The sequence below is a fragment of the Protomyctophum parallelum genome, assembly GCF_964188405.1.
Source record: "Protomyctophum parallelum genome assembly, chromosome: 21".
Classification (NCBI taxonomy): domain Eukaryota; kingdom Metazoa; phylum Chordata; class Actinopteri; order Myctophiformes; family Myctophidae; genus Protomyctophum; species Protomyctophum parallelum.
The window spans coordinates 33,927,925-33,986,576 of NC_139713.1; the positions used below are offsets into that span (position 1 = coordinate 33,927,925).

The 58,652-nt window shown below is 43.5% G+C and overlaps 1 protein-coding gene across 1 annotated transcript; it reads left to right on the plus strand.

Moving 5' to 3' along the window:
* Positions 1 to 24,722: 24,722 nt before the first annotated feature.
* LOC310878954 (uncharacterized protein) lies at positions 24,723 to 57,319 on the plus strand (the record flags this gene model as incomplete). The annotated part of the gene is made up of 30 exons (XM_083793370.1): positions 24,723 to 24,975; positions 27,014 to 27,280; positions 28,209 to 28,382; positions 29,275 to 29,541; positions 30,442 to 30,696; positions 31,503 to 31,769; positions 32,432 to 32,650; positions 34,158 to 34,174; positions 34,481 to 34,559; positions 35,565 to 35,687; positions 36,355 to 36,522; positions 37,644 to 37,859; positions 38,537 to 38,766; positions 39,795 to 39,924; positions 40,536 to 40,729; positions 42,059 to 42,242; positions 43,814 to 44,023; positions 44,542 to 44,725; positions 44,876 to 45,077; positions 45,251 to 45,415; positions 46,190 to 46,438; positions 46,877 to 47,098; positions 47,774 to 47,908; positions 49,467 to 49,668; positions 50,010 to 50,132; positions 51,968 to 52,075; positions 53,669 to 53,908; positions 54,781 to 55,093; positions 55,226 to 55,307; positions 56,797 to 57,319. 30 exons carry the CDS (start codon positions 24,723 to 24,725, stop codon positions 56,905 to 56,907), a joined length of 5,589 nt encoding a protein of 1,862 aa, XP_083649496.1. The 3' UTR covers positions 56,908 to 57,319.
* Positions 57,320 to 58,652: the final 1,333 nt, after the last annotated feature.

A 58,652-nucleotide genomic window follows, 5' to 3' on the forward strand; every position in this document is an offset into this window, starting at 1 on the left:
CATGCTGCCTCACTAAGTATTCCAAGCCTTGGCCGTTTATACTACGCTCCCCATGCTTCGCATGAGGAGCACTCATAGACGACCATGCTGCTTCACTACGTATGCTGCTCCACTACGTATTCCAAGCCTGGCCGTTCATGTTCGTGCGTATTTCTGTGCCTCGCACCATACGCACCCATGGACGACCTTGCTGCCATGCATGGCCGTATATACTGCGCTCCCATGCTTCGCATGCCAGAGCGCACTCATAGACGACCATGCTGGCCCACCATGTTGTATGCAATGGATGTTTATGTTGTACAACCATACCCCGCTTTCTTACTCCATGCAATGGCATTCGTGACAGCAATGACCATTCTCCACCCTTGTTCAATAAACCATCTTAAAGGGTTCCCATGTCTGATGTTTGGTCTTTCCTAGTGAAACCTCATTTCAAAATGTCAGTCAGGAAGATCATTTTAAGGAACAAAACATGTTAACCAATCTGTATGATAATAATACAATATAACCAGTGGTGGAAAATAACTAAGCACTGTACTTAAGTTAAAATAAAAATGGTATTTGTACTTTACTTGAGTCTTTCCAATTTCCAGTAGGCCTACTTTTACGACTCCATCACATTTCAGAGGCAAATATTGTGCTTTTACTCCATTACATTTATTTGAAAACCTGAGTTACTAGTTACTATTACAAAGCATATACATCAACCACTTCAGCCTATACATTTTGGCCATTTGAAAACTTGAAATGGGACATTCTGCATAATGAGTACTTTTACTTTTCAAATAGTATATATCCGCTAAAACCGATATATTATTATACCGATACTGATTACCGATATATTGGTTTAAGGCCAATATCGGCCCAATACTGTCTCTGTGTATAGAGAACCACTGAGAATGTGCAGGGTCAGTTAACCACATGGACCCTATAGAGCGTCACAGTCCCTCCCCTTTTCAGAACGACGAGTGGCCCAGGAAATGAATCCCAATGCATTTTGCCCATAGGCTTTTCTTAAAGTATTTATTTAAAGGCGGTTACGCCGCGGACAAAGCCAACTGGGATCGTGACAAATCATGACAATGAACACAATATTTTGGGCCGATCCAAATCATTAGAAAGAAGAAAATAAAGGCAGGAGACAACACTATTTGTTTTGTTTTTCTTCTTATAAATGATTTGATCGGCCCAAAACATAGTGTTCATTGTCATGATTTGTCACGATCCGAGTTGGCTTTGTCCGCGGCGTAACCGTCTTTAAATAACCCATTCTGACCGGGCACCCATTTTGGTGTTGGCATCATGTTATGCTTTAGCTATTGAAAAATAGCAGATCTACAAGCTCATATCGCGCCACCGAGTGGCACGATACGAGCTTGTAGGTCTGCTATTTTTGAAAAATCAAAGACACTTTTAGAATCTGATCTCAGGTCAGAATTATTCGGATGAGTAGAAAAAGGATGGGACGTCTAACCCGGTCAACAAATATAGGGTTCAAGTGGTTTATATGCCACCGTCGGGATGATATCATTATGGGCTGAAAAAGTACCTACAATTTGAAATAGACTTTTTTTTACTATTTCTTGTAATTATTCTTTTTATTATTTATTTTTATTATTTCTATTCTCCTGTAAAGTAGCACAATGACACACAAGTATGGAGTGATCCACCAGATAAATAAATAATATAACATCTCTGCCAAAAGGGTTTAGTTTATAGGCTATACATCTCTTTAAATATTAAGTTTTGGGGAAACTTTGCAAAGTAGACCTATACTGTATCAGTTTCTACTATTGATTTTCAAAGCCACAATCCATGAGTTTCTTGTCCTGTACCCGGAATTCGAACCCTTGTCTCCCATGCATATTTCTACCACTCTTCCAAGAGGAACCCTTTTCTCCTATATGTACAGATCTTTTGAAAATAGCATATCTATATAAGCTCACAATGCGTCGCTAATTTAACTTGTAGATTGGCTATTTTCAAATGGCCGAAATGGGCTTAAGTGGTTATTGTATGTTTTGTGATAATAATCTAAATCTACAAAGTCACACTCGTGTGAAGTGATCGAGGGGCGTTAATACATTAAAGTCTGATGTAAAACAAATGGTACCCACACAAACATTAAATGCCATTACCAATAAAGAGACAATATGACGTAATGGGGCACAATATGACGGAACTTTTCCCTTCATTGTCAATGGTGTTTTTAAAACAAACATTAAACTAAAAACAAACATTAAACATTAAACCTTTATATAGGGGCTCAAAAACTAAAGTTTTCAAATACATGTACGCCTATTTGAGTAAAAGTACTATATTTGCCTCTGAGAAGTGGTGTAGAAGTAAAAGTATTGGAAATTGGTAAAGTAAAACTACCTTAAATTATACTTGTGAGCTTTGGCAATGGGCTTACATGGGCTACATTTAAAATAAGTAAAAGCACTGTAGGCTACACACTACACATAACAGTAATCCTCAGTAAATTATGAGTGTGCAGATGTAACCAAATGCACCCTATACGTTTGGTTACAAAACTCTCATTAGTACACTGAGGAGTAGGCTTATTGTTGTACAACCGTTATCCTTATCTCTCAAAACGGCACTAAAGTTTCTGTTTCCTAGAAACATGCTGCATGTCATTCAAAGGCTATAGCAAAATCCTCAGTGTTCATTTGTAACTCCGATAGCTAACAAAAGGTGTGTAGTTATATGTGTAAACACACTGTGACAGTTAAATATACACGGAGGATATTAAAGTGTAGACTACATGTAATTAACCAAACTGTAGCACTATACCAACAAAAACTAAACATGTAATGTAAATCGACTGTCCACAGTACTCCACAGTCAAGCAGCACGTGGAAACTTGACAGATCGAGCTTGAAAAAAAAAACGTCAGTCAAATGAAAACCTAAACATTTAGGCTACACTATATCCATGTAACTCGAGCGCTATACACAGTACTGATGATTTTATACAGATAGGCCTACATACCTGTCATGATGAGAGGGAGAAGCGACCCCATTACGGCCCTGTATGTGGTCATGTCTGGTCTGCTGCCTGTACAGTGTACACGGACGGACTGCACTCAGTGCGCACTGTGCACTGATAGTGCGTGTGAAGCGCGTGCGTCTTTACGCCGTCAGTCAACCTGATTATCAGCCCCCGAGGGGGCGTTCTCTCTCTCTCTCTCTCTCTCCCCTTATTTAATTAATATTATGTCCTACTACTAGATGAGTGGTAAATAAATATACCTTAACTATTTAGTGTTTATACTGATTTGTAACTATTTTTAATCCCTACTAGATATGTCACTGAGCATCATGAAGGTAGCCTACTGAAAGACCCACCAACCTCAGACATCAGCAACATTATGGAAATTTCAAAAATACAATTGTGTTTAGTGTTCTATAGGGTTAAAAACATTATTCATGTCAATGTCGTGATGACACAACAATCACGACATTGAACATGACGCACACACGACACACACTACACACAACTTGTGTGTAATGTGTGCGTCATGGTCTTATCCTATCTATCAGCCATAAATACAACTCAAATTAAAGGACCACTTCACCACTTTTCAACCTACCTTCATATAATAGGTCCTCACTAATAATCATGAAGAAATAGAGCACCGAAGTCTGACGTCACTTTCAGTAGAGGGCGTCAGTCCCCAGGTTCATGTATTTGTTTAGTTGCATTGAAATCACCATAGGAGGAGTTTTAGATTGATTCATATAAGAACTGTGTTTGAAAAATAAACATGTCATCCCGGCCGCTTCACTCACATGGATATGAAGAATCAACTGACTGAGAGAAAACGCTAATGTTACTGCTGCTGAATTAGTTAGATTTTCGCTAGAAGCAGACTGTATCATATATGAGTGACTGACTGTTGCAAACGATACAGAGACACCTCCCTGACAATAACGCCGAGACAGCTTGTTTATTTTTGGACCACAACGCTTATAGTAGACGATATTAAGATCACCCCATGTTATTCTCCATAGAGAAACTACTTCCGTGAACCAGGGGAATCGTCGGGATGAGCGAGTTACGTCAGGACTTCGGTGCTCTATGGCGCAATTTTTTTCTACTCGGTCTGTGTCTCATTAGGCCTACTCATAGGAGGGCTGTGGGCAGTTCAGAAACCGTCTTCCAGTGACATCATCGATGGGGAATAAAAGCTAATAAAAACTGCAGGCTTTCTAGTCCTGAAAAGTTGCAATGCGAAAATGGAAGCCATCGTTCTCACGATAATGAAAATCTAAACATTTTTGTAAAAAAATCTTGTTTAAAAAATAATCTGCCTAATGATGATGTCACTGGAAGACGGTTTCTAAACTGCCCACAGCCCTCCTATGAGACACAGACTGAGTAGAAAAAAATCGTGCCATTTTATCATGATTATTAGTGAGGACCTATTATATGAAGATAGGTTGAAAAGTGGTGAAGTGGTCCTTTAAGGCAGAACGCCAATTTGACTGATTGATAAAAAGCCTCAGGACACAGCTGTGGCATTTTGTGCACATTTCCTGCAGTGCGCGCGCCATCCGCCATGACGCTGCTGCACTTGGTTTGTGTGGCTATTCTCCTTCATCCGAAATGTTTGACAGGTAATTAAACGACATTTATTTGGTTTTAAATCCACAAATTCCCTACCTCGAGAGGCTTTTTAGGCGAATTACCTCTCACGAGTCACAATCTGTGCACCATTAAAATAAACGCCTCCAGTATACCAGCAGTTACATCATTAACCACATTAGCCCCACAAGTCAGAACCCAATGGTACTGAAGTTTCTGACATTTTTGAGACCCGGTTACCAGCCCGGTTCGGTTCGGATTGGGCTGACCCAGGGGGTTCCGAGAGGGGCTATAACCACATCCACATTGATTCATTCATCAAATGGGCTATGGATTATGGATATATAGATTTTGGATACCTTTTACTACTTTTTGGTGCTTTGTGTTGGGTTGAATTTTGAATGCAGGACTTTTATGTGCAACAGAATATACTGAGAAAATACTGAGTAAGTATTTCTCTCTCTTCCACCACAGCCATGTCAAGCGCATCACCATCATAGCATCCTTGTTTATGAGCTAATGTTTTACAGCAGCAAAACAACACTTCCAAGTTCAAACTAGGTTCAAACAGTGCTCTTGAACACTACCCCGATAAATTGGTTCTTCAGAGCCAATCAGCGCGCAGTATTCAGGTCAGGTGACGCCAGCAGCATGGCAGCCGCTGTCTTTGTGTGCTGTCTGCAACGGAGAAACTTTGTCACAAAAGTAATATTTAAATCTTGAATGATGGTTAAAGTTGAACGTCTTTGACGAAGACTCGATTTCCGCGATGTTCTCTCATTCGGGACATGAAAATAACAGGAACGTTTATACGTAAATCACCTGAAATGTCTGAAGGAATCTAGCTCGCAGTTTGTAAACACAACTCTGCGTACCAAAAATAGAAGATCTACAAGCCTACAACGCGTCTCATCGGACCGTGTTGTGAGCTTGTAGATCTGCTATTTTAATACATCGCTTTGGTCTTTTTCAGTCGGAGCAGAATACAGAAGTGGTGATAATCTATTCCTAGTTTTGCCTTCAGTCACACTATAATTTACATTTTCTAAGTATGATGATGGATTTATGTTTCCCCTTTAATAAATTGCTTTTCTTTTGAAGGTTGTAGAACAAAAACTGAGAAGTTCCAAATGTTAGCCCAATGGGAATCTGAAATAAATACATCATTTTAAACAATTATGTCAGTCATCAAATATCAATGTGGTATTACTAATTCAATGAATACTATGACATACTCAAAACCGATATCACATGCATAAGCTACACATTTTAAATGGAATACTGAATTTTGCCCACTAGTCGCTTATGTTTGACTTTTTTGTGGAATGTTCGCCTATTATGATATGCCCGCATTGCCCAGAACATGCAGGGTTCATCTGTGTGAAACCTCTCTCATAGTGGTTCTCAAACTGTGGCTTGTGACCCTGAGGTGTCCGATTTGCCGTGCAATGACGACCAAAGCTGCATTTACATGGCAAATGTCCATTGTATCTTTATTGATTTGTGCTCTCGTGTGTTACTCTTCCAGGCCAGGATGTGCACCGCTGTCCTAAAGGCCAGTGGCAGTGTGACGACGGGAACTGTATCCCTCATGCCTGGCACTGTGACAAACACGGCGACTGTCCGGATGGCTCCGATGAGCTGGACTGTGACGGTACCACACCCGGCTTTACTTTTTACACCAAAACATTTCCATCAAATCTTCCTTTACCCATTCTGACCTGAGATCAGATTCATACGAGGTTTCCGCCGGACACACACTGGTCTGATTAACCCATTCTGACCTGAGATCAGATTCTAGAAATGTCAGTCGTTCTTCGATTTAAAAAAAATAGCAGACCTACAAGCTCGTATCGCGCCACTCGGTGGCGCGATATGAGCTTGTAGATCTGCTATTTTTCAATAGCTAAAGCATAACATGATGCCAACACCAAAATGGGTGCCCGTTCAGAATGGGTTAAGACCTGAGGCTGATTCTACTTAATGTCTTCTAAATCATTTTGGTTTTCAAAAAAATCAATAAATGACTCGTTTCTATGTTAATGGTTCTCAAACCTTTTCATGTCAAGGAAAAGGTCCCACCCAAATTAAATGCATTTGGCCACCGACCAGCATCTGAAAATGTTTTGTTCCAGTGACCCCCCAGAAGCAAAGATTTGAGTTAGAAATGTACCATTCAGTCTTTCTTTTTCTCTGAATTATATTCTCGACTCGTATAGGCCTGTATTTCTGATCTACTGTAATTAATTTGCCACATTGCATTTGCTATAATCTCTTTTGATCTTAATTCGTGTAAATTGTTTCAATTTACACTTTAGCATTTAGCAGGTGCTCTTAGAGTGACTGTCACTTGACAATAAGCATTAAGCAAGGTAAACGCGTGCATCAAATGCAGAGGGGCAGTGTAGTGCATCAGTAAATTAGGGTTATAGGTAAACCAAGAGCCTAGCATCAGTCCAAAGTTCAAAACAATATATTTTCAAAATAAAGATCTGTACATTGAACCAAGTATACTAAGTAAAGTAAACGATGAACCTAGCATCTGCCTAAATAACATGGCCATCTAGATTTTGACGTGTTGATGGCGAGGACCTAATGTCAGAGTTGGTATACCTCATCTCGTGTGTTGGCAGGCACCCAGGCGAAGTGCGGCCGCGGACAGATGGCCTGCGTGGACTCTCCCGGTTGCGTGAACCGGTCTGAGCGGTGTGACGGACACCACCACTGCTTCAGTGGTTCTGACGAAGTCAACTGCACCCTCACCGTCGGCTGCCTGGACTCCGACTGGACCTGTCTCAGCGGACTGTGCATCTCCCAGGAGCTCCGCTGTGACGGAAAGAACGACTGTCTCGACAAAGGCGGCTCCGATGAACTCGACTGTGGTACGACGATGGATCTCCCCCCACACTCCTGAGTGTTCATTTCATTCTGAGAGTGTATAAATGTCACTAAAGGAACCCGTATGTGTCCTTATTAGTATAGAGGTTAACCTCAAACAAATTGCAAAACCTTTTTTGTTTCATAAATATTTTGGAAACCACACAAAAGTCCTAAGAAACCCCAGTGGTGGAACATTAACAAGCTACACGAGGCACAATTTCATTCTGCTTTAAGTAGCATGTGAAGTGTCTCAAACTAGGCGGTATTCATGATTCTTAATCCATTGCAAGCATTTGTTTTGCTCCTTGGGCTAAAAACGGCCATAGCCATCATCACAAATGGTGGTTGGTTATGGTTATGGTTTCTAGCCCATTGAAGCCCAAGCCCCTTATTATCCATATGGTGACATTTTGTACACATGGAGTTACAGATCTGCAAATGTGTCCATTTTATAGTTGATGTAATGTACAGTAGATAATGCAGTTTTTTTTTATTGCTGGCCTATTCTGTAGTGTTTTACATGCAATCTATTTTATGTTAGTATTCTGTGTGAATTATCTACGCTGCACTGCAACATGGCCAAAAGCTTGCCATGCAGGGCAAGTAGGAAAAACAAAACGGAATATCAGACCCTGCATTTAAAAGGTACATTTTGCTGTGAACTATCCTTGAACATTTAACGGCTACCAAGTTGCAACACAAGATTGATCCCCAATGTAGACACTTCTACTTTCTCCTGGGTCTAATATTTTATCTTATTAAATCCCCCAAAAGGCAGAGAATGTGCCGGTAGACTTCTTGTTTGATTGGTTGTTGTTTTTGATGTAATGATCAGGGCGTTGTGCAGAGGGCGGTCTTCGCTGTCCAGAAGGAACGTGCGTCTCTGCTCAGGAGAGATGTGATGGCAAAGCTCACTGTTCTGATGCCAGTGATGAACCAATCACCTGTGGTGAGGCTGTTTTTTTTTACTCTGCTTACGTACTGCATCTTGAAGTATTCTCTTGTGTAAATTAAGTGCATGGCAAATGCATCGCCATTCGTAACTCTTGACGTAAAACTGACGTTGTCTGTGTTGCAAGCTACATAAACGCTATCTTTAACCCATTCTGACCGGGCACCCATTTTGGTGTCAGCATCACGTCATGCTTTAGCTATTTAAAAATAGCAGATCTACAAGCTCATATCGCGCCACCGAGTGGCGCGATACGAGCTTGTAGGTCTGCTATTTTTGAAAAATCGAAGAGCGACTGACATTTTTTAGAATCTGATCTCAGGTCAGAATGGGTTCATCAGACCAGTGTGTGTCCAGTGGAAACCTCGTATGAATCTGATCTCGGGTCAGAATGGGTTAACCAATCCGTATACTAGAGTATGTTGACACAATAAAAATGTCGCATACATTGATTTCGAGGTTGTCTCTTTTACTCTTCCATTGAGGCATTTAGACCCTGGTAGTACTGCCTGAAGTGCAATGCCTGGTCAAGGGGGGGATTGCCTCGACTGAGCACTATAAATATCTGTCTGTCATGTGGAAGAGACCATGGTGTCTCGGTTAACAGTTGTGGATTGCAGATAATAGGATTTGTGTACAGTATAAAAGAACTGTTGAAGAAATGGTATTTTCCCCTTCCTTCCTGTAGGTGGCATGTGCTCCGTGAATAACGGTGGTTGTAGCCATGTGTGCGTGGACGAGCCGTGGGGCGCTCTGTGCGCCTGTCCACCTGGCTATAAGCTGGCCGTCAATGGAGCGGTCTGTACAGGTCAGTGTGGCGGGGACATGACCACCACATTTTTATGGACTTGGTGTACCATTGTTAAATTATCTTGTAGGTAAAAAAAACCAAACATAGTGTATAGTTTAAAAATTGACTGTTTTCCTTTAAATGAACCCTCAGATTTGACAGTGTAAGTAGTGATTAAAGGCGCACTACACCGAACTGTAGCCTCGGTCCCAGGCTTACTTGTCTGTGAAAAGAAAAGCCTGGTCACAACCTAAGGCAGAGAAGCTATCGGCGGTTGTATCTTCCGGAACAGCCGTCAAATTTCCCCCGGATACGATATTTTCCAGACCAATCACAACACTTGTTTCATTTGCGGAGAATGTAAACTGATTTGTAAAGCATCAACGATTTCACTTCCGCTAAAATCCCGCAACATCCGCTGATAGTCTTTTCAGCTTAGGTCTTGCCCAGGGTGACCGAACTGTGGATTGCATAGACTGTGCAGATCAGTAATCGAGTGTTTTGGTATGTTCCTTCTGTTCAGATGTGGATGAATGTGCCCAGCCGTTTCCTGTCTGCAGCCACTACTGTACCAACACTGTGGGCTCTTTCTACTGTGACTGCAAACCAGGCTTCAAACTGAATGGAACCATGTGTCTAGCTACAGGTACGTAAACCAGGCTTCAAACTGAATGGAACCACGTGTCTAGCTACAAGTACACAAACCAGGCTTCAAACTGAATGGAACCATGTGTCTAGCTACAAGTACACAAACCAGGCTTCAAACTGAATGGAACCACGTGTCTAGCTACAGGTACGTAAACCAGGCTTCAAACTGAATGGAACCACGTGTCTAGCTACAAGTACACAAACCAGGCTTCGCTCTTAATCGAATCACCTGTCTGGCCACAGGTGCTGGAATTGTAGCCGACTGCAACACCACATAGGAAAACCTTGTTAACAAAAAAATCAATGACCCTTCCTCTTTAAGTGTTTGAAGCTACATAAAATGCTACATGATATTTCTTCGCACAACATTTTTATATCCTGTTCTTAATAAAAACGTATTTGACAAAAGTCCAGTGTGTAAATATTTGTATACATCATATCTGTGTTGCCAGGTAATCCTGTGATGCTGCTGACGGAACGGAAGGGCTCCATCATTGGGTTAAACCCAAAGTCCCATGCCCTCCTTATGCCCCTCACCGTCATGGTTGTTGCCAACCCTGTATGTCTGACCTATGACCTGGTCCGAGGCTGGTACTACTGGGCAGACCACAAGGGAGCCATTCTCAAGTCCAATGGACGAGGGACGAGGGACGTTGTCTTTACGGGTGAGACAACATCAATTATTTGACCGCAAACTTTGACCAGGTTTAAAACCAATAGGGAAGAAACGTGTGGTTGAGATGACGGGAATGCAGTTTTCTGTCAGCGAATAGAGAATAGAGCTTGAAACTATATTTTTCTCAACCAACAGGAGAGCCTGGGATTAAAAGCCTAGCTTGTGACTGGCTGAATGGACACCTCTATTGGACCAATGAGAAAACGCACACCATCTATATGGGATCACCTAATGGGAGCCACTTCACTACCGTGCTGAGTAAAGACATCCGCCCACACGAGCTTGTTCTCCTCCCAGTAGAGAGGTAGGTTAAGGAGCTTGTTCTCCTCCCAGTAGAGAGGTAGGTTAAGGAGCTTGTTCTCCTCCCAGTAGAGAGGTAGGTTAAAGAGCTTGTTCTCGCCCAGTAGAGAGGTAGGTTAAGGAGCTTGTTCTCCCAGTAGAGAGGTAGGTTAAGGAGCTTGTTCTCCTCCCAGTAGAAAGGTAGGTTAAGGAGCTTGTTCTCGCCCAGTAGAGAGGTAGGTTAAGGAGCTTGTTCTCCTCCCAGTAGAGAGGTAGGTTAAGGAGCTTGTTCTCCTCCCAGTAGAGAGGTAGGTTAAGGAGCTTGTTCTCCTCCCAGTACAGAGGTAGGTTAAGGAGCTTGTTCTCCTCCCAGTAGAGAGGTAGGTTAAGGAGCTTGTTCTCCTCCCAGTAGAGAGGTAGGTTAAGGAGCTTGTTCTCCTCCCAGTAGAGAGGTAGGTTAAGGAGCTTGTTCTCCTCCCAGTAGAGAGGTAGGTTAAGGAGCTTGTTCTCCTCCCAGTAGAGAGGTAGGTTAAGGAGCTTGTTCTCCTCCCAGTAGAGAGGTAGGTTAAGGAGCTTGTTCTCCTCCCAGTAGAGAGGTAGGTTAAGGAGCTTGTTCTCCTCCCAGTAGAGAGGTAGGTTAAGGAGCTTGTTCTCCTCCCAGTAGAGAGGTAGGTTAAGGAGCTTGTTCTCCTCCCAGTAGAGAGGTAGGTTAAGGAGCTTGTTCTCCCAGTAGAGAGGTAGGTTAAGGAGCTTGTTCTCCTCCCAGTAGAGAGGTAGGTTAAGGAGCTTGTTCTCCTCCCAGTAGAGAGGTAGGTTAAGGAGCTTGTTCTCCTCCCAGTAGAGAGGTAGGTTAAGGAGCTTGTTCTCCTCCCAGTAGAGAGGTAGGTTAAGGAGCTTGTTCTCCTCCCAGTAGAGAGGTAGGTTAAGGAGCTTGTTCTCCTCCCAGTAGAGAGGTAGGTTAAGGAGCTTGTTCTCCTCCCAGTAGAGAGGTAGGTTAAGGAGCTTGTTCTCCTCCCAGTAGAGAGGTAGGTTAAGGAGCTTGTTCTCCTCCCAGTAGAGAGGTAGGTTAAGGAGCTTGTTCTCCTCCCAGTAGAGAGGTAGGTTAAGGAGCTTGTTCTCCTCCTAGTAGAGAGGTAGGTTAAGGAGCTTGTTCTCGCCCAGTAGAGAGGTAGGTTAAGGAGCTTGTTCTCCTCCCAGTAGAGAGGTAGGTTAAGGAGCTTGTTCTCCTCCCAGTAGAGAGGTAGGTTAAGGAGCTTGTTCTCCCAGTAGAGAGGTAGGTTAAGGAGCTTGTTCTCCTCCCAGTAGAGAGGTAGGTTAAGGAGCTTGTTCTCCTCCCAGTAGAGAGGTAGGTTAAGGAGCTTGTTCTCCTCCCAGTAGAGAGGTAGGTTAAGGAGCTTGTTCTCCCAGTAGAGAGGTAGGTTAAGGAGCTTGTTCTCCTCCCAGTAGAGAGGTAGGTTAAGGAGCTTGTTCTCCTCCCAGTAGAGAGGTAGGTTAAGGAGCTTGTTCTCCTCCCAGTAGAGAGGTAGGTTAAGGAGCTTGTTCTCCTCCCAGTAGAGAGGTAGGTTAAGGAGCTTGTTCTCCTCCCAGTAGAGAGGTAGGTTAAGGAGCTTGTTCTCCTCCCAGTAGAGAGGTAGGTTAAGGAGCTTGTTCTCCTCCCAGTAGAGAGGTAGGTTAAGTACAATATTCACATAAATGAGACAGCGGCCCCACTTCTGGTCCGTTAGAATGGTGTACTGCAGCTGTCAATGCAATCCCTATGAGAGGCATCATAAAATACCCTAATTTCTCTGGTCCATTACTGAGGCTGTATCAATTTTCCTTTTGTGTTCCAATAAAGTATCCCATATGTTTGATTTGTCCTTTTCAATGTCACATACCTGCCATCACAATATACAACCCACAATGTACTATAATATACTCAATCAGTGTGTCAAAAGTGCTAGCATTGTACTCAAGTGAAAGTGATCGCACGGTATATAAGTCACGGTCGCATCCCTTGACGTTTTCAATACCCAGATTTTTTATTTTATTTTATGCTTTGTATTTGTGTAAAATTATCCAAACAGCATCTTGCAAGACTATTAATTACTCATCTGGAGAATTCACTAGGTAGTTGAAAATGTAACTCCTCCATTTAGCTGGGTTATTTTCCCAACTAAAGTTAATTATACAAGTTAAACGATAAAACACACTGTCGGAGCTCTGCAGTAGGTAGAGTATATGTATATGTATGTCTCTCTCTCTGCCCATGACGTAAATGTTCAAAATATCAGGTTCTTAACATTATGGGTAACTCATTCAAGTGTTAAATTAAATGTGAAATACATCCTCTATTGAGAAAACGATATGTTGACAAAGACAATTCATACATTTGGAAACTTATTTATGTTTGAATCAATAGTCTTCAGTTAATTTCATATTATTTTAAAAGTAGGCTAACTACAGTTGAATTTCAATGGACTTATTTGGGCTGGCCTGCAGTACAACATACTAACGGACCATATGTGGGGCGGGGCCACTGTCTCATTTGGGGGCGTGGAATTTGTAGTCCCAGTGTGTCTCTGTAGGCAATAAGCTTCCGTGGCAAAGGATAAATTGGTTAAAAAAAAAAATCCCATTCCAATTTCCCTTGCACTGGCATCCACTGGTTGGAATCCCCAAACCAAGCCAAATGAAGCTGGATCAAACCCTTAGTCTCTGTAGTGGTGATGGTTGTAGGGGTGGCTATTCATTGAAAATATATTGAAATTGTGATATTGATTTGAAGTCATATCGCCCAGCCCTACTTTGACTTATCTTTAAAGGAGAATTCCATGCTAGAAGGCTTTCTTACCTTTTATTTGTAGTTGTTACGTCCCCGCCAAAGAGGTGCAAGTGTTATTTTGTGCAAAAGTGCTTTATTGGCTATTTCCCCAAATTTTTCGTGCTAATTCGCTTATTTCCATCAAAATAAGTAGTTAAGTGTTCCGCTTGTGATACTATTTACATTATGAAGAGAGGATATATTTTTAAAATGATTTTTGAGCGATGGAAATAAGTGAATTGGCACCCTAATGCCCCATTGAATTCATTGAGGGCTTATGGTATGGGAAATGGCCATTAATGCGCTTTTGCTCAAAGTAACACCTGGACCCCTTTGGTTGGGACGCAACAACTACAAATAAAGTTAAGAATGGGGTGTAAATCCATTGTCTCAACTCCTTTTCCCTAGCTCCATGTTCTGGATCAACGCAGGCCCTGGGAATGCCACGACACTGCAGAGGTCTTGGATGGATGGTTCAGAGGCCAGCACTCTGGCAGTCCTCACAGCTCAGGGTCCTCACAGCCTTACTATAGACGTAGCAGCCCGCAGGCTTTACTGGCTCAGTGTCCTCAAGATGGTGAGTCTGTTAGAGGAAATATTGTAGATTATTGCACACGGTGCAATCCTGACTGACTGTGTAACTCGGAGTGTGTAAAGGGTCATTCTTTTACACAGGCTCTGCCACTAAATGGAAGTACTTCTGGGTGTCCAGAAGGTGGCGAACTTGCTTTCCTTTTCTGTGGTCCGTTTCCCATAGCTGCATTTGATTGGCTTGGCAGCAGATTTGAACTGGAAACATTATGTAAACTGTACGTTTTGTCTTGTACTTATATATAAAATAAATATACTGTATATATGTCAATGAATTGAAATTGAAATTTATTTTATACGATCACTATTTGTCGTGTGTGTTTAAAACTGTTTCTTAATGGGAGGGGGGGACAGGGAGCAGCTCTGACTAGGTCCTTGGTATATCGAGTATTAACGGATGTGATCGAACAAATGACACATTTCCAAGCTGTACTTTGAGGAGTTTATGTCATTCCCTGCAGTCTTTGGAGACGGTGAAAGTGGACGGGACTGGTCGTTACTCCTTCACAGGAAAGCTAAGTAGCAAGCGTCCTGTCGCCCTGGCTGTCTTTGGGGACTGGATCTACTGGATCGATCTAATCGGGGTGTGGGCCGCACCCCAGAACCAGCCGGACCACAAGATCTATCTCCAGAACGTGCGGTCACCCGTGCTTACCGTTTACCACGAGCTACAGCAGCCTAAAGGTATTGTGGATGATTAGATCACATAGAGTTGACTCTTTCCCCTCTACACAAATCTTTTTGGCAAAAATCTCGGATGCCGCTGATCAGCTATTTTTGCTGAATGTCTGCCTATATTTGACATGCCCCAGAATATGTATGTTTGGGTTCTTGTGGCTAAACCTTTTTTTTTTTCCAAATGAGGCATCTATAATTATATTCTATTGACTACTTATGTCTATGGCTCTATCTGTGTAACTTTACCTTTTATTCTAATCTGTAATTTTTGTTTTATGAACTAGCTCCTTCTGCATGTGAGAAGTCTCCATGCCAGCTCTGTCTGCTGACCAAAGAGAACCATGCTGGCTTCAGTTGTGCATGTCCCAACGATCAACTACTGATGCCCGACAGGCCATGTGATTGTAAGTTTCAAATGACCGTTTCACCCCCACTATTGCCACTGTACTGTTATAATCAATAGTGGTGGGTATTGCCAACGACCTCACGATCGAGTCCTGGCCCGCTGATTTCTTGACAAATATATTGTCAGTTTCCAAATCAATTTTAAAACTTGGCCGATAACATTTAAACAAAAAGCAAGGTAAAAAATAAATGTTTTCATGGATAAATGCAAAAGAGATGAAAGAAGTTTGTACGTTTGTCTTTGCTAGTGCTTTTTGTTATTCCTGGGTTTTTCTGACCGGGCACCCATTTTGGTGTCTGCATCATGTTATGCTTTAGCTATTGAAAAATAGCAGATCTACAAGCTCATATCGCGCCACCGAGTGGCGCGATACGAGCTTGTAGGTCTGCTATTTTTTGAAAAATCGAATAACGACTGACATTTTTTAGAATCTGATCTCAGGTCAGAATGGGTTAATCAGACCAGTGTGTGTCCAGTGGAAACCTCGTATGAATCTGATCTCGGGTCAGAATGGGTTCACGGGTACCCGTCGCCCATAATCCATCTCACCCTCGTTCTTTTCTGCCGAACGCTCCGTGTGGTAGTTCTGGTATTCTTTGTTTTACTGAGAATAATCTTTGAAATAAGTTTATTGTTGGGCATAGTTTTCCCGGGTTTAAGTTTAGGAATAGTTTAGGTTGAACTGTTTAAGCATAATTTACTTGGGTTACTTTAGGAATACCAGGCTGAGCAGTTCGGCCGGCTGTACGCCCGGCGCAAGTTGGTAAAAGGGCGACTTTGTTGGTATTCATTCCTGGACTACAGGACAAGGGGTTACCAACCTGTCCTGTTAAGATACGGAATTATCTTATGTTCGGTTTGAACCAATATGGGTTTTATTTTTGATAAAACCCATATTGATATTTGAAGACGTAAAGTCAATTTGTCGTAGGACCTTCCGTGCCTTCATGTCTGTGCCCTGCTGGCTGCTGCAACTGCACTGTCCGCTCAGATGTATGAAGTTCTGTTGAAGAAGAAACATTTCTGAATTTGCTTCTTGTAATCTTCCGAAATAATGCGTTTAAAAAGGGATATTTACTTGTGAGTTGTGAACCATAAAGATCCTGAACCAGTGTTTGGGAAGCCCTACCATAAAAGTACCAAAGTGATGGAAATGTCCCCCCAACCATACAGATCCAAGGTTTCTATATGGGACCCTGAAGGCCATTCACCAGTTGGAGTTCAAAGGCAGCGAGGTGGTCCAAACCCTGGTGTTCTCCCCCAAAGATGTCCTCGTGTCCTTTGACGTGGACTTCTACAGAGACTGGATCTACTGGGTCAACGAGACTGGAGAGATCAAACGCACGCCATTGGCCGACACCCAGGATAAGGCTGAGGTCGTCCCAACCATTACCCCTGGTAATTAATCTGTCTGTTGTGGATCTTTGCTTCGGGCTCATTTTCTGCGTTTGTGTCTGCCATGGCTTTCTGTGGGTTTTTTTTTAAGCTGCAGTCCAGAACATAATTATTTTAAATTTGTATGGTAGAGTATATTGATGCAAATAACTAGCAGTTAATGGAACCTCAACCCCTGCAGTGGGTACTAGAGGTCGTCTCCTTACTGTATTGTACTGAGAATAGGCAGGGCACCTAGTCGTTGGTAGCACTCGTACTTATACCCGATAGCCCAGTATCTCCTCTGGCCAACAGGGGGATTCCCTCTTGCTTAACCCATTCTGACCGGGCACCCATTTTGGTGTCAGCATCATGTTATGCTTTAGCTATTGAAAAATAGCAGATCTACAAGCTCATATCGCGCCACCGAGTGGCGCGATATGAGCTTGTAGGTCTGCTATTTTTGAAAAATCGAAGACACTTTTAGAATCTGATCTCAGGTCAGAATGGGTTAAGCGTTGGGTTTGGTTTCCGACAGGGCAGATGCGGCTTTGAATCCTGGGTATTACAGTTGCAATTACCTCTCTCCACCAGGAGACGGCATAGACGGGGATTGTAGCTTCCAATCCATTTCAGTTTCATGCCAAACAAAAACAAGTTGATTCAAGACTAGTGTGCAGAGACCAGACCACCCGACTTAATCACCCCTACCATTAAAACCGGGAAAGCTTCTGTGTCATTTTAGTGTTGGCTATTCAACAATATCCGACATAACTGTACAAGCTCACAAGTTTGTACATCTGCTATTTCTGAACGGGTTAGAACGTGTTGCGAAAAGGTTTTGCACCACTGATTTAGAAGGCAGGTCTTAACATCTGTATTGTTGTCTCTACCATGCTGCTCAACATCTGTATTCTTAACTCTACCCTGCTGCTCAACATCTGTATTCTTAACTCTACCCTGCTGCTCAACATCTGTATTCTTGTCTCTACCCTGCTGCTCAACATCTGTATTCTTGTCTCTACCCTGCTGCTCAACATCTGTATTCTTGTCTCTACCCTGCTGCTCAACATCTGTATTCTTGTCTCTACCCTGCGGCTCAACATCTGTATTCTTGTCTCTACCCTGCGGCTCAACATCTGTATTCTTGTCTCTACCCTGCTGCTCAACATCTGTATTGTGCTTGTCTCTACCCTGCTGCTCAACATCTGTATTCTTGTGTCCACCCTGCTGCTCAACATCTGTATTCTTGTCTCTACCCTGCTGCTCAACATCTGTATTGTCTCTACCCTGCTGCTCAACATCTGTATTGTCTCTACTCTACTGCTCAGTCTGCCGGCTACGAGTGGACCAGAAGAGTGGCGCCCTGTACTGGATGTCATGTGATCAAAAGTCGATCGGCGTCACCGTGCCCGCACAGGGTCGCCCCAAGGTGCTGTACCGTACGTCCGGCGAGGTCCGGGACCTGTACGTGGACTGGCTTCGGGCCAGGCTCCTCTGGCTGGAGGCGGACCGCGTTCTCAGCATGAGCCTGTCGGGAGGTTCCACCACGGAGGTCCTCAAGCTGGGAGGAGACGTCCATGTCAGGATGGCCTTTGACCTGCGGGCAAACAGCCTCCTCTGGCATACAGGAAGTGTTGGTTAGTAATACAGGATATCTTTTCTATCTACAGTATTAAACTTGTGTATTAATGTCTCAGTACATGCATAGAATGTGGCTCAAAGTATATTACGACCTTAATTATCAAACATTTTATTATAAGGCCATCAATTTCATATGCATTACGCCACAACCTCCCATTTGCCATCTCTGGATTATCTGGTTTTCTTGGAAGTTTTATGAACTTTGTACTCTACTGAACTTTGTACGCTAATTGAAGGGTCTTCCCTTGCAAATCTTAACTTCAGTCAGTAATGTGATCCAGATTACAGTAACACTCACACCACAGCTCACAAATCCTGAGCATTAATTTACCCTTTTATACACCGATAATTCAATTACGCTGAGCCCCCCCCCCCCCCCCCCCCAAAAAAAAATCTGAAAATCAAAACGTTCCCCAATTTTAATTATTGAAATGGAATACTGAATACCGTGCAGGACTGTCAACCATGAGTCTCCAGAACGGAAGGACCCGCCTCACTGGCGGAGGGCTGAACATACTGGGATCAGTGGTGGCCGCCGCAGAGCCCTTCCTGCTGTCCCTCTCCGACGACGTCAATGACCTCACCCTGTGGGACCGGAGGGACCGGAGACGCGTCGGCGCCAACGTGCCTTTGAACGAAGTGTTGGAGGTCATGGTCGCCTTGAAGGACGTCAAACCAGGTCAGGGGGCTGAGTTTTCCACCAAAATTAAGATTCTAATTTGTTTATCATTATCCCATTCTGACCTGAGATCAGATTCATACGAGGTTTCCGCTGGACACACACTGGTCTGATGAACCCATTCTGACCTGAGATCAGATTCTAAAAAAAGTTTAGAAAATTAGAATTTTTCAAAAATAGCAGACCTACAAGCTCGTATCGCGCCACTCGGTGGCGCGATATGAGCTTGTAGATCTGCTATTTTTCAATAGCTAAAGCACAACGTGATGCTAACACCAAAATGGGTGCCCGGTCAGAATGGGTTATACTCGTGTGAATTTGTGAGGTGATGGGGGCTCTTATCATCATACATCATCACAAATGTGTTACGCATTCCGTGGTCAGCCAATCGAATCACTAATGTGGTACACGGGCACCTTGGCTGGTAACTCAGTCTGGCGGTGTGCCGCGGGTTTGACTCCCGATCCCGACGGCCTTTACTGCATGTCTTACCCCCCCCCCCCCCCCCCATCTCTCTCCCCATTTCCTGTCCGCCTACCGTCTGTTCCTCCATTAAAAAATGAAAGGTAAAAGAAAAAATAAAAAGCCACGAAAAAACATTAAAAAAAAAGTTGTACACACACTTCGTGTACCTCAAAAATTGACATTCAATGTGAATGAAGTTAGTCCTCTCTTTTATCTCCAGGGGCCTTAATCTGCTAATTCTGAACGGGGACCCATTTTGGTGTTTAGCATCATGTCATGCTTTAGCTATTGAAAAATAGCAGATCTACAAGCTCATAGCGCGCCACCGAGTGGCGCGCTACGAGCTTGTAGGTCTGCTATTTTTGAAAAATCGAAAAATCGAAGAACGACTGACATTTTTTAGAATCTGATCTCGGGTCAGAATGGGTTCATCAGACCAGTGTGTGTCCGGCGGAAACCTCGTATGAATCTGATCTCGGGTCAGAATGGGTTAAGAAGTTATAAAGAGCAAGAGGCATATTTTGTAACGATACTGTTTAGCTGAACTTGATGAGTCTGATTTTATGATTTCCCTTCCAGGAAAGAACGCGGTCATTCCAAAAGTTCCTGTTCCAGATGTCCAGCCTCCCATGGCGCCAGCTTGCTCCAGTCCATCAGTTCTCTGTCCTGGCTCTGAGGAGGTGCATCTGTGCATCTCCTCAGCTCAGCTTTGTAACGGTCATAAAGACTGTCCTGATGGCTTTGATGAGCAGAACTGTGTGAAAAGATGTCCATCAAGGGGTAAGCCCAATATAAGTATTAGCATTATTTATCCCATTCTGACCTGAGATCAGATTCATACGAGGTTTCCACTGGACAAACACTGGGTCTGATTAACCCATTCTGACCTGAGATCAGATTCTAGAAATGTCAGTCGTTCTTCGATTTTTCAAAAATAGCAGACCTACAAGCTCGTATCGCGCCACTCGGTGGCGCGATATGAGCTTGTAGATCTGCTATTTTTAAATGGCTAAAGCATAACATGATGCTAACACCAAAATGGGTGCCCGGTCAGAATGGGTTAAAATTTTGCCAGCATAAACAATGTCAATATTACCGGTACTTCACTTATATTTATTTGAAACACCTTCATTCTCATGTTTGAGAATAATTCTTGTCCATATGGTACATTCTGACTAATGGGGGGGAAACGTATGAGCATTTGTCAATTAATTTCCTTCCAAAATACTTGCTTGAGATCACTCGCACAATGTGAAACAAGACCATGGTATTTCTCATCACTAGAACTGATTTTGCGGGAAAGAGTGGTGTATAATTATTAAATGCACCACCAGATCCAAAAGTCAAGTCCAAATGCTTCCATCCTCTGTAGACGACTTCCGCTGCAACGACCGTAGAAGCTGTGTTTCCAGGCGTCTGGTGTGTGACGGTCGATCTCACTGTCACGATGGATCGGACGAGCGTGACTGTGCCTCTATATCTGCCGCTCCGTCTCGGCCAGCTGCTCCGTCCCAGTCGGATGTTCTGAAGTGTCGTCTAGGCTCCAGACCATGCAGAGATGGACGGCAATGTGTTCTGTACAGCCACGAGTGTGACGGCGAGACTGACTGCCAGGATGGATCAGATGAACAGGATTGTGGTGAGCTGTCTTTAACAGTACTGTTGGGGAAATTAGTTAGTGAGCTTAGTTGTTCTCTTAATGGTCTTGGATCTGTATCTGCTGTTTAGACACATTAAGCTTGTGAATAATACTATGTTCCAGTTCTATGTTATTGTTACACAGCAATAGTGTTATTTAATGGTGTGGATCTCGTACGTTATGTCGCCAGTTAATTATGTCATCTGTGGTTATCTGTGTTATATTTATTTGACATGGACATCAAATCACAGACGGGTGTTGCAAATGAGCACTCGTGCTATATACACTTTAACCCATTCTGACCTGAGATCAGATTCATACGAGGTTTCCACTGGACACACACTGGTCTGATTAACCCATTCTGACCTGAGATCAGATTCTAAAAAATGTCAGTCGTTCTTCGATTTTTCAAAAAATAGCAGACCTACAAGCTCGTATCGCGCCACTCGGTGGCGCGATATGAGCTTGTAGATCTGCTATTTTTAAATAGCTAAAGCATAACATGATGCTAACACCAAAATGCAGTGCATGTAAGACATTTGACACAGTTTGGTTCAGTGGTTTGCGAGATTGGCCCTGGACAGACTCACAGATGGACACATTTCTAACTCCATCGCCTCCTACTGAGCATGAAATACAATAAATCTCAGTTCTTTAGTCTGTTTCAATGGAATGATTTGATTATCATTCCTAATGGGTGTTCTACTGTTTCTAGACAATTCAGTGACTGGAGCATCACTAAACGTCCGCTCATCCAGTCAATCCCACCTGCCGGATACCGTCCCTACCCAGCCTCTCACCACCGCCAAGCCAAGCTGCGTCTATCCTTCTTTCCCCTTGTGTCCGGGGTCATCGTTGTGCATCTCCTCTACCCAACTGTGTGACAAGAAGAAGGATTGTCCCGATGGTGCCGACGAGAAGAACTGTGTCTCAAAGTGTCCTAATAGATGTAAGTTGTAATGAAGGCGACCTTGTTTCAATATAACAAGGTGAAGCAGAACTCTTATTTCTGTGGGCACTGGGCAGGAATGTTACATGTTCGTTGTCCAATTTCAATTGTGTCCGTCCTCTGTAGCCGACTTCCGCTGCAACGACCGTAGAAGCTGTGTTTCCAGGCGTCTGGTGTGCGACGGTCGATCTCACTGTCACGATGGATCGGACGAGCGTGACTGTGCCACTATATCCGCCACTCCAGCTCGGCCAGCTGCTCCGTCCCAGTCAGATGTTCTGAAGTGTCGTAGAGGCTCCAGACCATGCAGAGATGGACGGCAATGTGTTCTGTACAGCCACGAGTGTGACGGCGAGACTGACTGCCAGGATGGATCGGATGAACAGGATTGTGGTGAGCGTTCTTAAAAGTACATCGACTTCTCCGAATGCATGGGCAGCTTTGTCAGAGGGTTCAGGATGGTTGTCTGGTTTGCAGCAACAACTGGATTTTCTATCTTTTCTTCCAACTCTGGATGCGGGCAATAATTATGTTCCAGACATGTTTGTCATGTTCCCACTATTTCTTTTTTACTTTAAGCAACTTTCATGCAGTGTCTTTTATCCAGTTCCCTTTTCCCCCATAACCTCATGGAACCCAAAATACTTCCATACCCTGGCTTTGAATCCCAAAGGAGCCGGTCGAATCCGGCTCTTCTGTCATCTCTTCTCTCTGCGTTTGTCTCATGAGTTTATTTTGGTTGTAAGCATGTGCGTGCGCTGTGACTCACCGCAAACTGTCCGGTATGGCACCACAGTCGCAGATTAGTTGACAGCCCTTTCGCTCCGGTGATATGTAAAAACATATCTAATCAATTTTTTACATTTGTGAATCGATGAATAATCGTTCATGATGGCATTCACGTTTAATCTAATAGTTTTTTTTCCCACCACTATGTTCTACTTTATTGCTACACAGCATTGACAGCAATAGTTATTTAACCCATTCTGACCTGAGATCAGATTCATACGAGGTTTTCCACTGGACACACACTGGTCTGATTAACCCATTCTGACCTGAGATCGTATTCTAGAAATGTCAGTCGCTCTTCGATTTAAAAAAAATAGCAGACCTACAAGCTCGTATCGCGCCACTCGGTGGCGCGATATGAGCTTGTAGATCTGCTATTTTTCAATAGCTAAAGCATAACGTGATGCTGACACCAAAATGGGTGCCCGTTCAGAATGGGTTAATGATGTGTCGGTCATCTGTGTTCTGTTTATTTGACATGGACAACACAATCACATTGGACGAACCAGATGCATTGCTTTTAGTGTATATAGCATGAGTGCTAGTTTTCAACACCTGTCCGCACAAGTCTTAATAATTAGGCAAGCTCCCATTTCCATTGTTAAAGTAAAATGAAAGGAGTCAAAGGACAAAGTTGCATACTGGCAGCTAGAGATGCTCCGATCAGGTTTTTTGGGGCCGATCACCGATCACTGGAAGCAGTACCTGCCGATACAGATATTGCCGATACCGATCAGTGTCGTGAATTCACACTTTGCAAACTGCGAGTTTGGTGTCCTTTTCTGACACAGTAAACCAGGGATACTCAAATAGCTGAACATGTGGGCCACATTATGAAAATGGCAAGGGGCCAGGGGCCGGTTGCTAAAATGACAACATTAATGTTACTTTTTAATTTAACTTATTTCCACATGACTTATGAAAAGACGAGTGCAATGTGCATTATTTTATGGCTTGCCCATTTTCTCTCTTTTGAATAATTCTGTGCAATTCTAGCACATTCAACACAAACAACTGTTTCCATAAAACAAACTAACATAGGCTACTTCTCTATAAGCAGAATCATGAATAGGCCTATTTAATTTATGCAAAAGGACAAGAGAGAGAGAGCAATGCGTTTGTGGCTCAAACTTTGTCCTATATTATTTTAGAGCAGTGGTTCTCAAACATTTTCATGCCAAGAGCAAAGGGTTCCCAATATTCTTTCAATCTACAAAAATAATCCCAAAATCGCTTATAAACAGATGTGGCAACACTGGCCAGAAACGTCCAGTGTTGCTTCTTTTTGGCTTATTTTGCATAGACCTTTGTTGCTCGTTTCTGCCATAGAGTTATACTGGCAACACTTCTGGCTTCTACTAGGTTCTAGCTTGATATGCTGCGCCTCGTCGTTGCGTCTATGTGTCTGTGTCAGTCCCAGCTCCGTGACTGGGAGATGGGAGATAGAATGGATAGAACTGCTTTTTTATTTCTCCTTTCTTTTCTTCCACCTCTGTGTCTCTCTCTCTCTCTCTCTCGCTCTCGCTCTCGCTCTCGCTCTCGCTCTCGCTCGCGCGCGCTGGCTATCTCCCGCCTACCATTCTGAGAGTCACTTTTTCGCCACTGTTTTAATCGGGCATTTTGATCGGCAATTTTGATTTATTTTGAGGATCAGATACAGGCATGATTGGCCGATAATGATCGGTAGCCGATCGATCGGAGCATCTCTACTGGCAGCGTGTGTAAGACATTTGACACTGTTCTGTTCAGTCGTTTGCGAGATTAGCCCAGACAGTTTCACAGATGGACACATTTCTAAATGCATTGCCTACTACAGAGCATGAAATACAATTAATCTCAGTTCGTTAGTCTATTGTAAAGACTTTTTTTTCTCATTTAATATTCCTAATGGTTCACCTACTGTTTCTAGACTCTTCAGTGACTGAGTCGCCACTGAACGTCCCCTCATCCAGTCAATCCCACCTGCCGGATACAGTTCCTACCCAGCCTCTCACCACCGCCAAGCCAAGCTGCGTCTATCCTTCTTTCCTGTGTCCGGGGTCATCGCTGTGCATCTCCTCTACCCAACTGTGTGACAAGAAGAAGGATTGTCCCGATGGCGTCGACGAGAAGAACTGTGTGTGGAAGTGTCCTAATAGAGGTCAGTGTACTGTTACTGACCTGTTATGGTCCTACGTAGGCCAAATCTTTGCGTTTCTGGTATTATAGATCTTATTGTCTCCACCAGGCCGAAGGCATGGGGGGAGAGTATGTTTTGCACTCCGTCCGTGTGTCCGTCCGTGTGTGTGTCCGTGAGCAGCTAATCTCGGCCACCGTTAACCCGGTCGATGCCAAATTTTGCACACACACTCCCTGGATGCCAACGATGAACCTCTGCACCAAAATTTCCAGAACGGCCTGTTATAGCGCCACCAGGAGGCCGCTTTGTGCAAAACAAGTTTTTGCACAGTACACCTACAGATTTTGTCCAAACATCGCGCAAATTGGTACACAGTCTCTCTAGTTCACATCTGGCTTTTAGAGCGCCACCAGGAGGCCGACTTTTGTAAAACACATTTTTGGATATTACTCCTCCGGATTTTGTCCAAAAATCCCGCAAATCACAGTATCTCCATAGTCATGTGCTCAAGACGGATGTGTCTGATATTTCATATTCCATCCTAATTGGCTAACATTGGCTTTCAAATTTTGCAGGATTGGCCTGTTTTGAACAAAAAGCCTCAAATCATGAACGCAGCGTGCAATTTGACGTGAAATCTTTCACGCACTTTCCTACTAGGCTGAGGAATATAGCCCACCCATTTCACATTGGCCTGTTATAGCGCCACCAACAGGTGGATTGTGCATGCGTGCGATCAACACGGATCTGCACCATTTCCCATATTCCATCCTGATTGGAACAAACAAACAAAACATGTTTATATTACTCCTAAACATTCCTATCCTCCTGGTGGAGACCTGTGCCCAGAAGGGCACTTTTTCTAGTTGTCTACTCATTTTGTATGTCTGTGGCAATTTGTTTTGGACAAATGTCCACCACAATATGACCCCTGGTCACATTTATTTTCTTTTTTGTCTCCACCAGCCGAAGGCATGGGGGAGAGTATGTTTTGCACTCCGTCCGTCCGTATGTCTGTCCGTCCGTCCGTGTGTCCGTCCGTCCGTCCGTGAGCAGCTAATCTCGGCCACCGTTAACCCGGTCGATGACAAATTTTGCACACACACATTTCCTGGATGCCAACCATGAACCTCTGCCCCAAACTTTCCAGAACGGCCTGTTATAGCGCCACCAGGAGGCCGCTTTGTGCAAAACAAGTTTTTGCACAGTACACCTACAGATTTTGTCCAAACATCACGCAAATTGGTACAGTCTCTCTAGAGCCATTCAACCAAACCGGTCTTTCAGATTTCTCAGACTCCATCCTGATTGGTTAAGATTGGCTTCCAAAGTTCACAGGAGTGCTCAGTTTCAAACAAAATGCTGCATATCATTAACACATCGCGTGATTTCCGTGAAATTGTGCACCCACATTCCCACTAGGCCGAGGACGAAATGCCACATGAACAATTTCAACTCAGCCTCAAGGTGGCGCTATAACTGGCCGAAAAGTGTTTTTACCTCTGACTGCACGGATCTGTGGATAACTTTGTATGCCAACTCCCTAGAGGCCAAGGAAAAACCTTTGTCTGGAATTTTTCACATCTGCTCTTTATAGCGCCACCAGGAGGCCGACATATGTAAAACACATTTTCTATTATTACTCCTTCAGATTTTATCCAAATTTCACGCAAATCGGTACACATGATCTCCATAGTCATGTGATCAAGACAGGTTTGTTTGATTTATCATATTCCATCCTGATTGGCCACGATTGGCTCCTACAGTTTTCAGGAGTAGCAAATGGCCACAACTCCTCCGATTGCCATGAAACTGTGCACGCATATTCCCACTAGGCTGAGGAAGAATCCTGGTGGAGACCTGTGCCGATTGGCACTTTATCTAGTTTAAGTTATGTTTCAGTTCCAATTTGTCATCGTTGTTAAAGAGTTGGGGAGATCCCTGTTACTGAACAAATGCTCTATTATTATGACTAATAATATCACAATGATCATTTACAGCTCATTTAACCAAGTTATCAAATATTAATTTTGTCCAACTCAATGTGCGTCCTCTGTAGCCGACTTCCGCTGCAACGACCGTAGAAGCTGTGTTTCCAGGCGTCTGGTGTGCGACGGTCGATCTCACTGTCACGATGGATCGGACGAGCGCGAGTGTCCCTCTATATCTGCCGCTCCGTCTCGGCCAGCTGCTCCGTCCCAGTCGGATGTTCTGAAGTGTCGTCTAGGCTCCAGACCATGCAGAGATGGACGGCAATGTGTTCTGTACAGCCACGAGTGTGACGGCGAGACTGACTGCCAGGATGGATCAGATGAACAGGATTGTGGTGAGCTGTCTTAACAGTACTGTTCAAATGGAATATTTACCTTCATGGTCTTGGACGTGTGACCTGTATCTGCTGCTTAGACACTTTAAGCCTGTTAATTATACCATGTTCTACTTTATTGCTACACCGCAATAGTGTTAACCCATTCTGACCTGAGATCAGATTCATACGAGGTTTCCACTGGACACACACTGGTCCTGATGAACCCATTCTGACCTGAGATCAGATTCTAAAAATGTCAGTCGTTCTTTGATTTTTCTAAAAAATAGCAGACCTACAAGCTCGTATCGCGCCACTCGGTGGCGCGATATGAGCTTGTAGATCTGCTATTTTTCAATAGCTAAAGCACAACATGATGCTAACACTAAAATGGGTGCCCGGTCAGAATGGGTTAAGCCTGTTAATTATACCATGTTCTACTTTATTGCTACACCGCAATAGTGTTAATTAATCGTGTGGATCTCATAAGTTATGTGCCCTGTTTATGCCTGTTATGTCATCTGTGTTATATTTGACATAGACACAATCACATTGGACAAACCAGTTGCATTGCTTAAAGTGTATACGATTGCTAGTTTTCAACACCACACACACACACGTGGCTCAAGCTCCCATTTCTATTAAATATAAAACAAAAAAGAAAACGAATGCAAGGACTAAGTTGCATACTGGTAGCGCGTAAGACATTTGACACAGTTTGTGTAAACTGTCCGGGACCAATATAGCAAACCACTGAACCAGACTCGCAGTCGCATTTCTAAATGAATCACCTCCTACAGAGCATGAAATACAATAAAATCTCAGTTATTTAGAAACGGTAAGTCAACCGTTTAGGAATGTTAAATCATTTCACTGAAATAGACTAGACTCTTCAGTGACTGGGGGCGTCACTAAACGTCCGCTCATCCAGTCAATCCCCACCTGCCAGATACCGTCCCTACCCAGCCTCTCACCACCACCGCCAAGCCAAGCTGCGTCTATCCTTCTTTCCTGTGTCCGGGGTCATCGCTGTGCATCTCCTCTACCCAACTGTGTGACAAGAAGAAGGATTGTCCCGATAGAGCCGACGAGAAGAACTGCGTCTCAAGGTGTCCTAATAGAAGTAAGTCGTAATGAAGGGGAAGCCTTAAAGGTATATTCAGTGATTTCACTCAAAAAACCTTAGGTTTCGTTTTTGGCTGTGGGACCCAGCCTTTCGTCCAATCAGGATAGAGAGCCAAAAACGAAACCTACGGTTTTTTGACCCCCAGGGGTTAACTGGGGACAGGGAGGAACTCCTTATATGGCCAGCACACTCTATAGTAGGGAGGATTATCACAACAAAACAAAAAAATAAGTGATATTTGAATTAAGTGAAATCACTGAATATACCTTTAAATATTTTCCAGTTGCAGCCGAGAATTATTTGAATGGATACAATGTTATTTGAACCAATCTGTATGGTAGTCGGATTTCTTTTCTTTTTTTCCCCTTTTTTTTTCAATTTTAAGTTGTGCGCCAGTTCCAATTTGTTATCGGTCACTTGTGATTTCACTTATCCTGTGTCCTCTCTTAACCCATTCTGACCTGAGATCAGATTCATACGAAGGTTTCCACCGGACACACACCGGTCTGATGAACCCATTCTGACCCGAGATCAGATTCTAAAAATGTCAGTCGTTCTTCGATTTTTCAAAAATAGCAGACCTACAAGCTCGTATCGCGCCACTCGGTGGCGCGATATGAGCTTGTAGATCTGCTATTTTTCAATAGCTAAAGCATGACATGATGCCGACACCAAAATGGGTGCCCGGTCAGAATGGGTTAAATATAGACCTGGGGAGACCGCTGTTGCTGAACAAACGCTCTATAGCAAGGAATATCACAATTATATTTTACAGTACATTTAACTATGAGTTAATATTCTCGTTTCAATATAACAAGATGAAACAATATTCATATGGGCAGCAATGTTACATGTTCATTGTCCAATTCAACGTGTCCGTCCTCTGTAGACGACTTCCGCTGCAACGACCGTAGAAGCTGTGTTTCCAGGCGTCTGGTGTGTGACGGTCGATCTCACTGTCACGATGGATCGGACGAGCGTGACTGTGCCTCTATATCTGCCGCTCCGTCTTGGCCAGCTGCTCCGTCCCAGTCGGATGTTCTGAAGTGTCGTCTAGGCTCCAGACCATGCAGAGATGGACGGCAATGTGTTCTGTACAGCCACGAGTGTGACGGCGAGACTGACTGCCAGGATGGATCAGATGAACAGGATTGTGGTGAGCTGTCTTATAAAGTACTGTTGTTCAAACGGAAATCTTTGTCGTTTTCATCTTTGCAATTGTGTCCGACTTGTGCTGCTTGAAACGTCACTTTAACCCATTGGAGCCCCAATGTCCATGCTCTGGGGGGGAACCATCCATCCACCCATCCGTTAGCCACTTCCTCCTGGGGATCCTGAGGCAATGAGGCATTCCCAGGCAGTGGACAAAAGTCAAAGTCTGTGCGATTTGTTGCACACGTTAACGCAGTGAAATGTGTTCTCCGCATTTGCCCGTCTCTTGGAGCAGTGAGCCGCAGCCATGCCGCGCTCAGGAATCATTTGATTTGTTGATTTGACACTCGGGTAAGCAAAGGAGCAGCTCTACACCGAATCTCTCTGGGGCTGACTGAACCTTTCACCCTATCTCTAATGGAGATGCCAGCCACTGTCTGAGAACTCTATTTCGTCCACTTGACTTTTGGTCATGACCCACACTTTATGACCATAGGTGAGAGTAGGAAGAAACGTGATGTGAAAACCAATGGCAGCAAGTTACTTCCGTTGCCTACTGACAGTGTGCCATTAGCCCTGACGGACACAAACCTTCTGGCTCCTCCAAACAAAACTATTTAATGAAGAAATCTCAGTTCTTTGGTCTATTTTATTTATTTATTTTTTAGATATTTTTTTTGCGGTTTACGCCTTTTATTGATTTTTTGAAGGGACAGACAGTAGGCTGACAGGAAACGGGAGAGAGATGGGGGGATGACATGCAGTAAAGGCCGTGTCGGGTCCGGGAGTCGAACCCGCGGCACACTGCGACTGGATTACCAGTCCGGTGCCCAGACCGTTACGCTACGGCCTGGGCCTCTTTGGTCTATTTTAATGAAATCATTTGGTAACTGCTCTGTTTCAGACTCTCCAGTGACCGCCGCTAAGGGCAGTCCTGCACTAGATGACAGATCATCGTCCAGTCAATCCCGCCTGCCAGATGAAGCTGCTACCAAACCACTCACTACTACCACCGCCACCAAGCCAAGCTGCATCTATCCTTCATTCCTGTGTCCGGGATCATCATTGTGCATCCCCTCTACCCAACTGTGTGACAAGAAGAAGGATTGTCCGGACGGAGCTGACGAGAAGAATTGCGTCTCAAAATGTCCCAACAGATGTAAGTTGTCGTCATGTCCAGACTCGAGTGCTTTCTCTTTCCAGTGTGTCTTTAGCATTGCCTGGCAGAAAGGCACTGGTAGCTCAAAAAATGCTTTCTGTGGACATGGCCCCTTAAACTATAATCTGGAACTTCATTCATCTGTATGGTAGTGTATGTTTAAAAAATCACCCCTGTGTGAAGTGAGGGCTGCTCTTATCACTATACATCTCATGAACAATTGAATTCATGTGATTGGTTGTTTACATTTACGTCATATTTGGCAGACATTTGACCTAATTTCTCCTTTCAACGGCAAATATTGAGAAGTGTGGGGACAAAAGCTTTTTTGGCTAGCGCCCCTCAGAAAAGAAGAGAACTTAATTTAAGCCATGACCACAATTCGAGATTTAGCCTTGCAGACTCTATACTAAAGAATATAATTTTGTTTAAGCTTGTATATCTGCTATTTTTCAATAGCTAAAGTTTAAAATGAGGGGTAAAGTGGTTAAAAGCTAAGGTGACACAGATGCGTTCCGGGTCTTAATGGGTTAACTCTTGAGCGTAAAATGAAACCAACTTCACCTGTAGAGGGTTAAAGATCTATAAGGATATGTTTGGTTACCGACTTTCCATCATTTAGCTGGGGACCACCTGGATCCCTCAAGGAACACTGGTGTCGGTTAGGACACCACCTGCTTGTGCCAACTAGTACAGCATTGGGTTAACTTTGAGTTAACAAGGTTATTTTTTTTATCTACCATGGTGAAGCACATTTTAAACTTCCAATGTGTGGGTAGTAATGTTTCCAAACTTGTCCTCTATAGCGGACTTCCGCTGCAAAGACCGTAGAAGCTGTATTTCCAGGCGTCTGGTGTGCGATGGCCGATCTCACTGCCAAGACGGATCAGACGAGCTGGACTGTCCCTCGACTCGCACAGCGGCTGCTCCCTCCCAGGCTCTGAGGTGTCGCAAAGGCTCCAGGCCATGTGCAAATGGACGGGAATGTGTTCTGTACAGCCACGTGTGTGACGGCGAGGCCGACTGCCAGGACGGATCGGATGAAGAGGACTGTCCCGACTCCTGCAAAGAAGGTTATTTCATTTACAATTTAATTATAGATGTAAAAAAAATCCAATGGAGTTGAGAGGTTTTGTCCGAGCGCTTTGAAATACTTTTCCTTGGTTCAATATCTTTGTAAACTACGTTGAAAGGGGAGTTTCCCTCCCAACAGCGACGAATTGCAATAACTAATAATTGCAATACACAAAATAACTTGTAAGTCGTCATACAGTTTAGAGGGGGTCCTTGCAAATAAAACATTTAACCCATTCTGACCGGGCACCCATTTTGGTGTCGGCATCATGTTATGCTTTAGCTATTGAAAAATAGCAGATCTACAAGCTCATATCGCGCCACCGAGTGGCGCGATACGAGCTTGTAGGTCTGCTATTTTTTGAAAAATCGAAGAACGACTGACATTTCTAGAATCTGATCTCAGGTCAGAATGGGTTAATCAGACCAGTGTGTGTCCGGTGGAAACCTCGTATGAATCTGATCTCGGGTCAGAATGGGCTAGTGCACTCCTAAGGTGTCAGTGTCGTACACGTGTCATAAATATTGTGAAGAAAACCTGGAGACTGACATTCAGTAATTGGCTCAAATGAACCGAATATGTATAAAATGTGACGTGTAAAACGGAATCTAAAACTTGCCGCGGACACGTTGATGACCCCTCCGTTCTAAACCATTTTAGGTGAGTTCCAGTGCTCGCATGGGAAGAAGTGCATCCCGCTGTCCCAGGTATGCGACGGGTCGATCCAGTGCCTGGACAGCGAGGACGAGCTGGACTGCTGGAGGAGACCGAGCAAGGCCTGCCAGCTGCGCTGTGACAACAACACCCGCTGCCTCCCCGCAAGTCACCTGTGCGACGGAGAGCGAGACTGTCGCGACGGCGCCGACGAGAAGGGCTGCGGTGAGTCTTTTTGAAGTGTCCAGTCATACCGTAGCATGACCACGGAGAACACTTGAGTCTGATTGGCCGGAGGATGTGCACTTTTTTTCACGTAACTGCACATTTAACTTGGTAATAATAATTATGCCTCATATTTAACCCATTCTGACCGGGCACCCATTTTGGTGTTGGCATCATGTTCTGCTTTAGCTATTGAAAAATAGCAGATCTACAAGCTCATATCGCGCCACCGAGTGGCGCGATACGAGCTTGTAGGTCTGCTATTTTTGAAAAAAATCGAAGAACGACTGACATTTTTAGAATCTGATCTCAGGTCAGAATGGGTTCGTCAGACCAGCGTGTGTCCAGTGGAAACCTCGTATGAATCTGATCTCAGGTCAGAATGGGTTAACACCTTTAGTGTTCCGGAACTTTTTCAAATATAAAGGCGCTAAGAGTGCCCAGCAGATGAGACAGATTTTACTTTGAAAAGCGCCACCTTACATTTCCCACCCCGAAACCGGGAGGTATAAATTTCCATTACTGCCTCACGCTGTCACATCTGACCTCTCTAGAAGCGTTAATATTCGAGATGCTTGGTTAAAGTTGTGAGGCGAGAACATTGCCGTTCTGATCAAAACCATGGAGAGTGCCGTAGATTTTGAGGGAATGGACCGTTTTGTCGGGCCGTAAACGAGGAAGTGAACGGCTGCGTGAACAAGGCGTTGCCTAGCAATGGCCCTGTAAAAAAATGGATTACAGCGATCCAGTTTTATACCATTAAAAAAAATCACACCTGTACCATGTGGTGGTCCCCACAACATCCAGACCGTCTAGGGGTCTGGCCCGGTTCCGACGAGCCGCCCCGCGTCCGAAACCGTGGAGAAATGACGACAACAACAACAATGTTGTTGTGTGGGGGTCCCCGGAACATCCAGACCCCCAGGAACACGCCTGGTTGCGGCGAGCCTTCCCAAACGGTCGAAGTGACAAGAATTGAGGTGTTTTACAGCTTTCTATGCTCGGACACAGGGACGGACATGCATACACACATGCTACTGTATGTAATGGAGCGGTTAGGCACCATCCCCAAAAGTCTGGGGCCTTCTACGGGTGTAATTACAAAGACGTGTGGGGACGTCTTGAGCAGTAAACCTGTTTTAAAGGTTGAATGCTGCTCATTTTCAACATTGAACTATGTCTTGAAAAATGACCTACCGGTATGTCTGTCAACATTCAGCTGTGTGGAAATAATAAACTTAGGGTCATGTGATCATATGACCCTACGTTCTAGGCTAAACTTATTTAGCCTAGAACTTTTCATTAATGGTCATTAATATACCCCTTTAGTACTAAAGTAGCGTGCATACTAGTTTAGTCACCGTTCTAAATTAATTTGCATAATGACATTTGTACTGTATTGATGATACTGTGTAAGTTATCATAATCTACACGCTATCCCTAAACAAAAACACATATTATTAATATGTATGTATTGCAGTCGATAAATCTTTCTCCTACTCCACAGTATCGGAGCCAATCAAGGTTCGTGATCGAGATCATCAATTTGAAGATGCTGGACCCCCTTCTAACCAACCACAAGAGGCTGGAGTCCCTTCTAACCAACCACAAGAGGCTGGAGTCCCTTCTAACCAACCACAAGAGGCTGGAGTCCCTTCTAACCAACCACCAGAGGCTGGAGTCCCTTCTAACCAACCACCAGAGGCTGGAGTCCCTTCTATCCAGTCAACAGTGGCTACAACCCCTTCTGTACAGCCAGTAAGCCCTTCTATGCTGCCATGTCTGGCTCCTTCAGTGAGGTGTCCACTTTCTCCTGTGTGCATCTCTCAGAGCCAGCTGTGTGACGGACGGAGAGACTGTCCCGAAGGAACTGACGAAGAAGGCTGTTTGAAGAGGTGTAGAAACTCCAGTAAGTCCCAGCTAGAGCTTAAACGGACTGTTTTTATTGTACGTACGTATTAAAATGTAATGTTATTACCCTATTGAGAAATCGGTGAGTGCAGGCAAGGTTTCTAAATTGTCCAGATCTTTGTAAAAATCAAAGGTCAGTCCATGCAGGGGCTATGCCATGTGTATAAAGTCTGAAACTCCACTTGAGTATACGGATAGACAATTGCAAGATCGATTGCAATTGTCACTGCGCTCTAGAATCTTTCACTTGAAAATCATAATGTGATGCGAGCGACTACTCTATGTGTATTGCAGTGCGGGTTTGAAACGGAACGAAACTTTAAGACATGAACATCTTAGATTTTCGATCTTAGCTCTTAGTCCACAATGACATTTTGATCTTGGCGCTTGTCCACATTGACACTTGATGAGTGACGTTAGGAAGTGCACGCTTCAGGCAGAGCTACACTTGTTAACCCATTCTGACCTGAGATCAGATTCATACGAGGTTTTCCACTGGACACACACTGGTCTGATGAACCCATTCTGACCTGAGATCAGATTCTAAAAATGTCAGTCGTTCTTCGATTTTTCAAAAATGGCAGACCTACAAGCTCGTATCGCGCCACTCGGTGGCGCGATATGAGCTTGTAGATCTGCTATTTTTCAATAGATAAAGCATAACATGATGCCGACGCCAAAATGGGTGCCCGTTCAGAATGGGTTAATTACAATTTTAATTTAGGCATTTAGCAGATGTTCTTAATGCAGAGCGATTTACAGTAAGCAAGAACAAACATGGTAATACATAAAACCTAGTCATCATGTGTACTCGTGTGTATACATAGAGTGCTATGTCTAAAGTACATCTAACCTGCGTCTTTAACTTAAAAGTGCAACGTTTAATTTTACATTCCATGGTACAGTGTGTAGCTCACCGAATTCTATTCTGCTGCATCGTGAGCTTGTAGATCTGCTATTTTTGCCGCGCGATGCACGTTAAATCCAGTGTGTTGCGTCTCAGATGACTTCCTGTGCAGAGACAAGAGGAAGTGTGTCCCGCCGTCCCAGAAGTGTGACGGCCGCTCCCACTGTTCAGACGGATCCGACGAGAAGGACTGCTCGTCCAAGGCTGCTGCGTCTTACTGTAAGTCTGACCTGAGATCAGATTCTAAAAAAATGTCTATTACATCCTGGCAGTTTCATTATTAACCCATTCTGACCTGAGATCAGATTCTGAAAGTGTCTTCGATTTTTTTTTAAATAGCAGACCTACAAGCTCGTATCGCGCCACTCGGTGGCGCGATATGAGCTTGTAGATCTGCTATTTTTCAATGGCTAAAGCATAACATGATGCCGACACCAAAACGGGTGCCCGGTCAGAATGGGTTAATGTGGCCCGCAGGTTAATATCTGAATATTGATTTCCGCTGTTGACAATTCCAAACATGCATATATGCTTTAATTACTCTAGATTTGTAGCTGAATGACATTGGAATGTTATTGTCTTTTTTTTTATTACTAATGTATTTGCATTTAAGTTCATACAGTTAACATAAGCAACAAATATAGCATAATTAGCAGATCTACAAGTTCAAAGCGCGTCTCCATCTTCAAAGTATAAAGGTGACCAGGTGTGGTCGACACCCGGCGAACGTGCCGGGCCGTCTCTGGTCTCCACCAACTGCACCACCTCCTCATCGAGGGTGGTGCAGTCATAGAGGGTGGTGTAACTGCATAGTGTTTCTTCTGTCGTTCATCCCTGAGAACTTTGGGTGTGTTAACGGCACGTTTTTCTCCTGTAACTTTGGCAGACTCCGCTCCCTCAGCCAACGCAGCTCAAGGTCCGTTGAAGTGTCGCGTAGGCACCTGGCCGTGCAAAGACGGCACGGACTGTGTCGTGTACAGCCACGTGTGTGACGGAGAGACAGACTGCAAAGACGGATCCGACGAAGAGGCTTGTGCTACTCGCTGCCAAGCAGGTTAATTTAATTCATTTTTAAGATTTTTTTAATTTTTAACCCATTCTGACCTGAGATCAGATTCATACGAGGTTTCCACTGGACACACACTGGTCTGATTAACCCATTCTGACCTGAGATCAGATTCTAATTTTTTTTTTTTTTTTTTTTTTTTTTTTAAATAGCAGACCTACAAGCTCGTATCGCGCCACTCGGTGGCGCGATATGAGCTTGTAGATCTGCTATTTTTAAATAGCTAAAGCATAACATGATGCTGACACCAAAATGGGTGCCCGGTCAGAATGGGTTAATGTGTTTTCTATGTACATTAGTTTCAGTGATGAAGTACTCTTTAACTTATCTGAATTGTATAGACTAAAATAAGTGAAAGTGACTGAAATGTACCACATGGCATCTTGCGATAGCCATTTGGGCGCTATTGGTGTTCATGACAATAGTTACTTTGAAGGTTGAACTTGAACTACGCATCTACTGAGATGACATTTGTACACAGTCAATAGTTTTTTTTATTATACACTTAACATGATGGAGGTCTTACGATGTTGTGTACATTTGGTGCTGAACCTTACAGAGTTTTATACTCTTCGCTTAATTTTGAAGATAAAAAAAATAAGCTTTGCTCATACAGAACCTTGGTCACCGTTTCGTACCAAGTTTGTTAAGTAGTTAAGTGATGTTTTCACGCATTTGTGAGGTTAGTCTTAAAATTACCAGTGACATGGATAGTTTTACACATCAGCAGTCATTGATTTTAACCCATTCTGAACGGGCACCCATTTTGGTGTTAGCATCATGTTATGCTTTAGCTATTGAAAAATAGCAGATCTACAAGCTCATATCGCGCCACCGAGTGGCGCGCTACGAGCTTGTAGGTCTGCTATTTTTTTTAAATCGAAGAACGACTGACATGATCTCAGGTCAGAATGGGTTCATCAGACCAGTGTGTGTCTGTCCAGTGGAAACCTCGTATGAATCTGATATTGGGTCAGAATGGGTTAAAGATGACGTCACTACAGTACATGTCAGTATTCATATAGCCGCGTAGCATTCCATAAGGCTGCCGAGTGTACCGACAAAACGGTCATTTTCTAAAGGTTTTTCACGTCCCACCTCCTCCCCAGCTGAGTTCCAGTGTGCCCATGGACGGAAGTGCATACCCCATGCGCAAGTGTGCGACGGAACAGCCCACTGTCAGGACCTCTCTGACGAAGAGGGGTGCCGGGTTCTCGCTGACGGGTGTAACCATCTCTGTGACAATGGCACGCGCTGCGTGCCGGAGAACTTCCTGTGCGACGGCGAGAAGGACTGCGCCGACGGCTCGGACGAGAACAAGTGTGGTAGGATTCGAACGTGTTCTCAATCACTCGCAAGAACACCTGGTTTTTAAAGCTGGGACTTTGGTATTGTTTAATCACGGCTCATGGATATTTAAAGTGTTAAATTATACCGATTTGTGTTATTCCGTTTTGAGGTGACCGTAATAGTATTGGCTGCAGATCTTTTATTTATTCTGCCCATGCGGCAGAATAAATAATGGTAACAAACCACTCCGGTAGAATTAAATTTTTATGTGACCTCACCCTAAAATGTGACTACCTAAATTAGTTTTTCTGAAAGTTTTCAGTAACATCTGATTTACAAATCTCATCAAATGGTGGTCCATGGCTCACACTGTTTTTTTTTTTTTTAATCGGCTTTATAAATAAGTGGATTGGATTAATAGAAGGGTCATTAACCCATTCTGACCGGGCACCCATTTTGGTGTCGGCATGATGTTATGCTTTAGCTATTGAAAAATAGCAGATCTACAAGCTCATATCGCGCCACCGATTGGCGCGATACGAGCTTGTAGGTCTGCTATTTTTGAAAAATCGAAGAACGACTGACATTTTTTTTAATCTGATCTCAGGTCAGAATGGGTTAATCAGACCAGTGTGTGTCCAGTGGAAAACCTCGTATGAATCTGATCTCCGGTCAGAATGGGTTAACATTCACAACCTTGTGTTGCCACCAGGCCTGCATCCCTGTGGCATCAGTCAGTTCCGGTGTTCCAGCGGTCAGTGCATCTCCGAGGCGCTGCGGTGCGACGGCTACGCCGACTGCCGCGACCACAGCGACGAGGTGGGCTGTTCCAGACCGCCCCGATGCCCGCCCGACCTCCGGTGCCCTCACAGCCACCAGTGCATCATGAAGGACTGGTTCTGCGACGGAGAGACCGACTGCCATGATGGCGCAGATGAGAAGGTGAGGAGGGGGAAGGTTGGCTAAAGAGGAGAGGAAGGTTTTGGGTGAAGAGACGAGGCGTCTATAGCCAAAATTCCAATACACCCAAATCTTGGCCGCTCGCTGATTCCAGCATGGTGGTGAAATTGGATGTCCTGCAGAAATGTCTTGTGGACTTCACAGTTCACACGGCTTACATGGAGGTCTTTACATTTTTGGCCTAAATACAGCTAGATTGAACTCTGCTAATGAGCAATGATTTGCGTTCGGACACTATATTTCAGCAGGTCACCGGTTTTATTTAATTTTCCCGATCCGATATTTATATTTTATAGAACACATTGATGCCATATCACAATGGTACAATATCTCAAATCAGACCATATCCAGTCTAAAATCATAAAATATTACCATTCATTAAAGGCGAAATATCTACAGTAGGGATGTGCCGATAAAGACATTTTGGACGATATCCGATATAAGTAATTGCCGTTATGGTTGATAACTAATATTACCGATGTCTATATGATCTCATTCTGTATTAAAAATATCTAATGTTGTCCATTCTGAAAAATACATGCAACAGGGTATCTGCACTGCAGGCTTAGGCAAGTCAGATTTAACTTTAATATTGTGAGCTTGTAGATCTGTTAATTTACATTTATCAGTACTTTATGCGTCGACTCCACTACATCTCCGACGTACAATTGTACTTTTTACTTTGCTGCGTCTATTTGGAACTATTCTACCAATTAACTCATTCTGACCGGGCACCCATTTTGGTGTTGGCATCATGTCGTGCTTTAGCTATTGAAAAATAGCAGATCTACAAGCTCATATCGCGCCACCGAGTGGCGCGATATGAGCTTGTAGGTCTGCTATTTTTGAAAAAATTGAAGAACGACTGACATTTTTAAAATCTGATCTCAGGTCAGAATGGGTTAATCAGACTAGTGTGTGTCCAGTGGAAACCTCGTATGAATCTGATGTCAGGTCAGAATGGGTTAAGGCCCATTTTCTCGTCTGTCTATTCTGAACCGTTTGTCCAGGACTGTGCGACGGTTCCAGTGACATGTAAAGAGTTCCAGTGGAAGTGTGGCACCAGCCAACAGTGCATCCCTCTGTCCTGGAGGTGTGACGGACAGATGGACTGTCACAACGGCATCGACGAGGACAAATGTGAGCCTGCCACCAGTGTTGAATTTTGACAGCAGATCTTGAGTTTAGTTTTTGTCAGTCTTTTGAATAGTTTCCGTTTTAGTTTGAGTCAAATGGAATGTTTTAGTGTTAGTCTAGTTTTTAGTCTAAATCGACTAAAATGTATTTTGGCGGGCCTTGATGCTGCAATGCGTTAATTTTGTAGATCTGCTATTTTCAGCATGCAACCAAGTGTAAAATGACTTGTCTTTTTACTTATACTGGATCTCTTGTCCACTAGTCCCTTCCTAACATTTTAGTCTTGACAATTGTCAATATATTTAGTCATCATAGCTTAGTTTTCATTCTGTTTTAGTCAGTGAAAAAAGGTAGTTGTGTCATGAATAAATTGTCAAAGACAAATTGAGGACATTCTCTTTTTAGTTTCAGTAGATTTGTGAACACAATACGATTTCACTCCGTTATAATTTTGTTTCAGTTAATCTTTTTCCACATACGTACTGTATGTGTATGGTAGATTTCATTATTTAGTTAGAAGATTATTGTCGATATAACTACAACTGTCTGAGAGTTAAAAAACTACATGACCAGTCTGTGTGTAGTACACTAAAAGTGTTCGTTTGTCATTTCAGGCAGGCGGCCATCTTGTCCTCCCCACCACTTCCAGTGCAGCAGTGGAGAGTGTCTCAAATCTTCCCTGGTGTGTAATGGCATCACCAACTGTCCCGACAGCTCAGACGAGGGAGTCGGTTGTACCCAGTCTAACTGTTCCAGCTCCACGGCGCCCAAATGTGACCACCAATGTATGAGCACACCCCAGGGGCCGGTAAGTGTCACTGGCGTCACCTAGTTTTTCCTCCCCACGGTGCGAGGGCCTCTATTGGCTCAGTTGTAAAATGTGCATAGGAGATCTGGGTTCAAATTCGAGGTGCAACTTTAACCCATTTAGACCGGCCGATTCTTCAAAACGCCTCTTCAAAACGCCTCCTAAAACTAACTAGACGTTGCTTAAAGGACAACTTTAGTTTTTTTCAACCAAGGTTCATGTTTTAGGTTATTAGAGAAACTAAAAGGTGAGTGTTAATTTTCTTTCATTTGCTGCTTTCTTTTGGACAGGGGGGCGGGGGCATTCGAGCATGGGGCTAAATATGTATTTTTTTTACCAAATTTGATGGTGATTTATTTATTACTTACTATAGTCCTAATAAACCCCAGGAAATTACATCTGGCCACAGAAGATTACATGATCTACTGAATGTGAAGGTATAGCCTACTGGGGGAAGGCTTATACTGTGTGTATAGGCTCAATATGTCAGTTTGACACATTCAATAGATCCTGTGATCTTTTGTGGCCAGATGTAATTTCTTGGGGTTTATTAGGACTATTGTAAATAATAAAAAAATAAATCGCCATAATATTTTGTAAAAAAATACATATTTAGCCCCATGCTCGAATGCCCCAAAACGAAAAAGCAGCAAATGAAAGAAAATTAACACTCACCTTTTAGTTTCTCTAATAACAACCTAAAACATGAACCTTGGTTGAAAAAAACTAAAGTTGTCCTTTAAAGGTTCAGGACAACCTGTACCTATACCTTTTCGGTGCTACTAAGTTAGTAGACCTACATGTGTATGTATACATGTTTGTATGTATGTGTCACCGCTCTGCTCAGAGGAGAGCTCTCGACATGATATGCCTACGCCACGTTGCAGAAATCAAACACATGTATGTGAAATGTAACGAGTGGAAACACACAAATAGCTAGAGAAACGGCAGAAAGCTTTTAAAACCAGAAACCTATGAGATAATTGTACTATATCATTGCTCCCTATCACAAAGGACACATATCTTTGTTAAAATATAAGAAAGTGATTTTGGGTGTCCCTGTCCCTATTGCCTGCCCTGGCTTGTACGTTTATAAACTCTTTTTGTCTGTTTTTGTACGTTTATAAACTCTTTGTCTGTTTTTGTATGTTTATAAACTCTTTTTGTCTGTTTTTGTACGTTTATAAACTCTTTGTCTGTTTTTGTATGTTTATAAACTCTTTTTGTCTGTTTTTGTACGTTTATAAACTCTTTGTCTGTTTTTGTATGTTTATAAACTCTTTTTGTCTGTTTTTGTACGTTTATAAACTCTTTTTGTCTGTTTTGCAGAGGTGTAGCTGTGCCGCAGGGTTTAAACTCACGGACGGCATTTCCTGTATTGACATTGACGAGTGTAATGAGGTGAAACCTGCAGTGTGCCAACATTTCTGCTCCAACACGCGAGGGTCCTACGTCTGTCACTGCTCCCACGGCTTTCTGCTCGAGCCGGACAACAGAAGCTGCAAGAGTCGAGGTTAGGATGAACTCTCTGGGTCTTTCATTCTATGCTGAGAAATCCTGAATGTAGTATAAAGTCTCTTGGTACTATAGGTTGAGCCAGAGCCGTAGTGTCTCTTCACGCAGCGCGTTGGTCTCGCCGCTAAGCGGGACGTTGACTCCTGTACTTCCAAACATCTGAAATATTGCATTGAGGTAGAAAAGAGTATTTCTGCATTCCATTATTACAATTTGAGTCGACGCTTGTGACTTTAATCCCATACTAGATCACACCGAGTTTAACAAACGATGATTAAATTAAGAGTTTTATAAGATTTTAAAATAAGATTTGTTTTCCAAATGGGATTAATTCAATCTAATCTGGTATTTGATGAAAAGAAGTCAGCGGAGGTACAAAAGGTACCGTTGGGCCTGGGCCATGGCTCAACGGTCCAGAAAGGTACGGTTGGGCCTGGGCCATGGCTCAATGGTCCAGGCACCTTGGCGTCTGGCAGTGTTCGACTCCCGATCCCGACGGCCTTCTCCCATCTCTCTCTCCCCGTTTCTTGTCAGCCGACTGTCTGTCCATCCATAAAGAAATATAAAATAAAGGTGAAAGCCACAAAAAAACATTAAAAAGAACAAAGGTACGGTTGGTGCTTCAAGGATCAACGGGACTATAGAACAAGAAAGATCCGGTGACCCGAGCACTACAAAGGTAAAAAAAAGAGAGGGCAGATATAAAATCAGGGTACTTTATTAAAATTAAAAAGCCTGACTTGCTTGTAGCTAGATATTGGGCTTCAGACAAAAATACAACACCAATATCTAAATGTCTCTATGGAAGAGAAGGGAGACCTCCAACCACAGTGCAGATGTAACCTACATATTGGTTGAACTTAAAAGTTTTGTTCACTTAAAGCTGCAATTCGGAAAGAATCTTATTGAACTGTGCCTAGATGTACCGTTGCATTTTGTTAAACACTGTTTTCCTGTGTGCCTAGATGAACCGTTGTATTTTATTGAACACTGGGTATTCCTGTGCCTAGATGAACCGTTGTATTTTATTGAACACTGGGTATTCCTGTGTGCCTAGATGAACCGTTGTATTTTATTGAACACTGGGTATTCCTGTGTGCCTAGATGAACCGTTGTATTTTATTGAACACTGGGTATTCCTGTGTGCCTAGATGAACCGTTGTATTTTATTGAACACTGGGTATTCCTGTGTGCCTAGATGAACCGTTGTATTTTATTGAACACTGGGTATTCCTGTGTGCCTAGATGAACCGTTGTATTTTATTGAACACTGGGTATTCCTGTGTGCCTAGATGAACCGTTGTATTTTATTGAACACTGGGTATTCCTGTGCCTAGATGAACCGTTGTATTTTATTGAACACTGGGTATTCCTGTGCCTAGATGAACCGTTGTATTTTATTGAACACTGGGTATTCCTGTGCCTAGATGAACCGTTGTATTTTATTGAACACTGGGGTTTCCTGTGTGCCTAGATGAACCGTTGTATTTTATTGAACACTGGGGTTTCCTGTGTGCCTAGATGAACCGTTGTATTTTATTGAACACTGGGGTTTTCCTGTGTGCCTAGATGAACCGTTGCTCCTGGCCTCCGTCCAGTCCCAGCTGCTCCTGCTGGGGGTCCACAGCTCCGCCGTGCGTCTCCTGTCCTTGGCCAACCGGCCCGTCTTCTCCCTGGACTACGACTGGTCAGAGCAGAGGGTCTACTGGCTGAGCTCCTACGAGAGCATCCGCTGGGCCAACCTCAATGACACCAGCAGAATCGGGACGCTCTTTAAAGGTAAACGATGCCCACCATCTAAGGAACACCTACTATGACGACTGTGGCTCAGAAAGGGGAGAGCAGGTTGTCCAATGATCCGTGGGTCGGCGGTTCGAATCCCGGTTCCTCCTGTCGACATGTTGAAGTGTCCTTGGGCAAGACTGTGAACAGTCGGTGCCTTGCATGGTAGCTTGCCGCCATTGATGTGGGAAGTGAGTGTGCTGCTGTTCGCCGCTTCACCTCCCTATATGGATGAATTGTAAAGTGCTTTGAGAGCTTGAAAAAGCGCTATAAAATGCAATCTATTGTTATAACTGGGAAAGAATAGTCCTTGGCACAAATAAGTTTGAGAGCTACTAATTTTATAAGGCATCGTATGTAGCATCTGCCTCGGGTAGCGTGACTGAGGTGGCTTCGTCAGTTAAACCGATTTGTCCTGCTCAGTCTTGACACTGGCTCGTGAACTACTGGGATGTACTTAAAAATCGCCAACTTTATCCCTGTGTGTGTGTGTGTGTGTGTGTGTTTGTCTCCAGGAGTGAAGCCAGATGTCATAGCGCTGGACTGGGTGGGCAGGAACCTGTACTGGATAGACGGTCTGGTGGCTCAAATCCTGGCAGTGAGTTTGTCCGACTCGTTGTCCAGACCTCAAAACTATACCGTGATCCTGGATGAGGAACTGGAGCAGCCCAGTTCTCTGTTACTCATACCCAACCAAGGGTAAGATGTACAGTAAACGCCATACTAGTCTTGCCATACTAGCCTTGCTAGAAGTACTAAAATAAGTAACAAATACCGCAATGGAGAAATACTGTTACAAAATGAAAGTCTGGTATTCAAAATATACTAAAAGTCTTTCCTCCGTCTCAGTTTGATGCTGTGGTCGGAGATTGGCAGTACCCCTCAGATCGGCCGGGCCGGGATGGACGGCACACAGCGGCAGGTCATCGTGAACAAGGGCCTGAGCTGGCCGGTCAGTCTGACCTTTGACTTCTTGGATAACCGCGTCTACTGGGCAGACGAGAAGCTGCGCTGCATCGGCTCCACTTCTTTGGACGGACAAGGTGTCAAGGTAGGAACGGCGTTTATTTCGTCGACTTAAAACTATGGTGACATTTTTCGACTTGTCCTTTTTCACCGACAAACTAAATGAACTAAGCTATGATGGCTAAGACTAAATATATTGACAAAACGAAAGGCTAAAATGTTAGGACACGAATTAATACCGCCGTCTTTGTGGCGCAGATGCTCCAGCTGACAGAAATGGCGAGTCCGTTTGCGGTGGAAGTCTTCAACAACCGGGTCTTCTGGTCCGACACCAAGAGGAGGACCATCCGCTCGGCCGACAAGAACACGGGAAAGAACCAGAAGGTTCTGCTGAAAAGGCCCAGCCAGCCGTTTGCACTCCGGGTGAGTCCTCTTCACTGCATTGAGACAACATGGTGCATTTTACAACCAACAACTTGGAGACCCGAATAATCCATTCGTTACCACATTTAAACGTTCTACATTACTTGTATCTACCAAAAACAAATGGCAATACCGCAAACATTCAAAATGACTCGTCTACAAATGAAATATAAAACATATTTTGTCTGTGTTGTACTCTTGTTACAAGAGTTTTGATTTTGCAATATGTTCATTATAAATTTGAGCTATAAAAGGCGCTATATAAATTCGAGCTATAAAGCAATGAACGTATCTATGTAAATAAAGGGATTTTTACTTGAGTTGTGACCCAGAACAAATGCCCAGTCCGTGACGTGACCCACAAATGGGTCCCGACTCACGGTTTGGGGAAACGCTGCCTTATGTCAAAGGGTTCTCAACCCGTGGGTTGCAACCCCTCAGGGGGGTCTCCAAATTATTTTGGGGGGGTCCCCAAATTATTTCAACTGAATTTGCAACTGAATGGCTGGAAAATGGAAGTTAAGAGTTTACATGGTACGTGGTGCAGGGCATAAACGTTCCTTAATGATTATATCTGGTTTTCAGTAATCATTCATGATATATTTTCTCTATTATTAAGGTTATTTTTGCAGTCAGTTTGTGTTGGTGGTGGTGGGGAGGGGGGCAGTGCGGGGGCCACGAGACATGGCCAAAGCATTTCCAGGGGGCCCCCCAGCTCAAAAAGGTTGAGAACCCCTGCCTTATGTGACACCCCGTCTCTCCTCCACCGTCCAGCTCATCCACCCCCTGTCCCAGCCACGTGCCTCCAACCCCTGCCGGCACAGCAGGTGTTCCCACCTGTGCGTCTTGTCTCCCTCAAACGAGGCCCTGCCCCGACCAGGGGCTCCAAACCTGGCCCCCGAGGGACCCACGGCGGTGTGCCGATGCCCACCAGGACTCTCTCTCAACAAGGACAAAGTCACCTGCGCTCTCTCCTTGGACGCCACCTTCCTGCTGCTGTTGTCTTCAGATACAGTCACACAGGTAACGGGGTGTGTGTGTGTGTGTGTGTGTGAGTGATTTCTCCATCTGATGGGCAGTATGTAACGGCACAGGAACAATACTACTAAACATTACGTATTGTCTTAACCCATTCTGACCGGGCACCCATTTTGGTGTTAGCATCATGTTATGCTTTATCTATTGAAAAATAGCAGATCTACAAGCTCATATCGCGCCACCGAGTGGCGCGATACGAGCTTGTAGGTCTGCTATTTTTGAAAAATCGAAGAACGACTGACATTTTTTTAATCTGATCTTAGGTCAGAATGGGTTTAATCAGACCAATGTGTGTCCAGTGGAAACCTCGTATGAATCTGATCTCAGGTCAGAATGGGTTAATTGTTTAGGAAAAGGCGCAAACTGTTTCAGTCGTGAGATTCCATGAATTCACACTCTCTCTCTCCGTCTCTCTCTATACAGGTTTACCTACGGTCCCTCCACGAAGGTTCCCACCTGAAGACTCTCCCCAGCAGTGGTCGTGTGCTCGGCCTGCCTGGCATGTCCGTGTCGACGGGGCTGGACGCGGTGGTGGACGGCATGGCTGTCTACGTGGCCTCCTCAGGCCTCGTCACCCAGCTGAGACTTGGCAACACCAAGTCGAGACAGGGACTGACCCCCGTGGGACGAGTCCTTAGACTCAGGGTAAAGAATAATCGGTTCACACCATCTCGCTCTCGCTCCTACCTTCTCTCCTGCAGTGTTGTTTTCGTCGACTAAAACTAAGACGAAAAATGTTCGTCGACTACCTTTTTCCACTGACTAAAACTAAATAAAAACGAATCTATGATGACTAAAACTAAGACTAAATATACTGACAATTTCGTCAACAAATAAAAACTAGACTAAAATGTTAGTAAGGGACTAGTGGACAAGAGATCCAGTTTTATTCTGGGTTGCATGCTGAAAATAGCAGATATACAATCTCGCTGCGACGCGTTGTGAGATTGTATATCTGCTATTTTCAGCATGCAACCAAAGTGTAAAATATGTCATTACAACGACATCAAGGCCTGTCAAAACACATTTTAGTCGACTAAATCAACTGTAGATTTAGTCGACTAAAATCGTATGACATTTAGTCGACTAAAACTAGACTAAACACTAGAACATTCCAGGTGACTAAAATGTGACTAAAACTAAGTGAAAACTATTCAAGAGACTATGACTAAAACTAAAATAGAAATTTGCTGCCAAAAACAACACTGCTCTCCTGCACAGTCTGCCTCTCGGCTTTCCTGCTATCCGTCTCCCCTACAGTCTAGTAAATAAAATGCATTCGATGTATGCTAAAATGCTGTCGGAATATTGTCTTTGTAGGATGACGTCATCACGGCTATGGCAGTGGATTGGGTGACCTCTAACCTTTACTGGAGCAGCTCCAAGCTGCCCCTCCTCCATGTGACCTCTTCTCACTATGCTTATACCATCCCTCTCCTGCAGGGGTCACTACAGGTAAGGGCCTCCATAATATCAGCCTCTTCCCACAGCAACGTTGTTGCCAAACATTCAATGTCCATTAGCGTTGTCCCGATTACGTGATCGCTAATCGGGCCAATCGCATCATTTTCAAATGGAGCAAAAAAAAAAACGTGATCAAGACATCCCTATCAATTTTGTATCCATATCACGATATTGGACTAGATATTGTCTGTCTTGGATATTGTACTATTGTAATATAGCTTAAGTCTTCTATAAAATATAAATATCTGATCAGGAAAACTTTTTATCGGCAGATACTCTAAATCAAATTATCTGGATCGGGAGCAACAACCTGATCGGGACATCCCTAATGTCCATGTTACATATCTTTCTTTTCTTTTCTTAATGATTATGCTGCGTGCAATTTTGGGAGCACCACATTTGTAAATTGTGGAAACAACCAGCACTGGACGAGGCGTGAAGTAGTTTCAACTCTGTGTTTCTAGGAGAGTGCCTTGCAATTTCAGCTGTGTAATTTTTTTTATTTGTGGACAAGGCCCCTTTACCACTTAGCCCTATTTCATACTTTGTTTTATGACAACGTTTTACGTTTTGTAGAAAGAGAAATAAGACTCATTTCATACTTGGCTGAGCTGCGGCGGGGAGGAGCCATTGGCGGCTATTAGGCTGCCGGCATCTCCTTTTGTTGAACTATTATTGATGCAATTAGTAAAACCAGTCGGTCACACAGAACTGTCCACAGAGGAAAGAAGGCGCGAGATGCTTGCCGTCTTTGTTATATGTAATTAAAGACTGTATGGCACGTACTTGATCCTCAGTCAATGATTGAGCAACGATGTGGCACAGGCCCTCCTACACGCGTATCAAACTAATGTTCTGTGCTCCGTCTGTGATTAACCCATTCTGACCTGAGATCAGATTCATACGTGGTTTCCGCCGGACACACACTGGTCCTGATGAACCCATTCTTACCTGAGATCAGATTCTAAAAATGTCAGTCGTTCTTCGATTTTTCAAAAAATAGCAGACCTACAAGCTCGTATCGCGCCACTCGGTGGCGCGATATGAGCTTGTAGATCTGCTATTTTTCATTAGCTAAAGCACAACATGATGCTGACACCAAAATGGGTGCCTGGTCAGAATGGGTTAATGGCTGCCACAATGTAATTCCAATGAGAGTCGCACGGTTTGACCAAACATTTGTTTGATTGCCGACTGAAGGCATGACATTTTACTTGTTGGGTTAACTTAGCATTTTGTGGCAGTATGAAGGTTATAAATATAATGTAAGGCAGTGCTGGGCTGGGGCTATTGCAAGCTCATCTATACAGTCATTTGGATTATCACTGATCATTTTAAAGACGAGTAGCCTGAACTTTAGGACTAGTTTTGGTGTGCAGTAAGCTATAGAACGCTTGCCTAGGGTGCTAATCGGGCCCGATATGTGACACTGACTAGCTTCTATACATTCCTCAGTAGAAGCATAGAAAGTTTACATATTCTACCATACTTACAGATTGGTAAAAAATGGCAAGTCAAGTAATTGCTTCCTTGTCTTTTCTTCCTCGAGGGCACCACGTCCATTGCACTGCACCCCCCTGCAGGGCGCCTGTGTTACTCTGTGATCAGGCAGGTTGACAATGCCACGCGCTCCCAGGTAGAGTGCGCCTTCATGAACGGACGCAGCTGGCAGCTGCTGTGGGACAAATCCAACACACCCACTGCTGTTGTCTTTTCAAGTGAGGGAACCGAGGTCTTCTGGGCTGACATAGGTGAGACACGGCAATGGTTCCATGTTCTACTTTACAGCTCGGCTTTTGTTTTCCTGTACAGGACAAAAGCATGACTGGCTAGTAAGCCCTAAGCGTCAATAGGCAATACAGATGTTGTACCTCTAATATAGAATACAATTCAATAACTTAAAAACATGCAAATGAAATATTGCTCTTAACAATATGAATAATTTAGGATTTTGTCATTTAGTGGGTTTTTTCTTATTTTAAAATACATTTAGAGATATACTTTATTAGTCTCCCGAGGAAGAAGTTTGTCTTAGACAAAGGGCCCGCATCAAGCAAGAATGATGAGGGATTTTCCTGTAACTGTGTTGTAGGCGATGGTAGCATCAACTCCATTGGACTGGATGGCTCAGGATACCGTCGGTATGAAACTGGGCCAAATCTGGTCTCTTTCACACAAACGGACAACCTACTACTGTGGATCACTAGAGAAAAAGGTGAATACATGCACTATAATTTATATACATTTTTTATTGTCTTCACTCTGCCTATCAGCATTAACCAATGGTCAAACTGTCAAATCTCCTGCACAAATTGTATTATGCACAAATAGTACGTTGCACTGTGGATATAATATTTACTTTGTCGCTAAATTATCATCCTTCTGTAAACGTTTTTTTACCAGTTTCCTTTAAATTGTATTAATGTATTATAACTTGTAATTGTTGGCACATTCTGTGGTGCGTCACATCAACATTTCACTGTATGCATGAGTGAAGGAACCACTAGGTAACCGTTTGGGCCACTAGATGGCACTACAGAGCTGGAAGCTATAATATGATGCTTGACCATAACCACTTAAACCCTACTTAGTTGATCAGGTGTCCCCCTAGGCTCTATAGACCGATTCCGTACCGGTTTCATGGTCGCAGCCTACGTATTTCCTGTAGGCGGACTCGACGTAGCTGCGGGGGTAAAACCCTCACCAGGCGCACCTCTTCCACTACAGTGAACGGCAGAGTGACTGATGTTAGTTTGCCTCAAACTTTACTCCTTTACCTGCTTTTTTACTAACACTAACATTACAAAGATGCCCAGAACATCGCGATGAACCTGTGTAGTTTATGGCTGCTCCAACAGTAGTGGCAACATAACAAATAAAATAAAACGGAATGTCTAATATCCACCGCGATGGCTGAGACCAGAGCCATTGAGTAATGGTTGAGACAAAGCAGTGAAGAATCCTGCAAGATACATAATTTCAGTCTTACACAATACCCAATCTTTCTGTTTTATGAACACAAGGCTGCTGTATTTTATACCTCATACTAAGCATTTAAAGTATGAGGTATAAAGTACAGCAGTCTTGTGTTAATAAAACAGAAATATTTGGTATTGGGTAAGACTGGCGTTATGTATCTTTCACTGCTTTGTCTCAACCATTGCTCAATGGCTCTGGTCTCCGCCACCGCGGTGGATATTAGACATTCCGTTTTTATTTTATTTTTATGTTGCCACTACTGTTGGAGCAGCCATAAACTACACAGGTTCATCTCGATGTTCTGGGCATCTTTGTAATGTTAGTGTTAGTAAAAAAGCAGGTAAAGGAGTAAAGTTTGAGGCAAACTAACATCAGTCACTCTGCCGTTCACTGTAGTGGAAGAGGTGCGCCTGGTGAGGGTTTTACCCCCGCAGCTACGTCGAGTCCGCCTACAGGAAATACGTAGGCTGCGACCATGAGACCCGCTACGGAATCGGTCTATATACTAGGTCTGTTCCTTCCTTCAACACCAAATCTCTAGGTCTGCTCAATGGAACCAGTTCTAGAACCAAAGTTATTTTAGTGGGAAAAGAAAACACGAGAGCTCCTGAGAAGTGAGAACCACTGTCCTCGTGGGCTCCTAATGTGCCATACATGTCATAGAAAACGGTGTAATGGATATTCTGAAGAAAATCCGGAGACTGACATTCAGCATATTTAAGATGATCATAATAAGAACATTATAATGGGTTGTAAAAACAGAATCACAAATTTGCCACGGAGAAAGCCAGGCCTTGTCACGGACAGTGTATGGACACATTGATGACCCCTGGTCCTCCTGACCCACTGTTTAGGAAACAATTTACAATTTAGGCATTTAGCAGACGCTCTTAATCCAGAGCGACTTACATTTAAGCAAGAACAAAAGCATGGGAATACATCACATAAAAGCATTTATCATGAAACATGCGTAAGCCAAGAAAAGGAAACACTGGGCAAATCTGTCCACCCCTTCCCAGTTACATCAGGATACGGTACAGTAATGACATTCTCTTGTCCAACCCTCCCCAGGTACATCCAGGTTATGGTACAGTAATAACACCCAGCACAGAGAGTTGTGGTTCGAGGTGGCGACCAGCTTTGTGACCATGAAGTCTTACAGCCGGACCACCCAGTCAGGTTGGTCCCTTTTTCAGGAGTCTTCGTGTGTTTGTACATACTGAAGCGTTAATCTTTAGCAATTGTTTCCGATGCGGGAGAGCCTGTTTTGAGCTACCGGGTGTTAAAGCCCACTCCACACCAATGAGTCGCCATGCAACTCCTTGCAACATGCACCTACTTTCAACCATAATTCCCAGTTGCAAGGAGATGACCTTAAAACTGTTTTGTTGCAAGGAGTTGCGACTAAATTGCATTGGTGCTTTAGAGTCCTTTAGAGTTGCAATTACCTCTCTCCCCGACCAAATTTGAATGTATTGTATCAATATTGCGGGCACCTTATGGAGATGTGTAGCCCTCCGGTTACTTTTGGGGCTGACCAATATATGTAGACAAAAGGGTAGGCAATTTGACATGATGTCCCTACCTGCTTGCTTGTCTTGTATTCAAAGTGTGTAAAGTCTTCATTCAGCAAGCAGCTTATAAAGTCTTCTGTATGAATAGCTTTAATTGTCTGTTGCTGATTTGTTTGTCTGTTGCTGATTTTCTGCAACGGTTACAAAGCTTGCCATGTTCGTCGAAACCTATGAAGGTGAGCACTGTCGCTACACTTGAGTCATATCGTGCATCATGTTGCGATCAGGATATTTGGCATGCATATCAATATGACACTTGTATAGCTATAATTTATATTCCAGTCAGTTTTAACCAATTAAACTATGTATCAATGTCCTGCTATAATTGGATCCAGCAGCAGGGGTTGTAGTGGGATGATGAGTGAAACTTTGGAAAGGCCTGTTATTATTATTATTAAGAATGTTTAGTCGGCATTGAGTGGACTGAAAAGGCCCTCTCGAAGTGTATTCAAGTTGAATAGAGGCCCAGGTCACATGATACCTTGCAAGCGGCCAATGTTGGCAGGCTTTGAACGACCCCAGTCTGTTTGTGTGCTGAATGGGTTCTTCCCCCCCCGCCCCCCTTCTCTCTCTCTCTTTCTCTCACTCCCTCACTCGCTCAATAGAGGGTATGCGTGTGACATCATCATCAAACCCTGAAGTTATGCAGGAACGCCAGCTGAGTGGCAAAAAACTACTTTCTGGCCTTGACAGCCCATGCATCCAAACAGAAAAGTCCAGTCTGATTGCATTAAACGATGTTAAACTCACTTTGCCTGTTGCTTTGCCACTCGATGTGCCACTCGATGTGCCATTCACTTTAAGCATGCGCATACCCTCTATACAGGATACAACCGATGCATCAACACAATAGCAAATCGCAACCATTTTTATTAAGGGATGGAGAGAGGCAAATGCTTAAAGTTTTTTTTTTCCTTCATTTTTATTTTTATGCACGTCTTTTGAAATTACTTAATAATTAATATTATTAATTATTACTTATACTTATTAATTTCATATGGCAGCCAAGTCTATGGACTAGTTTGTTTAGGGCACTAAATTACTTGAGAAGTCATGTGGCCGATATATACATGTTTTGACTGGTTTCGTTTTATACAATACCACACTGCATTCATGTCTCGTAAACGTGTATATAGCGGCAGTGAAGCTGCATTCGTGTGGCCGCCTCACTTCACAAATGTGATTTATTTGTATCCAGGGTCCAACAGCTGCTCGGAGAACAACGGGGGTTGTCAGCATCTCTGTCTGGCCCATCCCGGCGGTCGCACCTGCAGATGTGACCAGGACCACCGCCCCCTGGGCGAAAAGGCGTGCGTTCCCCTGATTGCGTGCATGTCGTCGGCCAGCAAGTCGTGTTGGGACGGGAGCAAATGTTACCCCTACTACAGGTTCTGTGACGGACACGTGGACTGTGCGGACATGTCTGACGAGACGGACTGTGAGTCGTCATTTATTTATTCTTGAGGGGACATTGAGGTTGCCCTCGTGTTCAGTGCTGCCACGATGCATTTCAATCCAAATGCAATTACATTTTCACATCGATGATAAAATGAAACAATTTTATATTTAGTTTTAGTTAGGTTCAATTCCAGGTTCAATTCCACCCACACAACCTGTACTTGAACATTCAGTGGATTTTCTGTGGTCTGGGGTTTTCTGTGTGTGCCTTTTGAGCTGCAATGAAAACGGGCAATGATCCCTCAACAGTGACATCTGCTGGCAAATTGTTACGTCATATATGGGATTTGTGGATTCTTACATCACAAGCAAATCGGAGCACTTGTTTGAGCCAGAAAACCACAGAAAATCTACTCAATGTTTGAGCCAGAAAACCACAGAAAATCTACTGAATGTTAAAAGTGCAAAAAACTATCAAATATCATGAATTTAGCACCTCAAAGCCTGCACATTCAGTACAAGCTTTAGATCTGTGAATCCTGAAGAGCATTAAACGAAAGCTGCATGTTCACTTGCAAGGTGGACAATTGAAATTGCTTTATTTGAAAGTGTACAGTACAGCTGACAGGAAATGGTGGGAGAGAGATGGGGAGTGACGCACAGCAAAGGTCGTCTGGATCGGGAGTCGAACCCGTGGATTAGCAGCCTAGGTGCCTGGACCGCTAGGCCAAGAAGGGCATTGACAATAATAATTTAAATACTTTTTTTCCCCCTTACTGTGGTTCTCTTATTTGTGGTTCTCGAACATCTTTAACATTTTTAACTCCACCATTTGAAAATACTTTCTGCCAATCAATTTGCGGGGTCCTTGTCATGTAAATGTTTGAGAACCGCTGATCTAAACCTCCTCAGGTCCCAGCATGATCTCGATGACGGTTACAAACTCTTCCAATTCACCTGACCTGAAGTCGCCGTCCTCTCCTTCCGGCGTCGGGACAGACTCCAAACCTCAGCTCGTGCACGACTCTTCGTCATGCGACGTGGAGCTGTGCAGCGATCATGGCAGCTGTGTCCTGGAGGGCAAAGAGACTCGATGCCACTGTGACCACGGCTATGACGGAGTGCACTGTGGCCAGCAAGCGAGCGCTAGCCACGCCCCAATGATCCTGTGCCTGATGTTTCTCGTAATCTGCTTGGCAGTCGTCGTTGCCGTTTACAAGAAGAGGTATGAGGAGAAATTCACTGTATCGCGGTCCCCTGTGTAGGAGAGACGGGCAGTAGAGATTCCTGTGAAACTTGTTCCATTAAATTCCTTTTAATCTAAAAACCTTCTCTGTGGTGCTTATGCTCTCTGTAGGATGGCTGCGAAAAGAAACCCATCCATTGAGAAGGAAACGTTGATGACTGACATGGGTCCAGCGATACCCGCCGACATGGAGGTACTAATTGTACAGTACACATTATGAACAAAGAACTATCAAATCATCTGGTCATTTAACTCACAAATGAAACCAGATGATCCCTTGTACACACATTGGTGGAAAAAGTACTTAAAGGGACATTTCACCGCTGGAAGAAACTGCAGTATTTGTGGTAGATAATGGTAGCACAATTTGAAATGTGCAGCCTGTGGCCAGAAACATGTCCGTTTGACTGGATTCCTACAATGACCATAATGCGTTGGTGCACTGCTCCTCCTTGTGGAGAGGAGGGACATCACAGGCACTTTGAAAATGCGAAGATATCTAAAAACACATATTACACACCCCAGAAAAGTGTTTCCTGTGTCCTAAACGTCATTAAAATAACATCTAGTTGCAAAAGGGTGAGGTGGCCCTTTAAGTAAAAGTATTGGTATCAAAATGTATTAAAGCACCAACAGTAGAATGTACTCATTATGCAGAATGTCCCATTTCAAGTTTTCAAATAATGAAAAATAATGTTGAGGTATAAGGTTAAGTACAGTATTTAAGTAATGTACTTGGTTACTTTCCACCACTGCAGTTACAAATTAACACTGAGGATTTTACTCCTTATCTGAACATACCTGTAGTAAGTGTTACATCGTTAAAATAGTGAAAGATACAAACTTAAGACATGCAGTAAAGTAATAGGGATGGGTCCGATTAATCGATTATCGTTGATAGGACCCGAAATCGATTATGAAAATTCATAATCGATAATCGTTTTTTGTTTTTTTGTTTTTCCAGTTAAAAAAATAAAAATAAAATCAGTTGGAAAGGCAATATTGTCATCCAAACAGGACAGGGTTATAGGCCTAACAAAGTGTGCCTGGGATGTGTCTGTGTAGCTGCATGACTGAGAGGAGTGTGAGTGGAAATTGATTCCAATCAAGATACAGGTTTGGAGGATTTAGCAGGTGTTGGGAATTTACCTAATCAGGCCTAGGCTGGGGTTGCTATGGTGATCAATTGGATCAACAGTGGTCCAGGGACCACCAGTGGTCCTCATTTAAAAGATGGAGTTAGTAACCAAATGAACCCTTATTAACTCAAGAGTTACAAGTATTGTTAATCAACTACATCAGGGGTTCCCAAACTTTTTTGACTTAGGTACCCCTTGGGGGGAAGATTTTTTTTTTTATTATTTTTTATTAGACACATTTACACATCCCTATAAAGTAAAAGAACCCTCTTCCCAGTGTAAAATGGCTTTAATAAAAGTCAAGACTAGTTCATCATAGAACGATAAAAGAAAGTTTGAATTATCCTTTTTTTTTCCCCCACAGATCTTTCACTAATCTTTGCCTTGTCAAAGCATGCAATTAATACAAAACATTATTATTAGGTAAAAACCTAGTTTTAAAATGCAACATAAATCCTCATTAAATACAGACTGCAGCAGATTTATAATGAATATGAATGTCTTCTCTTCCAGGATAATGAATATGAATGTCTTCTCTTCCAGGAGCCAGACAGTCCAGTTGATGCATTTGATGTTCGGGCACAGATCAGAGAGGATGCTCGGGCACAGATCAGAGAGGATGCTCGGGCACAGATCAGAGAGCCTCCAATGTGACTCTGCAGCACATCCCAAACGGATGAAATTCAATGTCCAATCTGACACTGTCTTGGCAGTCATGAAATTCATTGTCTAATCATATGACACTGTCTTGGCAGTCATGAAATTCATTGTCTAATCATATGACACTGTCTTGGCAGTCATGAAATGCATTGTCTAATAATGACAGTCTTGGCAGTAGCTATGATGCAACGTTTAACTGCGCAATCCTAATATATGCACAAATATGGGCACTCTTCAGAGTTAAACGAACAGGATTTTACTTTGTCTAGTCTTTTGAGATCAGTGTAATCAAGATTCTACTAAAAAACCTTTGCAGATTTCTATACCCAAGTAATTTATGTCACTTGCATCTTGTCATGAATTTTAAAATGGTGATGTCAAACAGTCGTTTGAAATAAATTCTATTGGAGGAACCACAAACTGGACGCTGCCCCTTCTATTGCTTTATTAACCGTAATTTATCAATTATCCATTTGCTAAGATGTTAACTACTGCTAAGACATTAACTGATTTTCACCATTAACCATATGATGTAGCATTAAAGGGGAATACCACTCCTTTTCAACATTAACTATGTCATTCATAGTCCCCCTTTCTATTTAACCCATTCTGACCTGAGATCAGATTCTAAAAGTGTCTTCGATTTTTCAAAAATAGCAGACCTACAAGCTCGTATCGCGCCACTCGGTGGCGCGATATGAGCTTGTAGATCTGCTATTTTTCAATAGCTAAAGCATAACATGATGCCAACACCAAAATGGGTGCCCGGTCAGAATGGGTTAACCTAGAACTGGAGGTCTAGACCTTGAGGTCCTGTGATCGGTGACATCACGAAGGTGTACTTTGCAAGCCAAAAAGTACATCTTTGTGCTGTCGCTGATCAGAAGACCTTATTTCCACACAACTCTAAGGTATATTAATGACAGTTAAATTTTGAAAATGAGTGGTTTTCCCCTTTAACCACATGAACCCTAGAGTCCTTGTACTGGGTGTAATAGGCGCACATTCTGTAAAAACAGCTGATCTACAAGATCTGGTGCAGAGGGGGGGGGGGGGGGGGAAGGAGAGGACCAGTATACGGCCTCTATACAAATGTTTTTTTATTTAGATAAAACCTGTGTTACTAAACGATCTGGTCCAGAGTCTGGGATCCCTGGCTGCAAAGGCACTGGCCAGCAGCTCAGTCTTATGAACATAGTAGTGCTAAATCGGAGTACCTGAGGTTGACGGGGGGGGGGGGGGGAAATTATGTCATTCTTCGGTGGGGAAAAAAGCAGGTACAGACCAGTTTCCACCTGAATAATGTCCACCAGCAGTGTCAGCTGAAACTGATGGCAGGTGTTCGACATTTTTATCTCTGTTCCACAGGAAGTCCGTGTTGTTGGTGTCAAATAACGATGTTTCAGTACTTCCACAAGCCCTGGTTGAATGTGTCACCGACGACAAACAATACTGTTCTGTTCTAACTTCCATGACATCGCGTCACACTGGAACCACAATATGAATAATAAGATGGGTAAAACATGGCCGTCTGTGAGGGCCTCTGTCATGCAAGGGCTGTTAGAATATTACAGTGCTAACTTTTCATCTCAATTCTACTGTCTCTCCTACACTGTCTCGCACAAGCTTTCCTACTGTAGACCGTCTGTCTACCTCAGCTTTCCTACTGTGTTTCAGCTACACTGTCCATGTAAACCTCAACTGTCTGTCTCCCCTACACTGTCTCCTCAGCTTTCAGT